Raw genomic sequence first — 60,948 nt, 5'->3', positions numbered from 1 at the left:
ACGTTAACCTATTTCTCTAATTTTTCTTTGCATTATTTGTCTCCGTTTGGTAAACGACTCGTTTATTGTTATCTATACCCATCGAGTTTACGTCAAATGTTCGAGAAAAAAAACCTTGTGAATTCTTTTGTTCTAAAAGAAAATAAATCCCTTTGAACGTCAATACGCAGTTGTTGAAAAAATAGGCAGGACAGGAGTTCTGAGTAAAAAAAAAGGCAGGATGAGACACTTTGCAAAAAAAAAAGACAGGATGACAATTTTTGAAAAAAAGTCAGGACAAACTAATAAAAAAAAAGGGAGGACCGAATAGAGTGAAAAATAAAAAGGCAGGACAGAGATTACAACTAAAAATAAACAGCTGCGCCATGAGCGCATGATACGCCCGACGTCTTGTGTGGAAGTTTCATGCAATAATCATAAATAGTTTCTGAGAAAGTTTTAAGCAATAACCATATATTGTTTTTGAGACACGGCGGGACATGTGAAATCCCCAACCCTGTTTTTTTTTTACAAAAAAGTAAATTTCACTAAAATAAAATTTTGAATCAAAACCAAAAAGTATACAGATCTTTAGATTAATATAACAAAGAAGTGTGTAAAGTTTTAAGCAATAATCAAAAATTATTTTTGAGATACAGCGCGACATGTAAAAAAAAACCTCCCCTGTTTAACAAAATACTCAATAACTCCAAAACAAGGTTTTGAATCATCACCAAAAAGTATACAGATCTTTAGATTAATATAACAAAGAAGTGTGTAAAGTTTTAAGCAATAATCATAAATCGTTTTTGAGATATGGTGCGACATGTAAAAAAACCCTCCCCCTTTTTTTACAAAATACTCAATAACTCAAAAATAAAATTTTGAATCATCACCAAAAAGTATACAGATATTAAGATTAATATAACTAAGAAGTGTTTTAAGTTTTAAGCCATAATTAAGAATCTTTTTTGAGATACGGTGCGACATGTGGAAAAAACACACCCCTGTTTTAGTTACAAAGTGCCGTAACTCAAAAAGTGTTAATCCTATTTTCACCAAAAAGTATACAGATCATTTGACCATCATAAGAAACAACTATGTTAAGTTTCATGAAATTTGGATAAGTCGTTCTCAAGTTACGGTGCGACATGTTTACGCCGGACAGACAGACGGACAGACAGACGGACAGACGGACGGACACCGGACATTTGTATACCATAAAACGTCCCGTCAAAATTTTGACGGGCGTATAAAAAGGCAGGACAAAATTTTTCATCCTAGCCCCCCCCCCCCCCCCTAAAAATCTTTTGGTAGCTCCCTAAAAACGCTTCATTAAAACTGTTTCGGCCTCAAAAATATTTCCATAAGTCAATCACGGTATCCCAATCCAATGAGAATAGAAGTGATCACGCATATTAATTCTCTTGTCCCACCAAGTACCCTTTACTGCTGGCCTACTGAAGTATACCACTTCTCCTCCTGCCAACCAGGCACACCACCAACCAAATGTACCAACAGTCATAATAGTGTGATCACAGGAAGATAATGTTGCCATGTCAATGGTTCTTTTTTCGTGAACATATTCTACACGAATATTCCCAGGCATGTTTTGTTTTGCCCATTCTAACCCATTCGATGCTACAATGAATATAACGTTTTTGTACTTGTTTAAAAAATAATCAACTGCTTTCGATAAATATTCGGGCGTAGCTACAACAAAACCTTGTTTATTGTTTACCATATCACCTCGCCTAATATGAACACCAACTAACGTCACGTTGGCTCTAGATATAGAATATTTTGTCAAGATTTGTTTTATTATGTTAGTCGCTGTTTTGATTATGTGACCACGAAAGGTCAGATGGTTTCTGAGAGCGTTTTCGTATTCATCAAAATATTTCCATGACTGAAGATACGTTCCTAAACGGAAACTATTAGATGAGTTGAACTGTCTTAAACTAGGATCATAAGTAGCAGGATATTTTTCGTTACGTGACTTCTGTTGTTTGCAGAATTTTTCATTTTTGCTAAATGTTACATTGATTTTGAATACTTTGCTGAGAAATGAATCACTTTTTATTATCACAGTCATATTTTTGGATTTTGCAATTCCGAACGTCGATGCAAATTGGAATAAATGGTTGCCAAAACCACCAACAAACTCTGCACAAAGCACACCTTCATTAAATTTTCCTCTCGGAGAATTGTCCAACATCGTCCAATGTAAAGTTTTTTTAACGGGACCAAACGATATCCAGAAAATGACGGCACAACATATTGAATCTGGAAAAAATAAGTAGTGGAAGAAGTAAAATATCAAAATAAAAATGTTTAACTATATATTTAGAGATTATCTTGTCTACTTTAATGCAACATGTCAAAAATTAAAAATGAGAGATACTTGTAAATCGTAAAAATTTTCTAAATAAATCTTACATATTGTTATATCCTTTCTTCGATTCTTTCCATAGGTGAACTACAAATAAATTAAGGCGTTATAATAATCAAACATAAAAAAATACCGATTTATAATACGTGTACTTGTGGTCGTATTAAAATTGTAGAAACTGAGCCGGTAAAAAGTAGTTCCCCTCAACTAATTTTATAACTCGGATTATATTATGATCCGATCCCACAATTGCTATAGTTCTATGTAGATTTGGACTTATCTAGGTACATATATCTTAAAGCCTTGGTGCATGGACAAGTGGTAATCACCAGCCTGCAACTACTAAGGTTGTGAGTACCAATCCCGATCTTAATAGAAAAGAAATATCTTTTTTTTTCTCTCTGGTTTCTCGGTTTTCTTCCACCAAAAGAAACTTGTGGGTATGATACAGCCAAAAGTGCTGATTGATTTACTGTTTGATGTTTGGTTTATGTCCAGTGGCAGATATTTCATGCATGTTCAGAATGAAAACAAATTAACATCATATTTAACTGTTACTGTAAAATGGGTGTATGTTGGATTAACCCTTATGGCTTAAAAGTGCCAATCGTGGCGTTGAAACTTCAACAATAGTATAACTATCAATCACATAACAAATATTTATGAACTATTGAATTTTCCTCGGAGTTTTTTTGTTGTTGTTATTTTGCCTTTTTATGCAATTTGGGTCATCCGCCTTAAATGAAAATATTATAGGGTGTCGCTAAACAAAAGTTTCACTGTATTTGTCTGCAATTTTAACGGCTGCTAATACCGAATGCTAAATAGAAATTCATCAGTAAAATACAAAAAAATATAAAAGAAATTCAAACATGTCAAATCCAAACTTTTTTTTCTTCAGATGAAAAAAGCTGTTGATCAAGTGTTATAACATTCCATAGAGGTTTCACAAAGTTGTTGATGTCTAAAATATATAGTTTTTATGGGGATCTGACGAAGCAGCGTATTTATATACATCCACTTTAGGAAGAATTTTACTGTCTTTATTCGGATCGGATGTGGCAGGGTATTTATATATCCACTTTAGGAAAATTTAATTTACTGTCGAATGGGAGAAGTTAAAGAGATGACAATATTATATGAATGTATTATATGTATATATATGTATATTATATATTACATCAATGTTATAAAGAAAGCAAACATTTTATCTTGGAGGTTTAATAAACTACCGTGTATATATGTAATATGAAACTGAACATCCAAACTAAACATTTCTATTTTTAAATACTAGAGTTCAGTTTAACGTACAAAAATCCTATAATTGAGCCTACAATACAATGATACAAATACATACTGCTTAAAAATTAAGATCACACAAATGTAAATAAAATGGGTTGAATAAACCACACTTACCAACATAATACATCGGTACAGGCAATCTGACAATTAACCATTTTGTTTGTACCTCAGTGTACAAATAGTGTGCTTATTTTTAACTTGTACATGTTGTATGCTTTTTTATGTTATTTATCGAACGGAAATTCAATACGGGTAGATAAGTGTATGTGATTTAGTTTCGCATGTATAATACCAATACCCCCCCTTTTCACACGGTACAAATATGATCACGTACTGCTGATGTCATATAGAACAATTGATATTTATAAGCAAAACATATATGAAAATTGATGCAAAACACTTATATACATGATGCACAATTCGTACATGCAAAATGTGTTAAATTTGCCTTCACGAATTAAATATTATTATTGTGGTAGATCTAGTGATTATATTTATAATAAGCCAAAATATTTTTTTATATATGACATTGCTGTTGTATTTGTTAACTATCAAGTTTCAAAAAACGTTTAACTAATATTATTAGATATAAACTGGTTTTGCTTTAGTTTACTTTAGTTGTTATTTTTCTATTGCTAAATTCACAGAAATGTACGAGAAAACCGGCAACCGTGGTCTAGCAACACTTTTGGAGACATTGGTCTTACTTTTTCACTTTTCACCTAATAAGAATAAAATTATGGTTATATTATGTTTTAAGGAAAATCTATGATTATGCATGCCGATCCCCTATATGAAAAACAAAATTGCTTTTAAACCAATGATACTTTTAGACATGTTACGAAAAGGTATATACTTTATGCTGTGGTTGAAAAATTATAACGTCAAATGAGGGGGCATGTGTGAAAGCATTAATTTTTGATTCAGACTGGAAAATCACCCGAGATATTGACCAGTTATCTGTCCTACATCTTGGTTATTTTTTTCTTTTTTGATGTAACACCAAATATGTTAACCACTTTCTGTTATTATAGATTATGATTATAGCACAGTAAAGGTGTACGTTTGTGTGGGTGAACGGGTTGGGGAAAAATACCACATCTTCATATTTTCAACTTTCTGATTTGGCGTCCTCAATGCTCTTCAAGTTCGTACTTTATTTGTCTGTTTGCTTTTTTTTATTCAATCGACAAAGATGTCTTTTGTAGACGAAACGCGCGTCAGACGTACATAATGATAGTCATGGTAAAAATGGATGATGGCTTATTTCCTGCATTTTCTACTATTTTAGGCTATTGTTTAAGTGTTTTTCATCCCCCCCATCTTATTTATTCATTATTTATGTATTAACATGATTAAAGTGTCCATTTTTTTCTGTATTCTTTATATTTATGATTCATTATTCTGTAAATCCATTCAGACCCTCATTGATAGCATTAAACCCTTGACACAGACCAGGTTGTACCCTGATAAGAACTCAATGTTCAAATGCATACCCTGGAAACAGACCTAGTCGTACTCCGTTAGGAGTTGAATGTTCAATTGAATACCTGGGAAAAGGACCAGGTCGTACCCTGTTTGGAGTTCAATGCTCAATTGTATACCCTGGAAACAAACCAGATAGTACCATGTTAGGAGTTCAATGCTCGAGTTCTTACCCTGGGAATAGACCAGATAGTACCATGTTAGTTCAATGTTCAAGTGCATACCCTCGAAATAAAACAGGTCGTACCCTGTTTGGAGTTCAAGGCTTAAGTGCTTACCCTGAAAACAAACCAGGTCGTACCCTGTAAGAAGTTGAATGATCAAGTGCTTATCCTCGAAACAAACCAGGTCGATCGCATCCTGATTGCAGTTCAATGCTAGAGTGCTTACCCTGGAATCAGACCAGATAGTAGTCTGTTTGGAGTTCAATACCCGAGCGCGTACCCTGGAAACAGACCAGATAGTACCCTGTTAGGAGTTCAATGCTCAGATGCATTTTGAACTATCGAAGGTTTAATAGAAAACAAAGCAGACGAAAAAACTGTTATACCTTTAAGTTTTTACATTATATTTTACAGCTTAATATCCTACAAACAAATTTCAATGTTCACGCTTCTTCTATTCTTGTATTAAAGTATCCATTTTTTCTGTATTCTTTATATTTATGATTCACTATTCTGTAAATCCATTCAGACCCTCATTGATAGCCTTAAACCCTTGACACAGACCAGGTTGTATCCTGATAAGAATTCATTGTTCAAATACATACCCTGGAAACAGACCCAGTCGTACCCCGTTAGGAGTTGAATGTTCTATTGAATACCTGGGAAAAGGACCAGATAGTACCCTTTTAGAGTTCAATGCTCGAGTGCTTACCCTCGAAACAGACCAGATAGTACCCTGTTTGAAGTTCAATGCTCCAGTGCATTCCCTTGAAACTAACCAGGTCGTACCCTTTTAGGAGTTCTATGCTCGAGAGCCTACCCTCAAAACGAACCAGGCCGTTTCCTTTTTGGAGTTCAATGCTCGAGTGCTTACCCTGGAAACAAACCAGGCCGTACCTTTAAGGAGTTCAATTCTCGAGAGCCTACCCTCGAAACGAACAAGGCCGTTCCCTGTTTGGAGTTCATTGCTCGAGTGCTTACCCTGGAAACAAACCAAGTTGTACCCTGTTTGGAGTTCAATGCGTGAGTTATTACCCTGGAATCTAGCCAGGTCGTACCCTGTTTGGAGTTCAATGCCCAAATGCTTACTCTGGAAACAAAGCAGGTCGTACCATGTTTGGAATTCAATGCTTGAGTGTTTACCCTGGAAACAGACTAGATAGTACCCTGTTCGGAGTTCAATGCTCGAGTGTTAACCCTGGAAACAGACAAGATAGTACCCTGTTCGGAGTTCTATGCTCGTGTGCTTAACCTGGAAACAACCAGGTCGTACCCCGTTTGGAGTTTAATGCTCAAGTGCTTACCCTGGAAACAAACCAGATAATCCCCTGTTATTTCAATGATCGGGTGCTTACCTTGGAAACAAACCAGGTTTTACTCTGTTTTGAGTTTAATGCTCGAGTGCTCACACTGAAAACACATTAGATAGTACCCTGTTTGGAGTTTCATGCTCGAGTGCGTACCCTGGAAAGAAACCAGGTCTTATCCTGTTTGGAGTTCAATGCTCGAGTGCGTACCCTGGAAACAGACCAGATAGTAAGTACCCTGTTAGGAGTTTAATGCTCAAGTGCATTTTGCACTATTGAAAGTTTAATAAAAAAAAACCAATGCAGACGACAAAATTGTACCAAAATTGAAGCTATTACATCATATATATTGCACAGTTTAATATCACAAAAACAAATTCCAATGTTCACGCATCTTATACTGTTACAGCTTATAATAGCAGTTTGATCTTCCGTGATAAAATTAATAATCTATCATGTCCTTCTAATGAATGGTGTAAATGGCCTTCAGACTAATCACTAGTACTTAATGGTACTAAGTGATTTATTTTCTATATGTCTCGCTAGAAAGTCAATCATATTACTTGACATAGTTTTTGAAAACATGATTTTTAAGTTGAAATTGACATTTCTGATGCGTCTTGAAATGATATATACACCATGTAATAGACATATTAACTCAAATTTCATGATTTAAGATCACAAATTTCCTGATCAAATTTCTTTTTAGTCAAAACACACAATTTACGGACTTGTAAATGATACCACGGGTGTCATTCGGTATATCCAATGATCGTGAAAAAATAACTAGCGGTGGACAAGCATTCCGACCGGATCGTCACTGCAATTGAGTGTAATTTTACTTCACAATCTTAAAAAATCTGCTGTATTTTCAAAAGGAACAATTTAGAAAAAGAATAAGTCTTATTTATGAAAATATTTAAAATACGTCACAGATCTATATGAAATTTATATGACAATCGTTTGAATGACTTATACTTAAATATAGCCTTGTCTCCAATTATATTTAAAATGTTATGTTATAATAACATGTATATCACAAAAAGGCGAAAACGGGAAATGGCCTTAACCGGCCACCATAGTTTAGATAAATTCCAATATCATGATATTTTTGAAGCTTTTAAAAAATCTTTAATGTTTCAGATATTCAGAGATCGCTTCAAAACAAATATAATAGCGTTGTTGTTTTATAGAACTTTCACACCGCTTATTATCAAAACATATATGTTTTGTGAAAAAGGCAAATAAGTTTATATATTCAAACTAAGTCAGATTAGCGTAGCCAAAGCAGAGATTAACATTCGAGACGTTCCAAGAATTTTATTCCTACTTCCGGCCGAGAGATATCGAGTGGCCCATAGACACATCCAAAACTCACCAATATCAGCATGAACCCCTCAAAATATATTGTACCCTTACATCCAATCACAGCCCTCCTAAGTTGACTTCCTTCACCTGTCTTGGGTACACAAAAGGCCAACCTAATGCTGGGAAAATGTAATAGTACCGTTTTCCCTAAACATTGAAGAAGAAGTTGCGACATGAAAATGTAGACGTATTATATAAACATGATAAACTGAATAAGCTTTTAAAATAAAAGCCGTAACAATTTGTAAATTATTTGTTACAAGTTAAATATAGATCAGATCTACTAAAGATATCACTTTTATCTAAAAATATTTCTAGTTTCACTTTAGATAATGATTTCCGGTACAGTGGTGTCTTTCCGGTATACTAGTGGGCGGGTATGCTGATGCCTGTATGCGAGCTGTACGCTGACTGACGCCTCTCTTTCTATCTGCATATCGTCAAATCACAAGAAGGAAATTATAGATACACCATGCAAATGTACGTATTTATTCATGTTATTCTTGTTATTTTAGAGAATTTTTATTTGATTATACATTGCACAATCATGTTTTAGAAGCAGTAAAAGACAGTAAATATTTAGGTGTAACTATAAGCCATGATCTTGATTGGGGAACACACCTTTAAACAATATTACCTGTAAGTCAAATAAAACCTTAGGTTTTCTTCGTAGGAACTTGAAAAACTGCTCACATAAAACCTTACGTACACATCACTTATCCGTCCAGTCGTCGAATACTCTTCCCCTTTCTGGGATCCGTACAAAAAGCAACACATCACCTTACGTACACATCACTTATCCGTCCAGTCGTCGAATATTCTTCCCCTGTCTGGGATCCGTACAAAAAGCAACAAATTACTCAGGTTGAGCAGGTACAGCGTAAGGCAGCCAGGTTTGTCTTCAATGATTATAAAGACAGATCACCTGGAGCAGTTTCAAATTTAATTAAATCATTGGAATGGGAACATTTAGAAATAAGAAGGAAAAAAGCTAGATTAACTATGCTGTATAAAATAAATTGGGGGTTAGTTGAAGTTCCTAAGGACAATTTAACAATATCTGATAGACGTACTAGGGGGGGAAATAAATTTAGGCAAATATCAACAAATAAAGATTTCTATAAATTTTCATTTTATCCTCGCACTATTTCGGACTGGAACTCACTACCTAAAGCAATAGGTATGTCTGACACCCTGGAATCCTTCAAAAGTGGCATATCCACTCTAACATTTGAAGGATCCACAACAACTTATTAAACTACAAAGCCAATGTACATAATGTATATATGTTATTGTTAACGATTTTTCTTTGTCTTATTATTTTTAAATTAAGTCCATGTACATAGCACACAAGTTCCGGGAAGTTTTACACTCCTACCTAGGAGTCTACTCCCGTATTCGGAAGAAGTATATACATGGTATACATAGAACCAGACATAACATGCAATATACAGATCGGATAATCATATCATAAAGTGTAGCTGCAGAACCGTTGGATCGAGGGCCAATACAGCTGACTGAGAATTTATACCAGTGCCAATACAGAAACAGGCTGCCAGTTCATAACACTTTTATTAAATGAATCCAACTTTTTCAATATAGACTTGTTCTGAATGTTGGATTACACAGTTACATACATCAAAGTTGAATATAGGGTCAATATTTCCAATACGGACTGGCAATGATTTGAATATAGGACCAATATTTCCAATACGGACTGGCAAGGATGTGAATATAGGGCCAATATTTCCAATACGGACTGGTAATGAATCCTCACTGAATTACATGCACAATATATGTTTACATGTAATTCAGGATTCATTGCCAGTCGGTATTTGGAAATATTGAACCGGTCCGAAAAGCAATATAGATCAAGTGATTTATATGACCAGGACGACGTCACAAGTATGACACATGTATGCCGTTTTGGTAAGTATTCGGGCTGTTTTAATCGTATTATTTATATTATTATTATATGTTAATAAATATACATATATATATAGGCTTTATACATATATACAACGTGTTCAATGTCACATATTGAGACTAGGGTTGGTATTAAACGGGGACGGCAAATTTGGCCGACCGACCAAGAATAGCCATGATTACTTACAGCTTTTGGTAAACAGAAACAATTCAGAGGCGGATTTATAGGGGGGCGGGTCCTTTTCTTGGAAAAAGGTATATTATATAGGGAATCATTGAAGCATGTACAATGCAGCTGGTTCTCGACACATGTTCTTTTGTCATTAATAGTTAGATGTAATTAAAAGGCTCCATGTTGTGTCCACCTCAGGTAGAGAAGCATCAGCTACGAGATATTATACAAATATTTAGAATATGATTTTGTTATGTTCAATTAAGAATTGAATGCTTCTTTTTGTAACTTCATTGGGGTGTAAAAGCGTTGACCGAAGTACATTTTGTATGAAGCGCCGAAGCGCTTCATTCTAAAAATGTGCGCACGGTCAACGCTTTTACAACCCTATGAAGTTACAAAAAGAAGCATTCAATACTTATAATTACATTTTTTTAGCTAGGATCATTAAAACACGAATTTTATCAATTTGTTTTTTAATTTACTTGTGCACTTTATTGTGGGACCTCGTGTTATCATGAATGAAAAGTTTTATTGAGTAATGCAATTGCTTAAGGAATAACACGTGATGTGTAGTTAGCCAACCAGAATAACGTATTGTAGTGAAACATACATCTAATGTAATTATTCATAAATATAAGTGAAATGACGTAATACTAATTTGTTTTCAGCAACCAATTTGGTTCAATTTCGTCAAAATAAGTAATGAAACATTGCTGATGAATTATGCACTTGCAAATGAATAATTGGACCTCATTGAATTCGTATTAAAGTGACCTCCAATATAATTCATTAGCTAAGAATGCACGATTAATACATGTTATATATTTGATATGTGTAGGTATGATTTATCTAAATTTACCTTAAACATGTATTAGTCGTGCATGCTTTATTTAGTTTTGCTGTATTTTTTTTCAGTTTTTAGATGGCGTCTTCTTTTCAAATGTGCGAACCTTGTTTTAGAGGTGGCGAACATACACAAGGTGTCAGTTGGTGTTCAGATTGTGAAGAAATCCTCTGTGCTTTTTGTGAGAAAGCACATCGAGTTGCTAAATTGTCAAAGTCTCATGCAGTTGTTCATCTAGAAGCAATAAAAAGTGTCAAAGTTGAACGAATTGCCGATATGAACATTTGCGAAAAGCATCTTGGTAAAAATTTAGAAGCCTTTTGTACCTCCCATGATTCCCTTTGTTGTAGTTCGTGTGTATTTGAACAACACAAAGCGTGCGAGAAAGTGCTTGCTCTTGATGAAGCCTCTGTTGGGATAAAATCATCTGCTGTTGTGCATGATGTGCAAAGATCAATATTGGTAGTAATTGATGCATATGATAAAATTTTACAAAACCAAAAGAAAAACAAAGAAACTTTGGCGGAAAAAGAAACCAGTGTAAAAATGGCTATTGCAAATCTAAAATCAAAAGTGAATAAACATTTGGACTCTCTCGCAAATTCTGTGTCGATCATTAGAGATGAAAGCTTATTAAAAATTGAAAAAAATTGTCAGACTATTTTGGAAAAAAGAGACAATTTGATGACTCATAAGAAAAACTTTGACTTTTTGAGAGAGCATGGTTCAGAAAGCAAGTTATTTTTGTTAACGGAAACTTTGAAAAAAGAACTTACAGTAAACGACGGATCAATACAAGAATTGTTATCAAATATTAAAACCCAGTCAATAACATTCAGCAGTTTACAATCAGATTTATCAGCTGTAGCTAGCGTATGTCTCGAAGAAGAACCCCTAAACATAAAACATGAGATTGGCATTCTAAACAGAGCTCAGATGGTTAAATCGACAACATCATTGAAAAAAGATGCATTCATAGACCTTGGCTTTGATGAACCAACCCCTCTTACAGGAATAGAAGTGACTGAAGACAATAGAATATTACTCTGTTACTGGTTAAATCAATCTGTTTTAATTCTTGACAAAAATGGAAAGTTTATTTTGAAAGCAGATGTCGATGGAGATCCTTATGGTATATCTTTGATTCCACACAAATTCCAAGCTGTAATTTCAATGCCAGAGGCAAAAAAGGTGTATATTCTTAACAGTTCGAATCTTGAATATATACGACACTTCAAAACACTAAATGAGTGCTATGGGATAGTAGTCCTAGACAACAACATTTATGCAGGTTCCTCCGGTGTAATATCAGTTATAAAAATTAACGGTCAATACCTGAGATCAATTTCTTTACTACCAAATTGTAGTTCTATACGATACATTTATCCGATGGAAGATGGAAATTTATTCTGTACAAGCTTGCACAATATTTTTATTACCAGTGTTGATGGGGCCATTTTGTCTACGAATGGTTACTGTGACGAACCACGTGGAATAGCTATTGATAAGAATGGGCATGTGTATGTTGCAGACAAGACCAGCCATAAAGTATATCGCTTCAATGCTGATGGTACTAAAATTGACAATGTTTTACACATAACAGGACAGTTCGAGTCGCCTCAATCTCTTAGATTTAATAGAGACCATACTAAGTTGTATGTTGGTTTTGTCAAAAGTAATTTTTTGGGAGTATTTAGTTGCAGTTAAAACCTGAGGTTAGAACATACAGAAATTAGCAACTAACAATTTTGAAATTATCCTTTGTTATATTACCCGTTCTATCAGGACAGAACCGCAGTGACTCAACAGGCGGTCTATTCTTAAACATTTTAGCAGAGCCTCAGTGACTCAACAGGCGGCTTATTCACATAACATTTTAACATACCATAGATAAAATTGATTTGAATAAAAGGAGATTTTGTATATATGCAATTTAGACTGGACTGTCTACAGTCTATATAACCGGTAATTTAGAAATACTCGAGTTTAGATAAACAAATATATTGACATTTGTACTTTGTTTTAATCATGGTTTTATAACATTTGGCAAGAAAAAACAAGTGTGTCGAAATGCTGAGGCGAGAAGCGAGTTTGAGGAAGAAAGGGGCGGGGTAAAATCGCTAGAAATTAGAGATATTTTTTGGGACGATTTTAAGCAAAATATTTGTGAGGATCAGAATTGGATCGGATACACGCCTTCTACCCCGCTTCTGAATCCGCCACTAGATTACGGTTTGCCCGATCTTTGCAAAAACTTTGGGAGGATCATAGTTTGAAATACGTAAACCGTTAAACTTTAGCTCACCTGGTGTCCGTCGTCGTCCGTCAACTTTTACAAAAATCCTCTCCTCTTAAAATACTCCGGGCTCATGGTTTCTTTTTCAAGGATCAACGCTTATCCATTGTATCTATATCACTTAAAATATTTGACCTAGATACGACAACCGTTCATGCTGGCTGTTCAAAACTCCTCCCTCTGAAAAAAACACTTTGCCAGTAGTTTGCTTGTTTAAAAACAAAAAGGGGAGGTTCATGGAAGAGCCTTCACAAACGATTTACACTTATATACATCTGACAAATAAATTACCTTCATGGTCTTAATCATAATCGAAATAATTGATGCAAGCTATATTTTATTGTAGTTTTAACATGGGTAGGCATTTACGTCAAATCTGTCAAGCGAATTTGTATAGGAGTTGTTGCCCTTGAATGACAAATTTTCCATTTTAGCATACTGGTCACATACCGGTATGGCCAAGTCAGCTTTTTTTTATAACTTGGCGCCCATCGTCCGTCTGCTTTGTTTTACCAAACGCAGCAACAATCTCTATTGAGAAATCGAATATTATTAATCAAAAGTTAAATTTGTAATAAAACAAGAGTGCACACACTGGAATGTCTTGCCTTCTTTACGAATCATTTGTATTATGTTGATAGTCCTAAATATAAAGCTTTACTTCAACTATCACATAAACTTAACATGATCCCAGAAAATGAGGGCAAAGTCATATTTTAAAACAAACAAGAAATACATGTACACCTTACAATCATTCAACACTAAATGTAATTGACCTATTGCTTATACTTTCTAAGAAACAGACTCAACCAAGAAAACTAAACATTGACCAATTAACCATGAAAATAAGGTCATCGTCAGATGAACCATGTCAAGCAGACGTGTACAACCTACAATCCTTCCATACAGCAAATATAGATGACCTATTGCTTATAGTTTAAGAAAAACAAACCAATACACAAATAAAACTTAACACTGATCACTGACCCATGAAAATGAGGTCTAGGTCATATGACACCTGCCAGTTGGACATGTACACCTTACAAATATTATATACACCAAATATAGTAGACCTATTGCTTATAGTATCTGAGATACACGTATGGACTTGACCACCAAAACTTAACCTTGTTCACTAATCCATTAAAGGAGGTCGAGGTCAAGTGAAAACGGGCATGAGGACCTTACAAGGTACGCACATCCCAAATATAGGTATCCTATTACTCATAATAAGAGAGAAATTAACATTACAAAAAATCTTAACTTTTTTTCAAGTAGTCACTGAACCATAAAAATGAGGTCAAGGACAATGGACATGTGACAGACGGAAACTTCGTAACATGGGGCATCTATATACAAAATATGAAGATTTTAAGAATTTAGATAACGCCGCCGCCGCCGCCACGGCCGGATCACTATCCCTATGTCGAGGCTCGACAGAAATGGATTATATGCGACAGCTATTGTGTTTAGACCCTGTACATTAAATTTGTGTAGAGGTGATTAAACAGATTTTGTGGGTTTCACTTACTTAACAATACGTTTTTTTTTATTATTAAATGTTAAAAGAGAAACCCTCCTAACACAGTCTTATGAAAACGAAAAATGAGCACAAGTCGTATTTGAAGGAAAGAAGAGGTCTGACAAAAGCAATATTAAATGTAAATTATATCAAAAACCATTTCCAAAATAAACTAATATAATAATAGGTTGAATTGCCTTACACGGCTTGATCAGTGAGTCTCACGAAAATGCCCACACGTATCGAGGGTAAATTGCTATTGCTATGACAAGCTTCAGACGTTGACCCTGACACTTTTATTTGACCAAGTATTATACTTTGTATAATGCGAATCAAGGTCATTGACATATTTTCAGTCTATAATTTGACATGATATTAAACTGACAAAATGAATGAAGAGACTAAGTAGAGCAGGGAATGAAAAAGAAACAGAAATGAAGGCATCCGTGTTGCTAACTCAGCTATAGTCCTTGATCTTTCTGAAGCATATACGTTTTGTAATTGCATTAGTTAGATACAAGGAGCTCATAGAAAGACTACAAAACTCGTTATATCACAATAAGAACATTTAGTCAAGCATACTGAAGTGGCTTCACAGTCATAGAACAAAAAATATGAAAAGCTAAAAAGGCTGTCAGTTGCAAATGAAACGGGAGACCTGACTGAAACAACAATGACAACAATTTACGTTTGGAGGAGAAATATTACCACGAGCAATAATCTCACGAACAAAACGTTTCTGTAAACTCACAAGTACAAAAATCATAATTAAGCAATGAAACTTCATTCAACATGGGAAAACATAGGCAGAAATTAACCAAGACGTTTCGAGAATAAAGTAAAATATCATTTGGGAGAATTAAAACTGATTTAGTGGCAAAGTTATCTAAATGACAAAAAAAAAGTTACAGAACGACTAAAATACAAGACTTTTCATTAATAATATCGTATTTAATTATGATAAATCTAAATGGTATTTCATACAAACCACTTTGTTAATTTCGACCGTGTACCAGAAGCGGATTTACCATCATCAGGAACGGTAAAAAAAATTGAAAGCCAATGATGCCGTATAAGTGTGGAAATAGTTAAAGGGTTAATATAATGACCAAACAGCTTGACACGTTCTTGACACTTGTTGGCTTGGTGTGGTTTTGGTGAGGTTGTGGCGTAATTTTATTTTTGTTATCCTTTATCTTTGCTATTTTTAAATTGCTCATATCGAATTAAAGGAACACATAGCAAGCCTATAAACAGAAAAATGCGGAGAAGACATAAATAACGTGGGAGTGACATGCCTGATGTTATATATGTATGTGACAATTGTATTTATTTAATATTAAAAAGTTTCCTTAAATATCGGACGACCTTGAAATGAAATCCGAATTCGAACAAAAACTGTTACCAGAATGAAAAACTGTTACCAGAATGAGGGCAATAACAAAATTCATAATGAAAACTCTTTAGTTAGTTGTTTGAAATCCAATAACGTTAAAATACAAAAATTAATTAAAGTTAAAGAAGTTTGAATGAACATAAAATGTTTTCTTTTTCTCCATACAACTGACATAGCCAAAGCAAAACGATTGAAGTTTTTATTCATTTAGCAATGAAACATATTATTTCCGCCTCATTTCCGGTTGAAAATAAAATAACTCTTAAATTTCTCATAGAACAATAAAAACCAAATTTAGTTAAGGGTGTACCCAACACCTTTACTAAAATTAATTTGGCTCGTTTAATTTTCATAAGACTTTGACAAAGTATTAATTTTGACCCTTTGACAAAAATTTCTAAATTTCAAAAAATTTTAACCAACCGTTTTATCAGAAAAAATACACTGGTTATATAGCAGTTTGACAAACACTAATTTTGATCATAAATATTCCCGTAACAACACAACGTAATTAAAACGTTTAGCGGGTTTTACAGATTTGTCTCCCTGTAGTGTAAGGTACCACCTTAAACAAATTTTTGGTAATAATTTCATTTTAAGTTAGTTTCTTACTGATAATTCATTCTTTCATGTAAAAAAATCCTAAGGCAATGACATTCTTTGTTTTTATAATAAAAGAACACAGTATTAAGTCAGGAACATGACAGTTGTTGTCCATTTGTTCGATATGTTTGGGCTTTTGATTTTGCCATTTGATTAGGGACTTACCGTTTTGAATTTTCCTCGGAGTTCAGTATTTTTGTTATTTTACTTTTTGTTACACTTGATACACTGTAGATGTACCGTAGACATCTTATCAAATGAGTCTCTATTCTCATATCGAACATTTTTGTATTGTTGTACACAAACTCAAAGTACGACAATCTTCTGTGATTAAACCTTCACAGTCAAATAACTTTAAGTGATATAAAGTAGTCACTGCCTATTATAGGTTATGAGTCAATTTATAATTAGGGTAAAATTATCTAGTTCAATATGTGAACGTGGCATATGACAATTTCTTGAAACATGTTCAATATATCTAAAAACTAACAGTCATTTATTAATATATGACATATGATAGATAACCGTCACTATGCAATTTGTCTTAGCAAACCTATTCTAAAACATTCAAATTGATAAATACAGTTATTTTTACTCATTTTAGCAGATGGTCTTAAGCTTGCAAAGGATAAATTAAATGAAATGAACGATCGTTTGGGTCAATATTCTATCATATATTATGATATTTTATCGAGTTCAAAGTAAAATAATTAGAAACCCGGTTATGATTAGCGCTAAGCAAATTCATTCTAATTAAAATGTAGATCTGTGATTTCGTTATTCCCTTAAGTAAGTAAGTTACGAGACATCGGAATTTTATTTATTCTGTAAGCACACCTACAATCTATATAACAAAAAACAAATTTCGAGTTCCATTTGATAAATTAAATTAACCAAGATCGCAATTTTATGTCAACAACAATACCCATCTCCCTGTAAAAAAAAAAGAGTAGCATTGCCCCTATACAAACATACGCACAAGTATTGATATTGACGTCTTCCTTAATAAATCACGTTGAACAACGGGATGTAAGATATACATATTTAATTTCCAATGTACTTTCGATATTTACGAATAATCACACTTGATAAAGTGTTACTAATAAAACTAAAATTTATGGGTTTTTTTTGGAGAAAGTACTAGAAATCTCAAGAATATAAAAAAAATAAATCAATTTCGGATTTTTCAGCTTGTTTTTAACAAGTTTAATTTGCAAACTAAAGATAAATGATTTATGCTATTTTTATTCTACCATTTCTGCTGTTTTGAACAGAACCTATAAATTAACGGATGTCAAGACATCAAAACATTTTGAAAATTTTGTAAAAAATAAATTGTAAAGACTTATTATAACAATTATTACATGATCATCTATTAGAAAGAGAACAAAATATATGTTTTCAGACTTGTGGAAATAAAATCTGCTCGATTGTTGGTTGATTAAAGAACAGTGGCAAATATTTCATGCATGTTCAGGACGAGAACAAAATTAACAATAAATACAATAGGTCGGTCCTTTAATAGAGGCCGTTTCGATGAAACCCGGAGAAACTTTGACTGCCATTGGAAAATAAAGTTATGTAGAAACATAATATTCGCTTGCAACATGCCACCTTCAAGATTTAATGAAGTAATACTTGATTTCCATTCATGATATATTAAATAAAGGCAACAGTAGTATACTGCTGTTCGAAATTCATAAATCGATTGAGAAAAAAAACCAAATCCGGGTTACAAACTAAAACTGAGGGAAACAGTGACACATCAAAAATAAGGGGAGAACAACATAAACACCAAAATAAAACACACAAAAAAAACCATACTACAAATGTGTAATATAACATGTTCCTGGCTTGGTACAGGACATTTTAAGAAAAAATGGTGGATCGAACCTGGTTTTGTTGCTAGCCAAACTTCCCGCTTTTATGGCAATGTTAAACAAAACATTAAAATAACTACATTACATGACAGGACTAAGAAACACACAAATAATAGCTATCAAAAGGCACCAGGCTTATAATTTAATATGTCAGACGCGAGTTTTGGCTACAGAAGACCCATCAGTGACACTCAGATAAATAAACAGCTGCGCCATGAGCGCATGATACGCCCGACGTCTTATTTGGAAGTTTTATGCAATATTCATAAATAGTTTCTGAGAAAGTTTTAACCAATAATCATATATTGTTTTTGAGACACGGCGGGACATGTGAAACCTCCGACCCTGTTTTTTTTTTTACAAAAAACGAAATATCACTAAAATAAAATTTTGAATCAAAACCAAAAAGTATACAGATCTTTAGATTTATATAACAAAGAAGTGTGTAAAGTTTTAAGCAATAATCATAAATTATTTTTGAGATAGGGCGCGACATGATGTAAAAAAACCATCCCCTGTTTAACAAAATACTCAAAAACTCCAAAATGAAGTTTTGAATCATCACCAAAAAGTATACAGATCTTTAGATTAATATAACAAAGAAGTGTGTAAAGTTTTAAGCAATAATCATCAATTGTTTAAAAGATACGGCACAACATGTAAAAAAAACCTCCCCCTTTTTTTTTTACAAAATACTCAATAACTCAAAAATGAAATTTTGAATCATCACCAAAAAGTATACATATCTTTAGATTAATATAAGAAAAGGCATGTGTAAAGTTTTAAGCAGTAATCATAAATCGTTTTTGAGATATGGTGCGACATGTAAAAAAACCTCCCCCTTTTTTTACAAAATACTCAATAACTAAAGAATAAAATTTTGAATCATCACCAAAAAGTTTACAGATATTAAGATTAATATAACTAAGAAGTTTTTAAAGTTTTAAGCCATAATCAAGAATCGTTTTTGAGATACGGTGCGACATGTGAAAAAAAAACCACACCCCTGTTTTAGTTACAAAGTGCCGTAACTCAAAAAGTTTTAATCTTATTTTCACCAAAAAGCATACAGATCATTTGACCATCATAAGAAACAACTATGTTAAGTTTCATGAAATTTGGATAAGTCGTTCTCAAGTTACGGTGCGACATGTTTACGCCGGACAGACAGACGGACGGACACCGAACATTTGTATACCATAATACGTCCCGTCAAAATTTTGACGGGCGTATAAAAAATGAAATACTGAAATTAAAATAGTATTTTGTTCAATCAAACCAAATTACTCTTTGATAAGGTACTTTGACCTATAATGCTGGATAATGGTTTACTTTTTACAAATTTTAACTTGGACGGAGATTAGCCTAATTGGCACTCAAACCACATCTATCTTTGATTAGTGTATTTCTTTTTAGTTACACTCTAAAATAAACTACCACACCATCGTCTACAAGAAATATAGACAATTTTTACTTCATGACTTATTAAAAGAATGAATATTCAACCAACACCGTACTTATTTATAAGTACAAAGTGAGAAACTGAAAGAGCATTTTTTTGGTAATACTTTCCAATATGTCAATCGAAACTCTGTATTAATGGATCATCATTGAAACAATGGATTCAACTCAGGTTATTCTAATTTCGTGCATTATATATGAACAGTAAAATTACCCATAAGAATCGGCAGTTTAACAGACATTCTTGTGCGCCAAACTATGAAATTGGAAATCAGTTTGCTAATCATTGTATTGCATGTAATTATTGTCAACTTTTGCACTGAGTTCGCAATCTTTAATATTAAAACTTTCAGTTCATTTAGTTGAATACAGGTACAATTTTTTTTCAAATTATGTAATCATACTAAAACTAAGATTGCAACTCCTACAGACTACCTTCGGCTGTTATCTGCTCTTTGGTTGTATTGTTGTCTATTTGACATATATACCCTATTTCCATCCTCAATTCTAAGTTGAACTTGGACGACCGTTTTGTTCTGTCAAGTAAGACTCTTTTTGGCTTTGATGCTTTCAAACGTTTTATATTCGATTTGGCTTTCTTAAACATTTGATTTTGACCCCCGTTTGGACCGTACGTGCTAAAGTTTTCCACAGAAACACTTGTCGTGCAGGCGCACTGGAATACGTACCATATTCGATAATATTACCATGTTTTCAATATCAGTTGTTTGGGTATTTACCAACTATATAATTCAACATATTTGATGATCATTGATGAAAATAAATCAATTCTTGGTTCCATTCATATTTATTACGACCTTTTAATTTGTACATACCTGGTAAGCTTCTTATATGTAATTAGAATTAAGTTTGCTGTAAAAATAACTTCTATTATAATAAACACATAAACATTTTATCTGTGTTCATTGTTTTAGAATGCTTCTTTTTGTTTGTTTGAATTAAGTCAAGAAAAATAGGTCGGTTGTATTAGAAAAGTACTGTTTCCTTTGAACGAAACCGATCCTCTCTACCATACATTCTTTTGTAAAGTTCAAATATTTGTATAATTCCAATATAAAAAAAAACTGTGTTAAGTTATTTTTTTTCAATTTCACCAATGCAAATATTCGTTGAACCTACAATAGAGATCGAAATAAACTAAATGTAAAAAGTTTATAATTAAGACAACATGCAATTATAAAGTTTAAGTATGCTTTATATTATATTCAATGTTTTGTATTTTTTAAATAAAAAATGTGATGCGGATTATATGGGTATTTCTTTAGAATAGAAGCTATAAGTAAGTCTATTAATATACATAAAAAAACAATGGATAACGGTACTAAAATAAAAGACGTATGGCATACCAAATACATTTTTTCAACTGCATTTTTAATTCAACATTCAACAAACAATGCAAAAAAGCTTTTAAGTCGGACATGTTTACTCGTATTTATTGACTATACCAGCGCTACTGAGTTTATACAAGACAAAACAGTATATATGTAGGACTCTAAAGTGCGATGTGGACGCTAAAGTACGATGGTCACTCTAAAGTGCGATGGCCTCCGTTAAAGTGCGATGCCTACACACGCTTTAGTGCGATGGTCCGTGAAAGTGTAGACGTAAAAACGTACTATGGATTATGACGTGCACTGTCGTTTCTACAAAATAAATGAGAAAGCCGAAAGATGAATGTAGAATATTTGATTAACAACTATAAACCAAATGTCAATGACTTACTTAATTTAAACTTAACCATGTTAACCGTGCTTTGTCGGCTGAGGCAAATGTTTTTTTCGGGTGCCGGAAGAAGGACTTGTGTCCTGCAGACGATCATTTTACTATATACAGATACATGTACCAAAGTATACGCATAAGTATTCTTTATCTTGTTTTTATTAGAAGCTAACGGATACATTGAAATCATTGTTTATGTTGCAGTTTTCTTTGCGGTCCCCGTTAACATATTGTCGATTTTATTGAATATTAAAGTCGTTAAAATTTAGGTACATGTTTCTTGCGTAAATCATAAATTGTCCGCTAAAACATTTATTTAGTTTGTACATAATGTAGGAAAATACAACCTGTGTGTGTACTCATTAAGAAATAGGAGAAAGCTCGGAGAACATTGTATTTCTCTCTGATTTAAATTAAGATTTAAACAAATAAATGTTACACAATGAACGAATTATGTATTTGTAATTTACGACGACGACTTTAAGGGGAGATGTTCACATAAGGGATAGACTGCCTGTGACCTGCAAGCTACGCCAATTATAAAAAAAAATAAAAAATTGATACGCCCAAATTTAAAAAAAAATCATACACAGGATATATAGATTTTGGTCACACCTAAATTACCATTTTAACAATTATCACGTGGTCGGTCTTTTAAATTCAGAAACAATCACTGAAGCCTACCGGCACATTATGAAGCCTATCACATATGTTGTAAAACCATAGCATACTTTACCTTTTTGGTCTATATATCGCACTTTAGCGTGATATTCGATCGTACTTTAGCAAACAAACAACCATCGCACTTTAGCGTGGTACACCATCGTACTTTAGCGTGGACCATCGCACTTTAGCGAAGACCATCGTACTTTGGCGTAGACCATCGCACTTTAGCGTGGTACACCATCGTACTTTAGCGTGGACCATCGCACTTTAGCGTGACCATCGCGCTTTAGAGTGTCATCGCACTTTAGAGTCCTACATATATAAATAGACATAGTTGAAGCATGACGTAAACACAAATTGTAATACACAAAGTATACGAATGTATCAACTTAGTAAATAAAATAAAACCATGTAAAAGTAACATTTGTCACAGCTAAAACTAGGCTACGCTCATTAAAATCAGCTTTATTAGAATAAGAGTTCCGATAAACCGAACAAATGAGCAATTGGCAATCGAACCACATATTCTTTTTTTTTAATATATACAATACACATCGGGAGGAACATCACCGTTCCCCAAAAAAGGGAGTTTATAATAGGAAAATTGAAATTAGTTTTAATTTTTTGTCTGTTTTGTTCGAACACAATTATGTTTTGAACGGATTGGTTTTGGTTTTACTAGCTTTTAAGTTCTGAAGATTTTCTCAAAAATATACCGTTGATCGATTTTAATCAGTGGGTTTATTTAATGGAGACATAAAAGGTCACAGGCTAGAGTGTGGTAAAAGTTTTCATGTACTACTACATTGTATCTTTGATTAAGTATACTATTGCGGTAATAAGTCATATCCTAATGTTGCCGGTTTGACAGACATTCACTGAATAATATATAAGAATAAAGTATGAAATATAGTCTATCTTTCTTTTCAGTTTCCTTATTCGTACATTTTATGGTAATCGCCAAGTTAGTTTTTAAATTGTACGTTTACAAAACATTTATAAAATGTTCATATTCAATATGCTATTTTGGCCATGTGGTGACACGACATTTTTCATTTTGATGCAAATAATTACATACTTATCCTTTTTCATAATTGAACGATACAAATGAATAGAGATTTCCTACGACAATCATACCAATTATAATGTTTGGGATCCTATCCGGTGCTGATTTGATTATTCCGGACAATATCTACAATTCATCTTGATAGTACCAAGATTAAAATAATTAGATTCGTGTCAATATATTTACTAATATTATAGGGATTGGTTACATGGATTAGACAAGAGAACAAAGCGAAAGATTTCTTTTTACAGAAATTTGATTTAAAATACGACATTTCTGCCCTCAGACAATGACGGGAATGACTGTGCTGCGACGTAACCACTAAACAAAGGGTTCTTACAATTACAGACTTCCTTTCATGTTTGGTTCATTGAACATCTTCGCTGTTTCTTATATTTTATTTTACAGTGGATGGGCACGGAAAGTCGAGATGATGTCGCGAATGGGGTTTTGTTCGGTAAATAGATGTATTAAAAAGGTAGAGGGTTCTACAATAAAATCCAAAGTATTTTTGAAAAAATTGTCTAACTGTAATCTTTAAAAAAAAATGGGGTTACTGGGCTTTTTTTCACCTTACAGGTTGTGCAAATTGTTAGATTTCGTATTTTTTTTGTGCATGGAAAACCGGTGCATGGAAAACCTAATTTTGGGTGATAAAAAGAAAATTACACCATATAATTTTAGGTAGGAATACGAGAAGATAGCTCTAATAATATAATTTTAGATAAGAAAAAGAACACAATATGTCTTGACGATTTTCTTGCTACGTTATAAAATATGTAAATTCACAACACATTAATTTATTGAGATACTTTATCTGAGTTATAAAATTGAGAATGGAAATGGGGAATGTGCCAAAGAGACAACAACCCGACCATAGAAAAAAACAACATCAGAAGGTCACCAACAGGTCTTCAATGTAGCGAGAAATTCCCGCAACTGGAGGCGTCCTTCAACTGGCCCCTAAACAAATATATACTAGTTCAGTATCTCCGCTTGTGAGACAAAGTTCGAGAAAAAAATGAATCAAACAGTAACATTCATTTTTTTTGGTGAAAAAAAGCCGTAAAATTAAGATGACAAAAATTTTAACATGGAAAGTCTTACGCTAGAATTACATATCTACTCTCTAAATTTGCACCTTTTGTTTAAGATCTTGACCGATTTGTATCTGCTATTTCAAAATCCAGGATTGAGGAAGACACCCCGGCTATCGCAAAGCCACGATAACCAATATTTTGCGTAGTTGGGTAATATACTTGTTAATAATTCAGCATTACATATTATCTGGCTTACTAGTACAAGTACATTTCATCTGGGAGATTATTATATCATTAATATCCATAGCAACTAAGTTAAATACACCTTTGTAAGTTAGGAGATGTTTTAGTGATAATTACTTAAAGTAATGGTACACCCGTTGATAAGAACATGAACCTTCGAAAGATAAATCATGTGCTCCGAACGGGTAACCATAATTTATCCTAATCAACATGTGACACGCGCCGTATGACTCCTATACAATACGTTGATACGATACATCTATTGATTAAATAGCACGTGATATCGGATTGACAATTGACTCTTATTTTGTCCTTAGACATCACCAAGTTCTTGAACCATCTAAAAGTTAAAACGGCTTATCATATTTTTTTTTCTTCATTTTACACTGAAACAACTATTTTTTATGTCGATTGTTCTTCATCATCTAAGTTGGAACAAATGATTTTTTTTTCAACATACTTCATAACAAAAGAAATAAGTAGGCCAATGAGACAACTCTCCATTCAAGTCTCATTGTGTAAAAACACATATTAGGTCAAAGTACAATATTGGCCGACGTAAAATGAAAATGTTTTGTGAAAAAGTCTTAACCTAATGTACTATTAAAAAATCCGAAGTTGTGAAATATTTACTTAGAAATGATAGGAAACGCGACAACTTTGTGAATAGAAATAAAAATAAGCTTAGATATCCTTGCATGTTGATAATTTTTGGGTTTATGTTTCGCCCAGTCAGAGTAAAGAGTTGTCATTTCGTGCTTACGAGACGAAAACAACCATTCACCTTTCTGCTATTCAAAAAACACATTTGGGCTTGGCATATATAGTTTAGTCATTTGACCCAAACCCAAGTTAAAAGACATGACTGAGTTAGAACTTTCCGTTCTAGAAAGTAAACATAATTGCAGCAGATGTCAATTTTATGTGTTTACAGCAAACGATCGAATAATGAATGACTAGAAAATAGTGATTTATTTTCAGATGAATTAGTTTATGTTACAAACTGATTGACTTGAATTGAAAATTACAGAAATAATATTAACAAACATACACTTAAACGGTACTGAATAGAACTTGATACACTGTGGCAAGGAACCTTCAATCGGGTAACCTCTTGGGGGAAATGTTTCAACATTTCAAATTTAATTTTGAAAAGAAACTTAATAACGTATCAGTAATAAAATGAGTACATTGATGCAAAATAAACAACGCAATCTCATTGAAATAATAACTTCTTTTTCAACAAATATTGAACCGTGCAACCTTTTTCTTAGTTTTTTTTATAAGTGATATGTTTTCTTACAATATAAGTGATTATCAATGGGAGCTGATATGAACCCAGTTTTATGTTCTAATGATTGTTCATATCAAAACAAGTACCAAAGAACCTTTAATAAAGTGCACATGTAATTCACACCAACCGTTCTGCTGGTACGATAAAAGCAATATTGTAAATAAACTTGAAATTGTCTAAAAAATGCAGAATTATATAGAAGTACACGACATTACATCAATTGAATGGTATATATATATACGTGTATATATAAATACATGGTTTGATTTTACATTCTGTTTTTGATAATTCGAAATTGTTCTATGTCAACCAGTTTACTTGCTTTTCGCCATGTCTGATGACTTTAAGCTATAGATGTCAAAAGAAAACGAAAATGACAATTTTAATATAAAATATAAAATAATCCTGATTCTGCCTGAGCTGTTTCTAACTGTAATACTCTTGTATATTCTTTTTTTTAATAAATAAAACATGTTTTTATTTGAATTCATACTTCTGTTAAGTTTTAGGTTAGATAACTAAGATGTTCTAATGGTTTATGAATTTTGCAATGTTTTAAAACTAATACAATGAGAATCTCGATTTCCTTATGCACAATCATCAGATCAATGACTATTTAACGCATTCTAATAAAGATAACATGATGGGTTTCATACGTGGAGCAGAAACTGTTGATCTTGCCTCAATGGAGAACTAATTTCATTCCTTAGGGAGCTACCATTTGATTTTTAGGGGGGCGGGGGGCTAGGATGAAAAAAGTTGTCCTGCTTTTTTTTTAGTTGTAATCCCTGTCCTGCCTTTTTATTCTTTACTCTATTCGGTCCTGCCTTTTTTTTTTACTAGTTTATCCTGACTTTTTTTACACAAGTTGTCATCCTGCCTTTTTTTTTACCAAGTTGCTTATCCTGCCTTTTTTTTTACTCAAAACTCCTGTCCTGCCTATTTTTTTTCAAATTTCATCCTAGCCCCCCATAAAAATCAAATGGTAGCTCCCTTAGTCAGAATGGAATTCGTGTAGCTTATAGATCAATCGGTGTTGTATATTTTGTCTGTTGGTTTTTTTGTTCATGTTGTTGTTTGTTTTTCGTCCGATTTATTGATTCGGTTGCTTAATTGGCATCTTCTCAGATGTTCTATTCCAGAAATTAGAAAGTATGAACTCTCAATGAAATATAATCCTTGTCACCATTCCAGCCGTGTCATGTGACCACTAGATCCTGGACGTGTCATGTGACCACGTCTAGATCATGGACGTTTCCCTGTTATCACAACCAAATGATACCTAAGCTTGTGTTTTAATGATTACTTGCGTACGTCCTTTCATACTACAGAAAATGCATCTGACTGATTTCTGTAAAAACTTCCCGTATTTCTTGAATAACGTTTGAATAACCTTCGTCAGGTTCACTCGGGGCAAAGCGTGTCTAATGTGAAACAAACAAATGTTTTGAGAGCTTTAAAACCAAAATGGCCTTAACTCGATAGAACAGCCAATACATATGTTTTGAGCAATCTTATTGTATTGCATACTATCATATGTATTGCTATTTTACGTTTACGAAGTGGTTTTAACAAATTTCCTGAGGTACAAATGTCATTTCAAAAGATTTTCTTTTAAACAAGAAGTAATGGGACGTATACACGTTTACTTTTTAATGATTGAATGAAATTTAATGTTATGACATTGTTCAGCATAGCAAACATCTGAATTATGCAATTATAATGGGTATGTTTTAAAAATTGTTCAATGTAAAATCGAATTCAAATCTGATGCTTAAAAACTCGAACTATAAACCTAAATTATTTTACCTTTTAAGAGGAAGTGTTAAGTCAATTAGGACAATTTTTAACTGTCGTTTCACATGCAACTATTTAATGGAAATCTCAACAGGGAAGCACGTGTACGATCGTTTTCTAATGGCTGTTGAATTATCAAATATAATTTAAAACAATTACGTAACGTTTGGTGTCCTGAACTCCTCGGATATTATGTTTAGATACATGTCCCGATATAACTCTTTTTCTAATACATTTTGATTGTATTAATCACATAAATAGTAACAGCAACAAGCTCGTGCCCTCAATTGTCATTAATTAACATCAGAAGACCATGTTTTGTAATGAATATTGTCCATCTCTTCTGTGCAATCTCCATTAAAAGTTAAATCTACAAATCGGAAACGGTGAAGAAACGCCGGAAAGAAGGAATTAATCGCTAATTGATAGGCGATGTTCAGAGAATAAATTACATTGTTAAATACATGATTTGAATGTAGCATTTATTATAATCAAATGATCCTACGGCTTAACATTGATAGGAGTAGTAGCTGACGTCGACACGGTCAAATTATTTATGGTATAAATTTACCAATTTACACGTTTGCAATCTTATTGACATCTAGAGAGGAACTATAAGACAGTGCTTAAAACTGATACCGGGTTGAAATCAATCATTACATTCTGAATACGGGTACCAGCTTTATCTGTTGCTAACTGCCAGTGAGTTTGTGGGTATCCCAACTTCAAGGTGCCCGGACATATAATAATGAAACATAGATTTGTATTTATTGTCTTCTGTGCTGGACTTTGCTGCCTTGTGACCGGAGTACCATTAAACTCGTTATTATCAAGGTAATTATTTTTCTATAATTCTATTTAGCTTTTTTTATCACATGAAGTACATCAACTATTAACTCTAAAGTGAAAAAAATAGGATTTAAAACAAAAGTTTTTTTATTTGTCATTATGTGAAAGTTACAGCTCATTTCGTTGTGAAGTTAATTCCAATGTGTTTGACTCGTTTTCCCGGAATATCATGCAATTGTTCAAAAGTTTTATTAATAAAGCATTCAAAATTTTTGGTAGTTTCAACAATACAAAGTCATGTAAATTTCCAATGTTATCAGGTACCTTCGCGTATCAAGAATTTGGAAAATCAAGAACATAAAACGCGTCGAGCACCAAAACCACAAAGTTTGTTTAAGTGAAAACAGGAACATATATATTGACTAAATATATATACTGTTCCCAGTTGAAAATAATTCTTAAGAATAATTAATATTGCTTATAAAGAATAATTAATATTGCTTATATAAAGCTTTCATTAGCCCTATAAAGCTGTAGAGAATGGATCAACACAACCATCTGAAAGCAAGTAAGGGCACACACAAACTATAGTGTTTGATTTATTTCCCCAAAATTCGACAAATGTTTATTTAGTGTTTTGCAAGGCCAAAAAAACAGTCTATGTATACGTTATTTTATATCATATATAGGTTATAAGACGTTTTAAAAAACGGACAATTAAGCGACTGACCAAAATGTCAATTTATAAAACGCAATCAGTCCAAATTACATTTGACAAAAATAGTCAATGGTGCTTTTAATTCTTACATGGGTTGTTGCCTCAGTTGGTATAGACTAAACATTTTATTTGCGTGAAAATCAAACAACAGAATAAGCAGCATAAGCGTAAACTTTAAAAGTGATTATTGTACAATAACTTCACAAGAAAAGAGTTTAGAATATTTTTTCTGCTGTTGTCCATATGTATGTTCTTAAAATTTAGTTATTTTCTGTTGTTGTCTATATCATGCATTCTAAAAATTAAATTCTTTTCTGCTGTGGTCTATTTATTATATCAGTTCTGTTATTCTTTTTATTATCCTGTTGTGTTCCATAAAATCAATTCTGAAAATTTTTTCTGCTACGGTCCTAAATACACCGATTTGTTATGATGTTGTCAATTTCTTTTGATACATGTATATATTTACAATATTCGTCTGCAATTCAGTCCTCTGGCCTTTGTTAGTCGTGTAAGATATTTTATTTATTTTCTTTGATATATTTCGGAGTTTAATATGAAGTTCATTATCACTGAACGTTTTTGTTTAGGGGGAAGCTGAAGCACGCCTGCTGATTCGGGATTTTCTCACTGTATTGAAGACCCATTGGTGGCCTTCGGCTGTTATTTGCTCTTTGATCGGGTTGTTATCTCTTTGACATATTCCCATTTCCATTCTCAATTTTATCAAGTGTAAAAGATGCGGAAGCATTAAATTTTCTTTGTTCTTCCCTCAGAAGGATTTGAAACACATTTTGTGTCATCGTGGCAATACCATATACACTATGTCCAGCGACCGATATCAATCGCTTAACTAAGCTGCATATATGGCAACCGACTAGTTGTCCAGAATAGTCCCAGTATAAAATGACCTTTTTGATGGAATTCATAAGTATTCACATAATTGCACGAATCAACACTTTATTCCAACACTGCTTTTATTGCAAAGGTAATACTTTAGTACAACGGCGAAAATTACTTATTGAAAAAGTTCAAAGCCCGAATAAATGGATTTTAAATTAATACCAAATCATACAAGTTTACGTATGATTCCGGAATCACCATTAGTGATACAATTATCGAAGTTATATAAACGGGAAGAAACCGATTATTTTATGTTTATTTTCCGTGTACTGAAGGAACACACTGCGTTGTGCTGTTTTCTTAATGTAAAGAACTGTTATGTTTACACAGTTATTAAAAAGTATCATTAATCTTTGACGTTAGAAAAGTCAGTGTTGTCAGAATTTTCAAATCATCAAAATACTACTGTCATTTTTCAGTTTTGAAATCTTCAAAATTAAAAAAGTCAATATGCTTTTGTAAATGTTAATGATTTCATTAGTTATGTTTACAACGAGGACTTTGAGTCAATGATCACATCTTCAGTAAATATTAATTTATAAAATCAATTTGCCGCCTTTAATTGACATTTTGTTAAAATGTCATCTTCTTGAACTTTTTCATTATACTAGAAATGTGCTTACTTAGAAACATGTCAAGAGAAGGCACATGATATGGAACCTTTGAAATACTAGATATTTCAAAACTGAATGAACCGAATGACAGGAAAAGGTTAATGAATTATTTTAAACGTCAAGGAATGGAGGGTTGATACGACAACAACACAATAACCGTCAAGTACTTCCTTAACTACTATTTTCAGACTTTTTGAAATGTTTGAGATAAATTGTAATGATCCCCTCGGTTCAGTTGCCGTTAATGTCTCTTCTACCTTTTTTTACTACACTTCCTTACAACTTTACTACTAGTAACAGATGTTTTCCGAATTTTGGTAATGCTGCTTTAAATTCAATAAACATTTAAGCTTTGTATAACCGAACAAATTATAAAATCAGGAATTTTGTTAACACAAATTGCTTTAAAGAAATTTTAAAACCAAAAAGATTTTAAATAACTGCTTCTTATATTGGTAAACCAAAACTTTGTCAGGAGCAAACTTTCATGCACTCACCCCTCCCCCAAACAGAAAAAGAGTAATCAAAGACTGCTCTATTAGTGTTAAGCATAAGGGAATTTAAAACCAAGAAATTGCATTTTTATCCACATTATCATAGTTTTACTCTAAATAACAATTAAAAACGGGAGAATATATCCAAACACCACACGTTTAAGAATGTCAGACAAATCAAAACCAATAATAAACAAGATGAACAGATAAATTGCAGTCCATGAAACACTGTACAGAAACATTTAGCAACACAAAGCAATATTTATTTATCGTATTTAATCACGACTATTTCAGGAAGTGTTAAGTTATAATGGGAAGCGCACAAAATTGAGCGTACAACACATTAATGAATAGGGGTTGACATTCTTCATGACGTCAACAATTGTAAAATCTCTGGTTTTGCTTTTATATCTTGTATACAATGAAGATTGGTCAGGCTAAAATCTTATATCATAGATAGATTTTAAACTGGGCTCTATCCAGTTCGTTTTAATCTGTGTGTAGACTTTATCATCATTCAAACGTTTTCGTCGTGCGCAGTACATGTAACAAAAGATATTACAGGATTGCTGTATGTCAGAAATGCTCTTAGAAAGTTTGCTATGTATAATTTATTATTTATGTAGGTGAACACCGCTTTCCTTTACATTTATGCTTCGATTTCCTGCAAATATGTGCGATTAATATACTTGTAACGTATAATTTAGATCCCGAAAAATGCTCTATCATTTTGTATGTTTGAGTATACTTAATGCAAAAGTAGACCCTTTCAATAAAAAAGAAAGAAAAGAACAACAGAATTTACGCAATAAACAATATCACACATAGCTGAGAGGGTGACAGCACAGATTGTTACCCCGAGAAAACATGAGTCGCAGCCGAAGCCGATGTTGACAATATTCTTTCGATGGGTACCAATCTGCTTTATCACCCTTTCAGTTATGTATTATTCAATCAATATAAAAAAAGAAGATGTGGTATGATTGCCAATGAGACAACTATCCACAAAAGACCAAAATGACACAGACATTAACAACTATAGGTTACCGTACGGCCTTCAACAATGAGCAAAGCCCATACCACATAGTCAGCTATAAAAGGCCCCGATAAGACAATGTAAAACAATTCAAACGAGAAAACTAATGGCCTTATTTATGTAAAAAAATTAACGAAAAACAAAAATGTAACACATAAACAAACGACAACCACTGAATATACAGGCTCCTGACTTGGGACAGGCACATACATAAATAATGTGGCGGGGTTAAACATGTTAGCGGGATCCCCCCCTAAACCTGGGACAGTGGTATAACAGTACAACATAAGAACAAACTATCAAAATCAGTTGAAAAAGGCTTAACTCATCAGATGGACTAAAATATAAGTGGACGTGGCCGGGTAATTATAAGTATACTGAATATTCTATCATTATTGTGTTTACTACATTTATGTACATAACAAAATTATTAGAAAGAACAGCACTAGTGAAACAAGATATATATATTTGTGTTTGACAAACTACGAAGAAAAAAGTTTCGAGGCCAACACATAGAATTTGGGCGTTCAATTTATCTTTAATTTATTCATTTATGTAAATTCAACTCATTGTCCTTTAAATTTTCGAATTTTGATTGATCTGTATGAGGGAGCGACATTCAAAAAATGTTCTGTCGCTGAGCTATGGGATAGAGTAAATTATCCCCGTCGTATTAGTCAATCAAAATCTGACATTTACACTTGAAGTAAAATGATATCCAGGATTCTCGCAGCTAATCTGTAAATCGAGGAACATTTACAATAGAAACCATTCATCGCACATCTTGGACTGTTATACCAATTGAAAATTTAATCGATGTATGGTACTTAATAACAAAAGAAGAAACTTTTTACCCATTTTGATTTATGGAAACATGAATTATATGATATTTATAGGCCATCTTAAAATGAAAGTCAAACTAAAATGTGACTATAAAGCAATTAGTTATAATTTATTGTATCACTCATAACACAATTTGAGAATTATACAAATAAAAACCGGAAGATATAATATTATTGAATTTAGAGTTATTAGAGCATGATACTAATTTACTGCATTCATACATTGCAAGGTTCTTTTGGATAAAAGCGTTCTGACCGTATGCAGACAGCCCACGTTACCTTTATTATATGAAAACAGAATATATGAGTAGTAGGAATGTCACTTTCTTGTTAAATCTAAGAAACGTTAGGCAGATAAGACCAGAACAAGACTTATACGATGGAACTAGCAATTCACCAATATTTTGTATCCGATGCGCTTTTTGGGAACATTGGAAAACAAGGGGATTAAAATTACATAGCTATGTAAATGATCGAAAGAGACCTTAAATATAAGTTTGTCTAAGGTTAACTTGTCTGATGAAAACAAACTCTTAATATATCAACATAGAGTTTTAAGAAAATTTAATGTATTTGGTAAATCATATCAGTACCTTTCTTTTCAACAATACTTAAATGAAACACTCACTAACAACGTAGGTCATGTGTTTCAATGACCTGGTTTATCTGGACTTTCATAATTTTGGTTTCTTATTTCCTAGTTTTTGAGAAAAGGCAATGATTTCGTAATAGGCCGATATCTTTATAAATAATCGAATGCACTGTGTAGACAATTTTCCAGCATGCCAGACAGTCCTCCATGTTTGAATTTTCTATGACATTTCATATATCTACGGAGCATGGACTTTTTCGTTTCATAAAAGTAAGATACTGTATTATGGTATCATGATTTGATATATGGATTTGAGCTTTGCAATATTGGCAATACATTGTGAGCGATTTTCATATTTGACAGGCAGTCCCTTCCTAACTAATTAATAATAACGCGACACATAAAACGATAGAACGAACATAAGGAGCAACGGTGGAACATTACTTTAATTAGATTTAGTGGCTTTCAATTTGAAGAAACTGTTTATTTTTTTTACATTAATATTTCATGTATGTTAACACCTTTATGTTCCTGCGAAGGTTTGAATGCATGAAAATGAAAAAAAAAGTGTTTTCGTACTTTCGGTGCATTATAATGATTTTTTCGTGTTCAGCCCCTTTCACCTACTCATATGTGCACTAAGCATCTACGATGAACTTGCGATGAAAAAAGGAAGGCTTAGTAACATGAATCCCACTTAAAATTGGGGTGATATCAGGTGCTCCGGTAGGATGAACATATCCTACTTCACTAGTAGCATTTACCTATACTTTTTTTTAATACACTTTGAACTTCTAATAAACGAAATAAATACAATGCAAATCGTCAAACTGGCGAATTGACAAATACCCTACTCATAGTTTGCATACCGACATAGTTTTGAGTGACTAAAAAAACCTTTACACAGGGATGATAAAAAGGCGTAAAAGATATTCAAAGGACTAAAATGTGCAACTAAACGATAAAATTGAAATACAAATGTAAGCCTACAATACAGAAAAAATCCGATAAATTGTATTAAAATTTTACTTATTTAATTCATTTCTTAAATTTATAGTTATTTTAAGTAATTTCAATGCTTTTCTTTTCATTTAATTTGTCACCAAAAGCTCTCCATACACACTTGACTTTTCAAGAACAAAGTAACGCCGAGGCGTGCTGTTGAGTGGGAAGTCAAGTTATTGTGTTAAAACAAGACAAAGTATCTATTTGAAGAAGTTCCACTTTACAGACATACACGATTTTGACACACTGTCCTTTTTGCGTTTTAAAGATAAATGTCAACTATTTAGATATGATTAATAAAAATAGACATAGAAGCCGTACATTGACCTATTATGGTTTAACTTTTTTTTAAATTGTTATTTGGATGGAGAGATGTCTCATTGGCACTCACAACACATCTTCCTATATCTATATATTAAGAAAACTGGAATCATTGCGTTTACCATATCAGCAAACATTAGTTTTAGACATTTAACATTTGATTGTTTTCTCACAAAAAAATCGACATTCAAATGGGTACCAACTTTTCTTCTGGTCTCTTTGACTCAATCTTTATTTGTTGCGGGCATTTTTAGTGTCAACATATTAAATGACATACGCAATTCGGAAAAAGTCTAAAACATACATGCATAATTTGACGGAAACCTACTAAATAACATACACAATTTGGCATACACATCACTTGAAGATTGAAAAGAAGATTTTTTTTTTAAATACTGTTACTGTTTATACATATTTGTTTGGTTTTATAGTGATATATTACACTGTGTCTAAACCACACCGGCAAAATTTGTTCGGACCCAATCGTATCTAACATCCGGCACAATTTGTCAATATAATGGAATTTTATGTGACTATCGAATTTTAATTTGTATCTTTCTGTAGAAAAAAAATCACTGTTTGTATTTCCAATCAACGTTGAAAAAGAAGTTAGTTTTGCAATTTTTTAAAACTTAACAGTCGTTTAAATCTACTAAAGATATCTGCACAAGAGCTGATTTCATTTTCATTAAAAATCAAAGAGACAATTGGAACATTTAGACCTTCTTTCCTTTGAACATTCGAGGAATTTATGAAAGAGCTGACACTTTGTCTTTTTATTTTTTAGTTCGAAAATTGAGCAACACATTCTTCTAATGTAATGTGTTGTTCACAAATCGTTGTCAATATAACGGAATTTTATGTGACTGTCTTACAAGTGAGAGTTTTAGCTAGCTATCATACCATGTTTGATCCATCATTTGTCTTCAAAAAGATATGACTGTACCAAGTCGTTTAATGTGTCTGAGCCAGTGATTTTGCCATTTGATTTGTAACTTTCCGTTTAATATTTTCCTCGGAGTTAGGTATTTTTCAGAATTTACTTTTTACTGGCTCTCGTACTTTAAACAATTCCCCAGGAATAGTTATACAGAAACACATTTTGTCGTTGTGTTTACCAGTATTCAACAATTTTCGTAACAAAGACATGCCTTTAACAAGTTAAGATTATGATTATTGTTTTACATTCGTTCGATATATTTTGCCATTTGATAAGGGACATTTTTTTTTAAATTTTCCTCGGAGTTCGGTATTTTGTTATTTTACTTATTATAAGAGGAACTTATTTCGAATCTATGGTTATATATTTAGCTTGTATAAGATGAAAATGAGAAAACTGCAAATTTCTGACAGTAACTGGTACTCGAACAGTAGTGTTTTTGTTTCGCACGACTGAATCACTATCGTAAATTCGATTGTCTTGTCTGGTGTGTATCAAATTATTCGACACTCGGACTTAATGTCAAACAGCTTATCCATAGTGTGAAATATATCACAATTGACATGTCCAAATAAGAAATTTACATTTAACGTATCAGATTCTTTATTTTAAGGTTTTCCTAACCCAATCTGACAATTAAAACTAAACGCAAATCTATTAAATTTAAATGATTTGACACTAAATTTCGACGTAACATGAAGACTACAAAATAAACTTGTCATGAGCAGCAATTTTCAGTAATTAAATTACTACTTTACATGTCTCAGTGCTGGTTTAACAAGATTTTATATTAAACAATCGGTTTACAAGTAATGAAATGTAGAAATGTTCATAAAATAAGTAAATCGAATTTTAATTTGCGTCTTTGTAGAAAAAAATCACTGTTTGTTTTTCCTATTATTGTTGAAAAGAAGTTGGAATTACTTTTTTTTAAAACAAATGGTCGTTTTAATCTTCTTTAGATATCTGCACCAGATCTGTTCTCATTTTTATTAGAATAAAAAAGACAATTGTCACATTTAGACCTTCATCTCTTAGAACATTCAAGGAATTAGAAAAAAATCAATCTTTTTTTCGCGTAGATTGATGCTAAAAAAATAGTGATTATGTTTTTCTCTTTCTCCCCCCCCCCCCCCCCCCATTTAAGTGCTGACACTTTTGTCCTTTTATTTTTATGATAAAAAATTGAGCAACAAATTCTTTTAATGTAATTCAATGTAGAACAGTGGGAAAAGTGTTCAAAAATTTCATACCTTATGCATTTGTATAAAAGGAATGTTATTTAACGTGCATTACCATTCAATAACACCATTTTCACATTTCACAATATAATCAAACATTATATAAAATGATATTCATACATTTGTACTTGTGAGGGGAATTTAAACATGAGATTTAAATTTCTCCCCCTTTTATATAAAGACTGTTCAAAATATATTTAATACTAGTGTATGTACACTGATTACTGGGCGAATGAGAATACACAAATGCTGTTTTATATTTCTTGGTAAATTTTGTCTTACAAACAATAAGCGGTTCCATTGATTAAGTGGTAGTAATTCAACAATTTTTGTTTACCTCTATCCACAATAGACCAAAGGATATAATAATCTCTCACCATAAACTATCGGAATACAAAGTGCAATGATATCAATATTATATTTGACCAGTGTAAATATTTCAAGATATCATTATTTTGTTTTTGTGCTGTTATTATAAACATCATGCTGTCGTTACAATGAAGAAAACGCTGCAATAATGGAATTCACATATAAATAAGAACATATAATCTTTTCCATGCAATTAAATTCCCAGTCGGGTTTATTAAATTGTCTGGTAAGGAGGTATGATATTGTCAATAAGCTACTTCCCTCGCATGGTATTGTTTTCTTTTAATCATGTTAACATATAGTTCATGGAGATAAAAAAAACTACCATGTCCACGTAAAGGAATAATGCATTCTTCTTGTATAAAATAAACCAGTCTGTAGATCAAATTGAGAAGTACAGCGGTATTTTATTTCTCAACACAATTGTTTTTAACAATATGTAGATTTTTTGTTTGATTTAATTTCTGTTGTTATAGTTTGATTGTTATAGTTTGATTGTTATTTATACATGATTGTATGCATACTTGAAGCCATAAAACCAACAAGAACTGAAATAAAAACAGTATAACGCTGTAAACAGGCATTTTCTTCATTTTAATTTATACAAAATGCATTAATTTATTCTGAAATTTGCAAATGGCAAAATCAAAAGATCAAACACATCAAACGAATGGATAACAATTGTCATATTCTTTACTACGTAATACATTTTCTTATGTAGACAATGGTGGATGAAACCTTGTTTTATTGATACCTAAACATCTCACTTGTATGCCAATCGCATAAAATTTCTTTTTATTAAACAAGGATGTGTGAACAAAACAAACAGACATAACAAATAAAACCTAACAAGGCAAAAAGGAAAGAGCGCAGAAAATACCAAATATTTTTTCTGTCTCAAAAATGAAAGAAGAACAGACAATGCCCTCTCGAAAAACGACAAAAGACAATTAATAGTCTACAAAATACAACAAAGAAACCAAAAGATAGGTCGTATCGCACATGGCATTTTCCCTTTAATATTATAGTTGTGATTTTAGTTTGAAACAAAATTACTCGAGTTGCCAAATTTATAAGCTATTCTCAAATTTATACCAAATTTTTCTATGAAAATTACACAATGTTTATATTTTTATTCTAAACATTTTACATTCAGATAAAACCAAACAGATATAATTACAAAAAAGATATTTCTTATGAGCGTTAACAGGTTAATCAATTATCAGTGAGAAGCAACTGTTCCTTTAAAGGGGCAACAATTTAAATGTTTTTTTTTTAATTGAAAGTTATAATCAACATATATATTAAAATGCTACGGCAAAATATAATGATCAAGAATGGGATTTTTTTTATAATGGGCAATGTATCAAAGAGACAACAACCCGACCAAAGAACAGAAAACAGCCGAAGGCCATAATGGGTCTTCAATACAGCGAGAAAATCCCGCACACGGAGGCTTGTTTCAGCTGGCAATTATTTATTTCAAGCAACAAGTTATCCCCCCCCAAAAAAAAGATTTCCACATAAGTATTTCATATTTACTTTTAAGAACGTCATACGATTATCAATACGTTTGTACATTTTGGACTAATCGAAAATTTAATTTATTTGTTTTAGGGAACGGCGACATTTTGCAGAGTTCAAAACAACAGATTATGCCACAAGAATAGCATTAGAAAGACAGTTCAGTAAATGTCGGTTGATAGGTTGTGGATTGGTGGATATAGTTGCAAGGTAGGCGTAACTGTTGAAAAGGTGGAGATTAATTTAGGTTATACACGAAACTGTACCACGTTAAATGTTAAGGAAAAGGTTTACAAAGGGTGTTCAATTTTGACTGTTTAAATATCCGAAATTGGTAATGTCATTATAAAAGATGGGTGAAGATAAAACGGGGACTTTCAAACTCATAGATCGAAAATAAACTGACAACACTATAGCTAAAAACGAAAAGGACAGAAAAACAATAGTGCACAAAACACATAGAAAATTAAAGACTGAGCAACACGAACCCCACACATAAATTGATGTGGATATAATTACAAAACCAATACGTCAAGGGCCATAACGTCACTGTAATAGTGATTTTGCTGTCACTTTATGATAATGCAATTTTTAAGCGGCAATTTTGAATTACATAGCTAATGCTATTGAACGTGTCGTTACCCTAGGCTATCAGTACAACCAGCACTTATGTGTGCACAATAAAAACCTTCGATTCGTTTCTTAAGGTAAATTGACTGTTCATACATTTTTTGTTATTTTGGAACACTTTTTGGAATACAGCTTCATGCGTATGTTGTTCAACTTACGAACTTTTATGTTTTACGTAGTGCATTCCATTTTATTTGATTGGAGTGCCACTTAGGAGTAGAAACCCGTGCAAGGAGTACCAACATACGGTTTTTTGATAGGAAATATAAAGAGTGTTAACATATTTTCCAATAAAAATTATATGAAAAAGTAACTAACCATGCATGCATTGTTTATTCATTGAAAATCCAAAATTGTATAAAATATTTTCAGTAAACAAGGCAGGATGCTCTTAATTAAACTACAATCCAGGGTCATAACATAAAAGTAAATAAAAGAAATAAATAGAAACAAATCTGTATCAACTTTGTTTAAAAAAAATTCAACTGCGGTTTCATTTTTGAATTCTTAATTAATTCTCGATTGCAATGACTGGCTTCCATGTTATGACACTTTACTTATATTAATCAATTTAACTTTTTTCAACTTGGTTTATTTTACAATTGCACAACTGTTATAATTGACTATTATATTATAACTTAACCGATTGACTTAGATAATTACAAACATTAAATGATTTTAATAAAGTAGGTTTTTCTTCCATATCGTCAAAGTACCATATTACATCACATACAATAAGTGTTGATAGATAAATGAAAAGTAGATAAGTTCGTTAATACAGATTTATATATCAAGGCCATTTATACTACGAAACACCTGCTTTTACGTCAAAGAACTTATCAGATTTTTAATCGTGCTTTTAAACCACCAATAACTATGTATGTGGTCCTATTAAGTGTTTTTATTATCTGTTTAAATGTGTGAATTTACTACTTAATCTTGTCTGTCTGGTTCGATTAGATTATCCATCATCTCCTTTGTTTACAAGTTTAATCTCTTTACTTTGTACCAGTTTTCTGTGTAACAGTGCACAAACAGACGTTTTAATATTGGATTCAGGCGTATTAATCTCTAATCCGACGTTATGACCTAGATTCTTAACAGGTGTATTGCAATTCTATCGCTGGATTACTGATAAGGAAAGATTATCGCGAGGATAAATTACTCTAATCAAAACTCGTTAGTAATTTGAAGGTTCCCCAGTGAATGTTAGCAGTATTTCGTAAAACAATATATCAATAATAAATTAAAGACGTCACAAACTAGTCAGATTTTGTTCTAAGTGAAAATATAGGTGACCTTATTTTATGTTTTGAATTTTTTATTTGTATCGCCAGGCAATAAAAAAAGCCATTCAAAATTAATATACATTTTTTTCAGTATAGAATTGATTGAACTGCCAACTTTAATACGTTATAAATATGAATTATTCTCATTGAAAACGGCCAGTAAAGAGACTTAGTTTGTGATTAAACTATATATAACAACATCTGAGAGCAAAATATAAAAAAATCACAAAAATAATTAACTCCGAGGAAAATTTAAAACGGAAAGTCCCTAATCAAATGGCAAAATGAAAACTCAAACTCATCAAACGAATGGACAACAACTGTCATATTCCTGACTTGGTACAGGCATTTTATTGTGCAGAAAATGTGGGATTAAACATGGTTTTAAAGCTTGTTAAATCCTTTCACTTTTATGACAGATACATACAATTTCATTATATCGACACAATTTGTGAACAAACCAAACAGACTTATAAGGTGAAAATGTCAAAAACAAGGGTACAGCAGTCAATATTGTGTAGTCAACGTTGATAAATATACCCATAGTAGTATCATACAAAAACTATCAAAATGTACATGTAGTAAGGGAACCATTGATTTATTTTCCTTGAATCTACTGCAATATGAGCTTGTTATCTTTAATGAGTGTGTACCTTCCTGAGCTTCCAGATGCAAGTTCACTGTTCAATCAAAGATTTTTATTGTATCATTGGTTTACTGTGTAGATTTTTAACGGCTTTTATTTGTGTTGGGACTTCTTCCCTTTACAGTCCCCTTTCCCCTTTTACTCATTTGATTCGTAGTACTTCAAGTATCTTCTGACAATTTATCAACATATGTGGTACGGTCTTACTCTAGCTTTGTTTTATCTATTGAAATGTGTGAATTACCTGCTTAACCTTGTCCTTCCTGATTAGATTAAGCACCTTCTTTTTCATACTGGGTTTTGTTTTTTCTTTGTTCTATGCGCTCAAATAACAGTGCACAAGCAGACAACATAACCTTGTTTTATGGGTTCAGTAATCTGAAAACCGATGTTATGACCTGATTTCCACGGGGCGTTAATCTTTTTCTTATCGATGGATTACTGATAACAGATTACTACAAGGATAAATTAACCCATTTCAAATCACAACATATTTTTTTTCTGACTATTTCTTGGTCATATTTTAGAAAAAGTTATATAATTATGACGTCAGTGTATATCTAGGTGGAAAGCAATAGTTTAAAGTTAGTCACTTCGCTCAATGCACTTGATTTATCTTAATTCAAACAGAGCAATTGAAAAAAATATTAATGTGAAATACAGTAGGTTTGGTTTTCAAATATTATATTACTTCATATCATATGATATTGAAAAACTTACACTTGAAGCTCTAATGAAAAATCATTTGAAAGAACAAGTTTCATTTAAAACACAATTAGACACCATAGTCACAAATATTGGCATCCGTATGTAACATGTTTAAATAATTGACGATTACAAAGTGGATAAATGCATCAAAAACAATTAATTGATTTCTACAAGAGACAAAAAGTTTAATCTGTTTTTACTGAAAGTCATTTACATTTAGTTGTGTTATGATTAAACAAATGAACTGCGATTGGAAACACGTAAGAAATATGTTATCTATCTTGAGAACAGATTCATAATTAGTGCATACACTAATAATTTGAATTCATTATTTTTTCGCACAAGTATCGTTCTTAATAACTAGTCCTCAGTCATCAAATACGGAAGATTAAGTAACTTACAATTCTGGACATGAAATATTATACCACACCTTTGCTGAATTATAAAAATGTTATTGTTGTTGGCATGCAAACTTGTAATAAAGGCCTCAAAAATTCTATTTTAAATGATGTTCTAATTCTTATTTAAGCATGAACGTAATCTATACCATTAATAGCTACAAATTAGCAATGGGTTGAACAAGAGCAATTTGTAAATAAGTACATGCTCTATGAATTATGTGGCGGTTCAAGCAAAACGTTAACTCGATTTGAAGCAGTTATCAAAACTTATGTTGCATTTGTGTTCTGTATAGCAATATAACGGAACCAAGCTATTGGTAAATAATTTAAACAAATAACACACTTTAATCAGTAAACTCCTCAGGAAAGTAGATGACATACTGACAATTCATTGGCAAAACAACCCTAACGTTAAAAGGTCAATCAAAAATCTAAAGTTTGCGAAACACAACATAGAAAACTGAAGTCCAAGTACAATTAAACTGGTTTAAACCTTTGATCAGTCCTGGTGCTCAAGATGGGTACAATGAAACAGATTTAAAACTTAAAAGACAAAGTAGAGCTCTGAATATAACTGCAAAATTATAGGAATTTCCTTTAAAAGACGGTATCAATTTGTTTTCACTGCCGTAATTGTAAAGGGCAGTCACATAAAATTAATTTAATTTTTGTTATATTTTGACTCATGGGTTCAATAGAGTTTTAACGATATATTAAAATAATTTCTACAAAATAAAAGAACCATGCCTACTTTAAATGGACTAAAAAGGATTTTAAAGGGTAACCGAGGGTAAAAATATAGTAACTGAGGTGCTAATCCGGCAATGTTTTAAGGCGAGGGAGTGGGGGTTACGTTTATAGCATTAAACGCTTAACTGATTGCAAGAAACAAAACTTTTTCACCCACTTTGGGCATTTTATTTCATACATCCGTTCAGTGAAATAATCTGCAATCAGTTATGCAACGTCGTAATATCAATTTTATGATAAAAATATAGTCACAGTTATTATTATATCGTTCTTGTTTGTATTTCAGTGGGAAAAAGAAAAGAAATAGCCCTTTTGTTGGACAGTTTTCAGACGAAAAAAGACAGTATCTGATATCAAAAATTTTAGAAAAAGCAAGAGAATGAAAAGAAAAACAAACAAAGAGTAAGTTGAATCAGGATTTGGAAAATAGGTTTATACTATTAGGAATAGGAAATAAACAGTGTTTTGAATATATGTAACATGTATATGTTACATACATGTGTTAAACATGTTTTTTTTATAGAGTTTAACACCTAAAGTGTTTGATTACAACATGTTGAGCTATCACAAGTTACTTTCGAAATGTGTTTGATTTTGAATAAAAAATGTATAAGTAAACCTCACTTCTATTATACAAGTTATAGGCAAATGAATTATTTAAAATTTGTGTTAATTTATACCATTCAATAGAGAAAATTTTCGTCCGGTGGATTTCACACAAAGATACAAAAATAAAAAAATTGTCAAATCGGGTTACGAGGAAGAATAGCACACGGAGAAATGTCTTGAGCCTAATTGATTAACCGTTTCATTGCTTCATCGTTATGACTAACTATTTACACAAAATTTTCCTTCTGATTTTTAATGTGTTGGCGATTGTTTTTGTTGCACTTCGCCGTTCCGTTATTTTCCTCTCATAGTTTTCACGGTATAAGTTTGTAACCCGGAATTGTTCCCTCTCAATTAATTTATGACGTTAACACAGAGGTAAACTACGGTTGCTGCTCACAAGGAAGCTATTAAACCAAGAGTTCCAAATGGTGAAGTTGAAATCATCCTTTCGTAAATTTTACGGACGCCATCACGAGTTGGTTGACCGTTATGGAATAATCGTATCACAAATGATATCGGATATGTTCCTTACGTGGCAACTACAATCCCCTTCCCTTTCCTGAATGTGACCTACCGAATTAGACTATTTACCGGATTTGTTATCACATAAGCAACACGACGGGTGCCGCATGTTGAGCAGGATCTGCTTACCCTTCCGGAGCACCTGAGATCACCCCTAGTTTTTGGTGGGGTTCGTGTTGTTTATTCTTTAGTTTTCTATGTTGTGTCATGTGTACTATTGTTTTTCTGTTTGTCTTTTTCATTTTTAGCCATGGCGTTGTCAGTTTGTTTTAGATTTATGAGTTTGACTGTCCCTTTGGTATCTTTCGTCCCTCTTTTAAAGTATATAACCGTTTTATCGAGTTACGGATTGCACACATACTAGACACGTGTTTTGGGAAACCGTATTACGAGAAAAAAAAATTAACACTCATGTCATATGATTATATAATAGGTAGGTTTAATTGTATAGCTGAAAGCTTTTTGTGAAAATGACCGGCATTGAACATCCTAAGTTTAACTTGAATGCATCATTTTATTTATATTTTATTTTATTCTTTTTTAGGTAGGCATGCCGTCCAAGGAACTGTTTGGTTTCTGAAGATTGTTTTTCTTACATCTTTACAATTTCAATAATTATTACACCAAACATTTTGCAGTATTATAAGTTATTTCAAAATGTAGAAATAAAATATTTTACAATTTGCAGAAATTGATATCATGTGTAAAATATCAAATGATTTGATGCCTTTCTTATACAGCTAAGCCTTAATTTAAAAATGTTAATTCTGCAAATTGATATGTCAGGAAAAAAATCCTGTTTTAAAGATATTCATCAATTGTAGATGTACTTTAATCAAACGCTTATTGAGCAATATAATAAATATATATTTTTGGACGAAACTGAATTTGAATGTCATAAACAAATATAAAATGTTAAAATATTTTCTAGCATTTACTTTTGACGAAAACTACATAAAATCGACAGGTATATTGCAAAATTTTGAAACGGGCGTCTTGAAATTCTACTCACGAGGAAAAAAAGTAATTCACTTAATGCAGTAGTGAAATCTATAAAAAGATTTCGCTATATCTTATTAACAATTGGTTTTATATATTTGGAACTTTTAACAATATTTTAATAAAGAAAATTTACTTGTTAATGAAGAATCTCTATTTTCGAGTTTAAAATGATATATAATGAAAAAAAATATTATATTATTCATAAGTTAACGAAATGATTTGTCATGTGTAACAATACGATAGGCACCAAAAAGATCTTTAGTTTATGTATGGGGCCTATAATTGTATGTTTATACAAAAAAAAAGATATATTGAAAAACAAAATTAAAGATGAATGAACATGTTTTGATTCTTTTGTTTTATCTTAAACAAAAACACGACCAATGATTGCGCAAGCCAAACTAATTTCGGTACAAAGCAGAGGAGATCAAAACAAAAATAAAACTTGACACTCTTTACTCTGCTTACTTTCATCAGAAACACTCAAACCAAAGAATTGAAAGCCGATGATGTATGAATATGGAAACACACAAAGATTTATGTGATCAAACAGGGCATACATTACAGCTAAATTAATAAATGGTCAATTTATCATTAAGTAGTTGGAACTAATAAAATAGTCTCTAAATTCATCAATTGAGAATTCAAGAAAGATTTGGTACAAATCATGTCAGAACCGAAGAAGTGACTACTAAGCTGGTGTCTCCCTCGAAGACTGATGGTCCATAAGCAGCGATATCGGTCCTTTAGAAAAATAACACTTGATTAAATTGTATGTGTCCGAATCACTTTTGTGGATTAGCCTTCCCCAGGAACATCCAACTCCAAAAAGACGAAATATGACCAATAAAGGCAATAGTAGTACATCGCTTTTCAATAGTCATGAATCGATTTAACTGGAACAATTTCGGGTCACAAACCGAAACTGAGGGAGACACATCAACTATATGAGGAAACAAAATAGAACCACATAAACACTGAATTGCTAAAATAACAAAAGGGATTTATCTTAGGTCAAACTTACTTAAGGACATTATTTTCATAATAATTTCTCAATTAATAGACAGAGAGTGTATGAAAAATATCACCCTTTTTTTTATTCATGTTTTGTAAATCAATAAGAATTTCGGAATCTAAATCATTTTAACCAAAACACTGACTACTGAGCTGATGAGAGAGAATTACAACCAACATTTAAATTGACCTATTAACAGGGTTTACCTTAACTGGTATTAGCGATTTAAAAGATTTTAATGACATTTTCAAAGCTTCAAGAGCACGAGGAACAGCCTATGAAAATATAATTCAAAGTATATAAAATTTATAAGTTACTTCAAGACTTTCGAAGATAAAGCAAATTATAAATTCATTAAAGAAAGTTAAATGTATAGGAGGTAGGTAAATAGCGTTAAATTAATGAATAATTCGACTTTAAAATGCCCCCTAAAAAACTTTCCTTCAAAATAGATTTTAAACTGATTACCTGTGTTTGTTCTTGAGTACGTCATAAGTTTCAAACCACCACAGTTAGAGTTAAAAAACCAAATAAGGTGTCGGACATGATGTGTATCTGATAAACTGATAAATAGAGAAATACCTGAGTTTGAAATCAACCGGAGAGTCATTTCACTGTTTTGTTTCATTCTTTTTTAAAAAAGGCCATACAGTACAAAATTATCAGAAACGGTCGATAATGTTAACTATTTTAGATGCATGCGTATTTTAATTTGTAAAAAATGGAATGATCGTAGATGTTTAATAAACGTTATATAGAAAAGCAATCTGATGTACAGTAGTTGTCGTTTGTTTATGTATTTATACGTGTTTCTTGTTTCTCGTTTTTTATATAGATTAGACCGTTGGTTTTCCCGTTTGAATGGTTTTACACTAGTTATTTTGGGGCCCTTTATAGATTTTTGTTCGGTGTGAGCCAAGGCTGCGTGTTGAAGGCCGTACATTGACCTATAATGGTTTATTTTTATTTGGATGGAGAGTTGTCTCATTGGCAATCACACCACATCTTCCTATAACTAACAACCCTCACGTAATAATTCTCATACATTTTATTACAGTTGACATAATTTCATTCAGATTGGGATTCAGTAGTAGTAGTATTTTCCGCTTTTCAAAAGTCACAAATAGACTGAGAGAACAAAAATCCGGATTAAAAACTATAACCTAGGAAACACACCAGCTATAAGACGAAAACAACGAAAAAACACCGAAGTGCAACAAAAGAAAACCGATAATGCAACATACATAGAAACGAACTGTGAGATAAAAACTGCCATATTCCTGACTTGGTACAGGACATTTCAAAACAATATTTGTGGCTAGCAAAACCTCGCGCTTAATTGCAATGTTAAATTTTCTGCTAGAATGACAACATTTCTTGATGGGAACATAGTACAGATAAATACAAGAACACCCAAAACAAAGAAATACACAAATAAAAAATAGAATTACACATTTTGACATGTTAACCACAGTTAACAAAGAATAACTAAAATTAATTTAGGACATTACAGAAACACATCTTAATAGAATTACGAACTGTGTGTCTGTCATATGAATGTATCAAGCCATAAAAAGTAACGTTACAGGTAAATTTCTAAAAATTGGATATATCTCAGAATTAGGTTTCTAAATAATATGTTATTTGATATATTTTCTAACAATTCAATATCTTATTTTTATCATCTTCGCTAACCAAGGGTTACGATCCACTCCTGTTCTCTCCACCCTTGGCGGATTGAGATAAAATTTCGGAGACACAAGGTAAGGATTTTTATTGGTTGCAGTAGAAACTCGCTGCATCCAATCAAAAAGCGCATATAACATGATCACGTGTAAATGTAGAAAGTGTTTGTAAACAATTGCCAAGTGTTTATTGTGCAACAAGTCTTTACATCACTAAACATACGACTATATTTAGTGACAACTTGAATGTTTTTAATCAACTAATAGAAATTCCTGCGTACATGTTTCATGCACAAATGCATGAACGTTGACGTATATTTTCGTTACCAAGTGAGTAGAATCTAGACGCTACCGTGTTTTACCTCCAAATTGAAGAGTTCAAGTACTACCATTGGTCAACAATGATGTATTCGGAATGGGCGTGACTTTAATCTTCCGATAGATGGCGCAACATTGATATATAACAAATGTTGGCTTAATCTGCAAAGGATGGAGAGAACGGGAGTGGATCGTAACCCTTGGCTAGAAAAGATGATGTTTACATACGAATAGAAAATTAAAAAATTTAATCACAACTACAAACGACAAAACACAAGACAATATCCGATCAGAATTACAAATAAAACGCTGGATAACCAGATACCGAGATTTTTATAGTGCATTAAAACTCAGCAAAACAGTCATATTCGGGAAAAGGTCATGTTCAGTACTTAAAATACCAGACGACGTAAATGGTTAACCATAATCTAAGACGTAGAAATCGTGTCCTTATTTAGGTTAGACACAGTCACATTGTATGGATCAACCAATTCGTGTTGGTGTCAATATAATGGAATTTGATACATCTATCATACACGTGAGAGGTTTAACTAGCTACAAACCAGGTTCAATCCACCATTTTATACATAAGAAAATGCCTGTTCCAAGTCTGGAATATGATCGTTGATATCCATTCGTATGATGTGTTTTGATTAGTAACTTTCCTTTTTTTCACTTTCCTCCGAGTTCAGTATTTTGTGATTTTACTTTTCAATTGCAATCTTTTTTATTTTTGCAGTAATATAAATGTTGATATTTTTCTATGTTTATTACTGCTATGTCCAATGCTCAATTAAAGGATCAACTGCATCGTTTAATAAATAAAAATTAATCTACAAAAATCGAAATCCATGTTTCGGGTACTGAATAATCTTGATATGTGATTAACCACATTGATTCAAATACCAAATGCACAGAATATGAAATGATATGATATGATAAAATAGTTGGATGTTTTCACAACATATTTGTTGAGTTTGGTGTATTAATGATTAAGGAGACATTCAGTTTTCCGATGAGTACTTCTATGCACCCCCACTGGCCGACTTGCTTTTGAACTCATGTGACACAGAATTCACACACAAACTTTTCAAAGACAAGTAGAACAAAGAAGTAAACTTAATGTAAATTCCTTAATATCACTTTCTTATACCGTAAATTGGGTCATTATGTTTGTTGGTTTATTTTACCTCCAATTAAACACACGATAATAAAGCAAACACGAAAAGTTGAAACGCCAAAATGGCGTACCGTTACGGCAATATTGTAATGTTAATTGTTGGGGAAAATATTGTCTGTTAATATATATTCCGTGTCTCCTAAAACTTTATACAAAGTCAAATCTGCCTAAATTCCTGGCATAATTTGACAACAACACTATATAATTTTTACTGAATTGTCAATTGTCTGAAATTGATAAAAAAAAAACACTTCATGAACTTTTGAATTAACACGTGTCATTATTATGCCAAGCTATTGTTGATTAGACGCCGTTATTGGTAATGATTAGAATATCAAAACTCCTTGTAATCCGTTATCTTCAATTAATTAACATGTACTACGAGAGGAATTAGGATTAAAATATAAATCTTTGATCGTCAATAGATTAGCATGTACACAATAAACTGCAAAAGTAATGATTAAAATATCTTTCATATAATATTTGTAAAAAAACAATTTATCTATTCAAAAAGTGATTTTAAGGATTAATATGGTATTTCATATTTGCTTTCAGGTTTGGATCCCGATAAACCGAACTATTTGTAATTGGAACCGTATCAGATTAATTTTGTCATGGTTCTAGTTTGAGAAACTTAATGATTTTTTTTTTCAATAAATGGGTTAATAAAGACAAATATGAATGAGCTTGCTCACTACTGTTTATATAAAAAAAAAACCATACCAATTGACCGAAGCACAAAAATCACACACACAAAAATATAACACATGCCTTTCAAAGAAAACCCCATAAAATATCCCGGCGTCATAATTTTCAAATTTACGGTTATGCCCTGTCACTCAGTAATCAATATTTCAGTGAGTGCTTGCATCTTATAAATCAAAGTGACCTTGAATAAACAAGATAGTTTGTGTTATATCTGCCAAATTTCCCCCCGCAATATTGACCCAGAAGGACGACTTCAAACTAGAATATATGACAACTGTCATCATTTCACATATAAATTGTCAAATTCATCTCCGCAGAAACATATCCTATGCTCCATCGTTGAGCGGTTTCATATCTTAATTGATATTTTACGCTCGCATGTTTATGCTATATGAATATAATTATAGTGATGTGTCTATTTCCTGTACCAAGAAAGGAATAGTTGTTATTTATTATCAAATAGGTCGTTGTGTGTTGGTGTTTGTTTTTGCTGCACTTTGTTGTTCCTGATGTGTTTCCATAGGTTTTGCTTTGTAGCCCGGATTTGTTTTCTTTCCATCGATCTATGACTTTTCAACACCGGTATATTTCTGTTGCCATTATTTATTATGTACAAAAACTACTTCAACAGAATCATGAAAAACTGAAATTGACACGTCTTAATTCACCCTTACGAATTAATTAACCGATACTTCATATCTCTATCTCAACTCACTTACGACATATTTTTGAAGTCCTTTAGATACTAGAACAGTCGGATTATCTGTAATTGTGTTCAATTCCCGACATCTTGACTCGGTATGGGTTACGCTCGACGGGTGATGTATGCTTAGCTGGAAACACATAGTTTGGTTACGAGGTTCTTGAGATGATATTGCTATAAGCACATGTGACGTCATCAAACTAATTTATAATGCACTTAACATTTATAATGTTCATCTGTGGATTACAACAATATAAAGGTATAATTCTACACACACTTTATTACTTTTACTGACTAGTCTGTTTTTGGTGACATCCATTTGTAGTGGCTCTTTACTGATACACCCCGTCATTGTGTTATTGAACTATGGTAACATTTTGTATTCGTGTCCTTCACTTTTGCTAATCTGCGTTGTCTTATATACTTTTTATGTTTCTTTGTTGAATGTCACGGCTCTGTATATATACCTCCTGTCATTGTGTCATCATCGTGCTATGGTATTTTTTTTGTATTCTTGTCTTTCATTTTTGCTAATATGTCTCGTCTATAAACTTTTTTGAGCTTCTTTGTTACATATTTGTATGTTTTATTAATTATTAAGACTGTAACATAATGCTGACTTCTGTATCACTGTTTTTGACTTTTTTCCTATTGTGTCTGTTTGTTTTGTTCACACATCGTCAATATAATAGCATTTAAATTCACTGTCATGCAAGTGAGAGGTAAAACTAGCTATACATGCTATAACTCCAGCTTTAATTCACTATGTTCTACTTACGAAAATGCCTGTACAAAGTCAGAAAGTACACAGTTGTTATCACTACAAAAGTCTAAAAGTCTGAAAAGACCAATTTTTGTCTTAATTTGAATGAACTTTTACTCGACATTCTCCCAAAGTATGAATTGTGTCTTAATTTTTCTTGACAAATCTCATTTACATTAAATTTGTATGAAATTTACTGGACACATTCTCGACGTTCTGAATATGGTCTTAAAGTTTTTGAACAAATTCCTGACATTGGAATACTGTCTTGAAATTTCTCGACATATTCTCGACATTCTTATTTTTTCTCAGTATGGCTTGACATATTCTGAACATTTTGAATTGTGTCTTAAATTTACTTGACAATTCTGAGTTTTAAAAATCATGACCAATATTCATGATATAACTTTAATAATTATTTCTCTTTATATAATAAACTGTTGTTTTAAGTTACACCTCTAACAACAAAAATAAAATTTGGGCATGTAAAATAATTGAAAATTTGGGCATATTAATATTTTTACAAATACAAAGGAGTAGGTCCAGTAAGACCCCTTTTTGGCCCCAAAATATAGCAGTTTTATAAAATTGTTAAAATGTAAACTTTTAGTTATTTATTGGACAGTAGAATGCTTCTGCTACATAAATATGGGCTGTTTTTGACAATACAATGCACAGATATCGGATACTAGCACCATTGAGTCATGCTAAATTACTGAAATCTTCACAATTCTAGCATTTTAGTTAAATTTTAGACAGTTTTTGCGTGAAACGAAAGTGGCCGCATTCGTGTTCATCCTTAATATTGAAATGTAAGTTGTATTTTATGATAATACATAACATATATAAAGGTTGAGGATGAACACGGACGCGGCCACTTTCATTTTTGACAAAAATCATCTGAAAAGTGACATTTTTCGGCATATTTGGTAGATTTTTCATATTTGAGCTTGAATCGGGTTGTTTTTAATGACTAAATCAGTTAAAATCTTTCACATAAATTAATTGATTCAAATGAAATAGACATTTAAGTGTTTAAAAAGTGGTCAAAAACTTTCGTAAGATGAACCTGAAATTTGAGGCTAAAATCGGTCCTTACCGGACCTACTCCTTTGGCTATGAAATCTCAAGTATTAACAAATACAAATGTGGGTATGTTGATATAAAACAATTTGAATGTGGGTTTTTAAAATATTACAAATTTTGATACCTAATTAATAAATTACTAAATGATTAAAACCAATCCTACTGTAGTGTAGACATATTTCATTCTACGTTCATAATATTCAATGTTAATATGGTAAATAATTATTGTACCAAAATTCGGTTTTTATAAATAGCAAAGTATGATGGTATCCTAATTCTTCCAAGGATTTTTAAAATCCTTGATTTAACAAGAGAAAATTTGCGAAATGTCATCTGTTGGAATATATATTAATTATTACACCTGGACATGATGTTCACCATGAAATTAAGGTATTCCACACCCTCAGGGTACATGCAACTGTCAAATAGAAATTACTGCTTTACCTGTAATCAGCCATACATACAATCAGTTGAGCGACCATGCCTCTACAGTTTAAAAAGTATGTCGATAGATGAAAATGAAAATCATCATTTTAATTAAAAAACAAATAAATTAAAATGGATTTTCTTCATCAATATTATGAAGCTAATTATTTTAACATAAAAACAAATTGAATAATTCCCAAAGATTTAAAGAAAATTATTATCTACTCCAGGAATAATAAAAATGACTGTATTTATAATGGGTCCCATCATATAGAAATCATTGGTCTTATTTAATGGATCTCAATCAGACATGCATAATATTGATCTAAACATTTTTTTCTTTTCAGGAGAGAGTTATCACAAATATTTATTTTTGATAAAACATTACGAAATTCAACACTCAAATGTGAGAACAAAATGTTTTTGGGTTGTTCTAAAAAATGAATAAGGTTTTTGAATCAAGATGGGAACAAAATCTTTGAAAGCCTCCGGTTTTTTTTAGCCACACAAACGCAAAAGATGAACTGTGGGGTCCAAAAGAGATATATGGTCACATTTTGAAACTGCCTCAAGTCACCTAGTTTAGTAAGCAAATTTGACTGGCAGTTTTGCTGTTTGTCAGTAACTTTGACATATATTCCAAGTGAAAACAATAAATTAAAAGTTTAATAAAAATAAATAAAAATTAAACTACGTGGGGGATTACTAGTGTTCAGGGAATTCCAACGTAGTTTCACCCAAAGGGTAGTTACTATTCAGAGTTAATCCTTGATTCTTCAAAGTTAAGTTAAGCCATAATAAAAAAGAGTATATAACAGCAATAGAAATAAACACAACATTAGTATACCGATGTTCGAAATTTATGAATCGATTGAGAAAAAAAAACCCAAATCGTGGTTACAAACTAAAACTGAGGGAACACATCAAATATAACAGGAGAACTACGACACAAGAGAAACACATCACTAAAATAATAAAAGCACTAATAATATAGCAATGGCCATTTCCCTGACTTGGTACAGGACATGTTTAGAAAGTCATAAACAGTGCAGAATGAGTCTGTTCACATTTCAGGCCAAATTTATACTGTTGAGATAGTGTCAAGACATATTTAAGAGAGTCACGAATGTGTCTATATATATTTAGAAGCTTTAAGACTGTCAAGAATGTGTCAAGACATATTCAGACATTATTTAGAATGTCAAGAATATGTCAAGACTGATCGAGACCAATTTAAGACAGTCAAGAATTGGTCGAGACTAATCCAGACTCTTGTCAGATAGTACAGGAAGTGTCGAGAAATTTTTAGACAATGTTCATACTGTCAAGACACTTGTCAAGAATAATCAAGAACCTTATTAGACAAATATATACTATGTCAAGAATGTTTTTAAATTGTGGGCATAGTATGAATTCGTATACTTTGTATTTGTATCGACTGTCGTTGGTAAGTTTTATATAGACGAAACGAGGCTAGCCCACTAAATTATTATTAAAATAACGGGTTTGTTTCTACCAATAAAAACATTGAGATTCACCATCAAAATTATTATACATTTTAGAAAATAGTTAATCAAATTAAAGAAAAGATGAAATATTCTATACTTTCAAAGGCTGTAATTCCTAAATAAAGTCAATCAAAAGATACTTGAATTATATGTACATCAATATTGTCAAATTATTTTATTTTTATTAATCTGTTATTTGCATTAGACGATTTTCAAATCAAACAAATACGTTATGATCTTAGTATCATGCATAATTTGATGACGAAATGTTTTTTCATACATTTTGTACGAGACAGCTGTCGCTTTATCGTTATCAGTTCAGTTGAATTCTACTGCTCTTCAGTTGTGTATATTTGGTCGTCCAAATGTTTGATGCTGACACCACTGATGAGTCTTTTGTCTTTGTTAGGTACTGTATCGTCTAAACCAATCGATGAAAGAAAATATGAAACGATACTTAAACGTGTTAAAAAATGAAATAAATGTTCTTTTATAGCACTTAACAACTTTTAATAGGCTTTTAATTTATTGTTTTATTACAGATTAAAAAAATATGATTATTGAAAACGATTGTTGTAAATGACTTAAGCATGATTTGATCACGATGAAAATAATAAATATCGTCCGACAAAACTTCTGCTATTGATACACACGTGGTTGTATTTTTGTTATAAACTTGAAATTAACAGTTAAAACCTATTGAATCCACTGGCTTAAGCCTTATGTAATGTTAAAATATGTTTGATAAACACACGCCCAGTTTTGCTAGCCCTAACAATCTTCATTCTTTCTTATCAAAATGTAGGTTTTGCCGCTAACGCTTATAGCATTTATTGTTTTCCTTCACTAGCTACATGATTTTGAAGTCTTAAAGCTAATGATCAGATCAGTTATGTATATCACTGAAATAAACTTGCTTTATTCTACTATTCCATTAAAAGTACTGATAACTTCATTCATAAAGACATCTTCATTCATAGAAAGACAAAACAAACCGTACAACAAATCGTTTAACCCATCGACCTATTGATAGGTTTTGTCTTTTAATTGACCAATAGTTGACTGTGATAGAATAAAACTACGTCATTAGCGCATCGCTATAAAATTATTAATGAATATTATTAGTATTTAAATTGAACATTTATCTAAGTGCTTTAGATATAGTTTTTCTTTTTACAATGAACTTTGTCCACACTAAAAGCTATCAGACGTCTGCAACTGTGAAACATGTAGGTGGTTGTTTTGGTTTTACACGTAATTAACTATTTATTACAACATGTATATAGGATCTAATGGATATGTACTACCATTAGGATTAGCTTTCATTCATTCCCTGAATAAATACAGTGCATGTTATTGTTCAATGGCGTCATAAGTAAATGACTTTTGAATGACTTTGATCATTAATGAATAGCTTTTATATGTTCATTTTCTGTAATTTTACTGTTCATTAAATTAAGAATATTTTGAAACGCTAAACTTTCAGTACAACCAATTTCTAAATTGACTTAGTCCTATTTGTCACAATCTTTCAGAATTGTGTCTTGTCAGTGCTTTTTTACTTGGTATTTGTTTTTGGTCCGAGTCTTTTGTAGATGAGTGACGCGTCCGGCGTACCACCTTATAAGAGAGGAACGACAGATACCATAGGTACAGTCAAACTCATAGATCAAATACAAACTGACAACGCCATGACTTAAAATAAAAAGACAAACAGACAAACAATAGCACAGAATACACAATATAGAAAACTAAAGACTAAGCAACAAGAACCCCACCAAACACTTGGGGTGGTCTCAGGTGCTCTAGAGGGTAAGCAGATTCTGCTCCACATGTTGCACCGGTCGTGTTGCTTATGTTATTACAAATCCGGTAAATAGTATAATTCGGTAGGTCACATACGTGAAAAGGGAAGGGTATTGTAGTAATGACTTAAGGAACATATCCGAAATCATCTGTGAAACGATTATTCCATTACGGTCAACCAGCTCGTAATGGCATTTGGAACTCTTGGTTTAATAACTATCTTGTGAGTAGCAATCCTCTATCAACGAAATCATGATAGGAAATTCTATAAGCCTGATATTTGTGAGTTTTTTTTTACCGCATAATACAAAACTTATATATAATTATTGCAATATATATATATATATATACCCTTCTACAACGAAATTTGTTTTACATGCACACGTATAAAAATTGCGGTTTTTATCCAACGCAATCATAGGTTTGAACGTAGTTTTCAATTTAGACTTCCTGACGAGGAAAGGTAACACATGTCCAGCGAAAGCTCTTTTTTTTTAGAGCCCAGGTGGTCGTGTGGTCTAGCGGGACGGCTGCAGTGCAGGCGATTTGGTGTCACGATATCACAGTAGCATGGGTTCGAATCCCGGCGAGGGAAGAACCAAAAATTTGCGAAAGCAAATTTACAGATCTAACATTGTTGGGTTGATGTTTAGACGAGTTGTATATATATATATATATGGATATATATATCCATCTGAGGTTTACGGTTTAAATGAAAGTGAAATATATCAAAAGAATTTTCAAAGTCATAAGTCGAAATCTAACGGGCAATTCCATGGTAAAGCCAAATACAACCAATAAACATACAATAATTTAAAAAACAAAACATAGATAACTGAAGACTGATCAACACGAACACCACAAAATTGACCGGGGTTTGGTAAGATGAGTTTATTAAACGTACATAAAAGTGTTTTAATAAACAAATTTGTACATCTGTACTCAAACATGAAGTTTTATAAGCTCTTATAATTTACCTTTTTTTTTTTTATTTAAACGTCACTGATGAATCTTTTGTCTGGCACAAATATAAAATTTCAATCCTGGTGTCTATGATGAGTTTATTTATCGACTATTATTTTCATCATGCGGTAGCGTGTATACAATGTAAAGTGACAAGCAAATAACTATGGCGCATTTTAAATTTATCTACTGGGTCTCTTCAATAAAGGCAACAGTAGTATACCGCTGTTCAAAACTCATAAATCCATGGACAAAAAACAAAATCGGGATAACAAACTAAAACCGAGGGAAACGCATTAAATATAAGAGGAGAACAACGACATAACACTAAAATGTAACACATATAGACAAAATCCCACGAGAAAAACAAATATAACATATATATATAACATCAAAACCAAATACATGAATTTGGGATAGACAAGTACCGTGACACGTCTTATCGCAATGTGAATTTACACTCAAAAATAAGAGAAAACAAACGACACAACGTTATAATGTAATACACACAGAAACGAACTATAATATAACAATGACCATATTCCTGACTTGGTACAGGGCATTTTTAAAGGAAAAAATGGTGGGTTGAACCTGGTTTTGTGGCATGCCAAACCTCGCACTTTTATGGCCATGTGAAATATAACATCAAAATGACAACACAGGACTACAATATAAATAAATTGGAGAACACAATAGACAAAGAATCACACGAACAACAGCCAACAAAAGGCAACAAGTTCAAAATTTTAATACGCCAGAAGTGTATTTTGTCCACACAAGACCTATGTGTGACGCACAGATACAAAAGTTTGAAAGCCGAAACGAGTACAAAGTTGAACAGCATCGAGGACCAAAAGATCAAAAAGGTTGTGCCAAAAACGGCAATGGTTTTCCGTTAAGTTACCAGAAAATCCCTATAATTTAGAGTAATTTATACTTTAGCAAACAGTAAATTTAATAAAATGAATATTAAAAAGATGTACATGATAAAGCTGAAGTATTAACTAATTACAGGAAACAACTGAAATACATTTACATAACCAGACATTTGAAACACAAAAGTAGACACATCCGAATACGTATAAACCTCTACGCCAAGTGACGTCATATTTGAAACTGAAAAATGACGAAAAAATGACGTCATTAGAATTAGTAAAACAGAGCATCAAAAAATGAAAAATGACGAAAAAATGACGTCATTAGAATTAGGATTAATTTAAGATTATATATTTGAACTAAATACTGATATTGCATTTAATAACAAAGCACATTTTAATTCTTATTAATATAAAACTGAGGTAGCAATTAACTATATTATAAAACTATGTCAGGTTTGTTATGAATCTAACTTCAAACGTAAAATATCGTACTGATTACTTTGAACGAAATCAAATCTGATAAATGAAGGCGGTGATTAATTTTCTTTACCATAACACAGAAATATAATAGAAAAGACATCAACACATTTGACAAAATCCGATGAGAATTACAAATATAACATTAAACATTTAAACTAAATACATGAATATGGGATGTATAAGTACCGTACCACGTCTTATAGTAATGCGAGTTCACACTCGGCAAAACAGTCACAATCGGGAATAAGTCACGTTTGGTAATTAAAAGATTAGACGACATTATGACAAAACACAATCTACCATGTGGTAAAAATGTCCTTAGCTAGTTTGGTCAACGAAACATCGTATGGATCCACCAAATCGTGATGGTGTCCATAAAATTTACGGAGTATCAATTTTAATCTGTCCTCCTCATAACTTTGTTGGAGCAGTTTCTGCGTAAGGAGCACACTCCTGTATATGAAGTCCGTATAGTGTGAACAAGCACGTGAATAACGTATCAATTGTGATATGTAAACACCATACGAAGGGGCAGAGGGTATGTTACTGCTGAGAAATGGGAAATTGATAATTGGGAAGTTGAAATCGTCCCGTTTATCATAGATTTTCGTGTGAAGTCGTCCATCTACGTCAATATTGAGGAAAAGATCAAGGTATGAAGCAGTCCTTCTAGTATCAGTGGTATCCTTAATTTCAAGTTCACTTGGATATATGAGATGTAAGTATTGGCTGAAATATGGGTTATTCAATGATAGAACATCATCAATATATCGGAAAGTAAAATTAAAGAATTTCGCAAGGTGCTTTTTCTTTTTGTCTTTTAGAAGGTTCTGAATGAATCATTGCCTATGAGGCATGCAGCCTTTTGTGCACTAACTGAATGTCAGACAGCAGAATTCACTATAGTATCATACAAATTTACATATACAACTTTAGGAGTTACGACGTTCAATGTTGAAAATTAGTTATCAAACAACATTGAAAGTAAAAGATTGCCAAATTGGCATTTGCATAGCAATTTGTAAAAAGATTGCAGTTATTTATGTGCATAATGTGTTCATATTATTGTGTTTTAAAATACCAAAGTGATATAACAAAAGAAAAATTACAGATGAAGCCTATCAAGTATTATTTTTAATTTAGTCTTTTTCTTTTTGAAGAATCACTGCCATAGATATGTAATTCAATTGAGAATGGAAATGGAGAATGTGCCAAAGAGACAACAACCCGACCATAGAAAAAAAACAACAGCAGAAGATCACCAACAGGTCTTCAATGTAGCGAGAAATTCCCGCACCCGGAGGCGTCCTTCAACTGGCCCCTAAACAAATATATACTAGTTCAGTGATAATGAACGCCATACTAATTTCCAAATTGTACACAAGGAACTAAAATTAAAATAATACAAGACTAACAAAGGCCAGAGGCTCCTGACTTGGGACAGGCGCAAAAATGCGGCGGGGTTAAACATGTTTGTGAGATCTCAACCCTCCCCCTATACCTCTAGCCAATGTAGAAAAGTAAACGCATAACAA

At 32.2% G+C, this 60,948-nt stretch overlaps 3 protein-coding genes across 4 annotated transcripts; 2 read left to right on the top strand and 1 right to left on the bottom strand.

Annotated features, from left to right (window-relative positions):
• Positions 1-1,300: 1,300 nt before the first annotated feature.
• On the bottom strand, positions 1,301-3,901 carry LOC139481567 (galactoside alpha-(1,2)-fucosyltransferase 1-like). 2 transcript variants are annotated; one of them, XM_071264985.1, is made up of 3 exons: positions 3,788-3,901; positions 2,419-2,458; positions 1,301-2,265 (listed from the first exon to the last, which is right to left on the bottom strand). In XM_071264985.1, the coding sequence occupies exons 1-3, from the start codon at positions 3,791-3,793 to the stop codon at positions 1,355-1,357; spliced, it is 957 nt and encodes a 318-aa protein (XP_071121086.1). In that variant the 5' UTR covers positions 3,794-3,901; the 3' UTR covers positions 1,301-1,354. The 2 variants fall into 2 exon arrangements, with proteins under 2 accessions (XP_071121086.1, XP_071121087.1); XM_071264986.1 differs by lacking the exon at positions 2,419-2,458 and having other exon boundaries at positions 3,788-3,835.
• Positions 3,902-8,319: 4,418 nt separating this feature from the next.
• On the top strand, positions 8,320-12,953 carry LOC139481566 (uncharacterized). Its single transcript, XM_071264984.1, has 2 exons — positions 8,320-8,477; positions 11,014-12,953. The coding sequence occupies exon 2, from the start codon at positions 11,021-11,023 to the stop codon at positions 12,647-12,649; it is 1,629 nt and encodes a 542-aa protein (XP_071121085.1). The 5' UTR covers positions 8,320-8,477; positions 11,014-11,020; the 3' UTR covers positions 12,650-12,953.
• A 15,600-nt stretch (positions 12,954-28,553) lies between these two features.
• Positions 28,554-46,238, top strand: LOC139481565 (uncharacterized). Its single transcript, XM_071264982.1, has 4 exons — positions 28,554-28,780; positions 39,428-39,544; positions 44,045-44,160; positions 45,437-46,238. The coding sequence occupies exons 1-3, from the start codon at positions 28,695-28,697 to the stop codon at positions 44,139-44,141; spliced, it is 300 nt and encodes a 99-aa protein (XP_071121083.1). The 5' UTR covers positions 28,554-28,694; the 3' UTR covers positions 44,142-44,160; positions 45,437-46,238.
• The last annotated feature ends 14,710 nt before the right edge of the window (positions 46,239-60,948 follow it).

Source organism: Mytilus edulis, chromosome 7, assembly GCF_963676685.1.
Source record: "Mytilus edulis chromosome 7, xbMytEdul2.2, whole genome shotgun sequence".
NCBI classification, from domain to species: domain Eukaryota; kingdom Metazoa; phylum Mollusca; class Bivalvia; order Mytilida; family Mytilidae; genus Mytilus; species Mytilus edulis.
Note: the sequence above shows the minus strand (reverse complement) of the source record. Positions and strands in the feature narration are given on the sequence as shown.

Excerpts from the sequence above, each read along its gene's own strand:
- LOC139481567 (XM_071264985.1), bottom strand. Across the intron at positions 2,266-2,418 it reads AAGAAAGGATATAACAATAT|ATTCAATATGTTGTGCCGTC; the intron begins GTAAGATTTATT and ends TATTTTTTCCAG.
- LOC139481566 (XM_071264984.1), top strand. The coding sequence starts at position 11,021 with ATGGCGTCTTCTTTTCAAATGTGCGAACCTTGTTTTAGAGGTGGCGAA.
- LOC139481565 (XM_071264982.1), top strand. The coding sequence starts at position 28,695 with ATGAAACATAGATTTGTATTTATTGTCTTCTGTGCTGGACTTTGCTGC. Across the intron at positions 28,781-39,427 it reads TTAAACTCGTTATTATCAAG|GGAACGGCGACATTTTGCAG; the intron begins GTAATTATTTTT and ends TATTTGTTTTAG. Across the intron at positions 39,545-44,044 it reads TTGGTGGATATAGTTGCAAG|TGGGAAAAAGAAAAGAAATA; the intron begins GTAGGCGTAACT and ends TTTGTATTTCAG.